The 72,089-nt window shown below is 36.6% G+C and overlaps 4 protein-coding genes across 6 annotated transcripts; 2 read left to right on the top strand and 2 right to left on the bottom strand.

Moving 5' to 3' along the window:
* The first annotated feature begins 15,567 nt into the window (after nucleotides 1-15,567).
* On the top strand, nucleotides 15,568-22,247 carry zswim2 (zinc finger, SWIM-type containing 2). 2 transcript variants are annotated; one of them, XM_041260532.1, is made up of 10 exons: nucleotides 15,568-15,635; nucleotides 16,146-16,318; nucleotides 17,203-17,279; nucleotides 17,496-17,536; nucleotides 17,992-18,211; nucleotides 18,539-18,790; nucleotides 19,151-19,235; nucleotides 19,423-19,517; nucleotides 19,721-19,886; nucleotides 20,107-22,247. In XM_041260532.1, exons 2-10 carry the CDS (start codon nucleotides 16,169-16,171, stop codon nucleotides 20,908-20,910), a joined length of 1,890 nt encoding a protein of 629 aa, XP_041116466.1. In that variant the 5' UTR covers nucleotides 15,568-15,635; nucleotides 16,146-16,168; the 3' UTR covers nucleotides 20,911-22,247. The 2 variants fall into 2 exon arrangements, with proteins under 2 accessions (XP_041116466.1, XP_041116467.1); XM_041260533.1 differs by having other exon boundaries at nucleotides 15,628-15,709.
* Nucleotides 22,248-25,962: 3,715 nt separating this feature from the next.
* Nucleotides 25,963-28,611, bottom strand: LOC121321941 (caspase-8-like). The gene is made up of 3 exons (XM_041261331.1): nucleotides 28,366-28,611; nucleotides 26,235-26,719; nucleotides 25,963-26,074 (listed from the first exon to the last, which is right to left on the bottom strand). Exons 1-3 carry the CDS (start codon nucleotides 28,609-28,611, stop codon nucleotides 25,963-25,965), a joined length of 843 nt encoding a protein of 280 aa, XP_041117265.1.
* A 3,810-nt stretch (nucleotides 28,612-32,421) lies between these two features.
* LOC121321407 (protein FAM171B) lies at nucleotides 32,422-53,657 on the bottom strand. 2 transcript variants are annotated; one of them, XM_041260334.1, is made up of 8 exons: nucleotides 53,081-53,657; nucleotides 41,394-41,627; nucleotides 40,579-40,671; nucleotides 39,585-39,746; nucleotides 35,512-35,682; nucleotides 35,010-35,126; nucleotides 34,635-34,761; nucleotides 32,422-34,310 (listed from the first exon to the last, which is right to left on the bottom strand). In XM_041260334.1, exons 1-8 carry the CDS (start codon nucleotides 53,376-53,378, stop codon nucleotides 33,005-33,007), a joined length of 2,508 nt encoding a protein of 835 aa, XP_041116268.1. In that variant the 5' UTR covers nucleotides 53,379-53,657; the 3' UTR covers nucleotides 32,422-33,004. The 2 variants fall into 2 exon arrangements, with proteins under 2 accessions (XP_041116268.1, XP_041116269.1); XM_041260335.1 differs by lacking the exon at nucleotides 53,081-53,657 and adding an exon at nucleotides 42,124-42,285.
* An 895-nt stretch (nucleotides 53,658-54,552) lies between these two features.
* On the top strand, nucleotides 54,553-70,531 carry LOC121322156 (WD repeat-containing protein 75-like). The gene is made up of 21 exons (XM_041261716.1): nucleotides 54,553-54,650; nucleotides 55,451-55,580; nucleotides 56,209-56,274; nucleotides 56,368-56,467; nucleotides 57,100-57,224; nucleotides 57,425-57,495; nucleotides 58,027-58,143; nucleotides 58,865-58,953; nucleotides 59,196-59,354; nucleotides 59,732-59,791; nucleotides 59,905-60,020; nucleotides 60,196-60,371; nucleotides 61,032-61,183; nucleotides 62,282-62,462; nucleotides 63,174-63,268; nucleotides 63,376-63,471; nucleotides 63,909-64,078; nucleotides 64,368-64,427; nucleotides 64,816-64,953; nucleotides 65,084-65,175; nucleotides 69,171-70,531. Exons 1-21 carry the CDS (start codon nucleotides 54,565-54,567, stop codon nucleotides 69,373-69,375), a joined length of 2,484 nt encoding a protein of 827 aa, XP_041117650.1. The 5' UTR covers nucleotides 54,553-54,564; the 3' UTR covers nucleotides 69,376-70,531.
* Nucleotides 70,532-72,089: the final 1,558 nt, after the last annotated feature.

Below are 72,089 nucleotides of genomic sequence, written 5' to 3'. Positions count from 1 at the left end.
TAAACAAGGTACAATCTTACAAACACAAATGCATAGCCAGTTGTGCAATTTTCTGGGCCCAGGTGCAGTTTCATCCCTTGGACCTCCTGATGTCGGCCCTGGGTTTGTGGTAGCAAAAAGGGATTGAAACTGAGTTGGTTTTAGGCTTTTAACTAGCTGTCATCTCAAGGAAGAAACTCAAACACTGATCTCTAAATGTGTCACCAGATAATACCATATCAGAGCTTTGAGCAACACAAATGATGCACTTAAGATAAAATAGCTTTTTTTTTTTTTTTAGTCTTGGGATTGACAAAAATTGATCAGTACTCTCTTGGCACAGTAAAACACACAGTCCTGGTAATTGTGATTTCTGTACTGAATCATTAGAGCTTCATTTGTTTTAGGGAGGTCTGCCTTTGTATTTAGTTCTATCACTGTGACAAAGACGGCTGTAGTCACGCAGTACAGAGAGAGGAAATGATAAATGGATGCGCTGCTGCGCAGTTTATTATTATAAAATAAAACAGGACAAAAACAGGACGCGGCACTGGCAGCCAAAACAAAAAGACACACAAAACGGACTAACACTAAACAAAACACGGTGAGCTTATATTTTACTTAATATTATTACAGTTGCCTCCGTCTCCAATCCCGTTCTCCACTCACCGAACACACAACCCTGAGTGAGTGAAAACATGCTGCATTTATGCAGCTCTACCGAGACTCCATTGCTAATCAATTCTTCAATTGGAGTCGCGGTACAACTGCACGTGAATTAATAAAGTGCAATTCCCTGTGCTCGCATATTATTACTTTTTACTTGCACGTGAAGTTTTGTGCAATCCTTGTGCCTAAATACAAATATACATTTTAAACACTCGTGTTACACAGACCCATTTATTTCCCATGTACCAATGACTATACACCAACATTAACACACAACATACAACACAAAATACACACAGGGGTGGGCACTTTGCCAAAATCACACACAGATACTGGAGTTACCAGGATCATGATATACAAAGCAAGTATGTTGAAAGGTGATAATGAAAATATTAATGCTGTAAATAAATGTGGCATTTACACATGAAACCAAACACATTGTTTCTCTCTCTGATTTCACTCTTCTTCAGAAAATTGCCTTAACTCTATGCAAAACAAACACAAACAAGAGCCGTTCTGGTTTTTAAAATGACGTCTGTAATGCAACCCTTTCTAATCGTGGCACACATGTAAGCATGCTGATGACAACCCCTTTCCTAGTAAACAAGGGAGGTCATTTAAATGCTTTTACTTTTACCAAGAAAGGAAACTATTCCAAATAAAGTGTTACAGCATAAATACTATGAGAAAGACCAGTTGTGATATCTGTAAGTTTTGAAACAATGCCCAGGGATGAAAAAAAAAACAGCTAATGGGTTGCAAAGGCTTCTTAATAGTTCAAAACTGTGAACAAGAAAAGTTGCTGACAAATCTTTAATTTCCTGGACTATTGAATACTCATTAGTCACATTTATTTCCCACTCCCACCAGCACTTTGCACTGTGTGGCATCGTCCTGTATTTGTGTTGCATTAGGCAGACCCATGGCTTTTTGAGTGACTGTAAGAACACACACGTCCAGTCCCACAGCAGTGCCCTTTGAACCCATTAAAGCAGCTCAAAGCTTATCAGTTCTTGTCCAGTTAGCACTGAGGGAAGCAACATGGGAATGGAAGGACCTGTATTGGGAAATCTTGTATTGTAGCATTAATGAAGCAGGAGCTACCTGAGTCCTTACTCTCTTATGAAAGAGAAAACAAACATATTTAAAAAGCTGGTTTCGTATCACCATTTACCATATTAAAAATAGGGTCTGCTTATATTTTGTTTATGCTGTTCTCAAGGACGACGCTCAATGACTGAGAATCTGCAGAATTATAAATGACATGGAGGAGGGAAGTTATTATTGGTCATACTGAGTATTTCCAACACTGAGCTACACAAGATTTATCAGGATGTGTTAGTCTTTATTTCTCTGCGAGTCACAAGGGCTGCCTGGTGTAATGTTTAACAAATAATTGTTCATGATGGAGGGGAATTAAATGACAGAGCTTTGGAAAAACTGTACATGTCCTGAGCACACCAGTCCTGAACACTCGGGTCTTCTGTTCACACAATACAAAAAAAAATACATAAAAGTTTGGATCAATGCAAATTACAAATCTATTAAGTATTATAATGACATCACCAAAGGTGTCTATAGTGTGTCATTAAAGGTGCAAGTCCTATATGAAGAACAGATTTACCCAAGTAATTTCACATTTTTGATATTGTGTGCGCACATATATCGTGGAAAAAAATGTTTTGAGGCAATGCGTTTTACACACCTGCATACCGCACCTGTATATATTAGTTAATTAAGGCTGGCCTTTTTATGTAAAGAACCCCTTGGAAAGGGTTGAGTGCAGGATGTGCTCTATATTTTATTGTCGACCGTAGACGGGCGCTCCCAGGGGGTGGCGCATAATTGGCCGAGCACCGTCAGGGGGGTGGGGCCTTTGGTCGGCCAGGGTGTGCTCAGCTCACCGCGCACTATCAACCTCTCTAGTCTGGCTGGACGTGTGCGGGCTTGCCTGTAAACTGCCTACAGCTGCATTGTCCTCCAACTGTGTAGCTCCGAGGTGGCTGCAGGATGCATCTGCAGTTTGAAAAAAAAGCGGTCCGCAGACGGTACACGCTTCGGAAGATAGCGTGTTCTCATCTTCGCCACTCCTTTGTCAGCGCGGGGGTGTAGAGGTGAGCGGAGCCTAAAAATAATTGGATATGCCAAATTTAAAAAAAAGAAGAAAAAATGATTTGGGGCAATGCGTTCTCCATATACAAATGACAGCTATAATGAACATACAGCTGAGCGTGACGTCATTTCAATATTTAATAACAGTATGTAAATCGCATTGCCCCAGACCTTAAACTATTTTTCCTATTGCGATACATGTGCCATTGGTCTCTATTGATTAAAGTGTCGGTGTTCAGAATTTTTTTAGGAATGATTTGTGAAACTACATGCATACATTTTTTTCTTAAATGGGGAGAGAAAGTTTTTATTGTGACAGCCTTTTCTGTCAAATTTCCACCTGTTTTATAGATAAATTAAGGGTGCTTTACAAACTAATTTTAATGAAAATTGCCCAAGTTGGTGATGTTTTGTCAGTAACATGTAAGAGCAGTCTATGTGACTAAGAAGGGGAGGATGAAAGACACAATAAGATAAACGTGTGCAGACTAGGGACTATCTAATCTACACATACAAATGATTATTATTACTATGATTTGTTAATTATGTGGTATAGTTTGTAAGCCGTTTCTTATTGATTTTGTGCCATGCTGAGACAGGCTTGTCTTTGTCCGTGAGCATATTGATTAATAGAAAAATAGAAAAATATTATTCTTTAATATTTATAGTGATTTCTAGTAATTGTGTGGTATAGTTTTAATGAACTAGCAGTGTGTTGAATTGAGGCTTTCAGTTAAATTATACTTGTTTGTTTATTTTTTTTTAATAAAGAGAAAATAAAACAATGAAAAATGTAACATATGCAATTTTCTCATATCAATTATAAAGTGTCATTATTTACCAGGGTTATGGATTGCCCTAATATTGTGACACTGTCCTGTTTACGGATATGCATTGATGATCTGCAAATGCGATGTCCTTTTTGTGTCGTTTGCGAATCTCAACTATTTTTCCTAAGAGATATAAGCCCATACAATATGATACACTGCATTATCCTGGAGCAAGGCATGTTTGTATATTAAAAAGCTACGAATTACCTTAATGAGTAGTTGCTATGCTATATATATATATATATATATATATATATATATATATATATATATATATATATATATATATATATATATATAACGCTCGCCAGTGGGGGTAAGGCAGAGGCTAGCCCCGGTGTAGGACATGCTCCCACACGAGTGAAGGCTGGAAAAAGACAACAACACTCACTCTTTTAAATCAATACTGCACAGGCAGTCGACGCACATACCACAGATAGGAAAGCAGCAGCTTGCAGCGCAACTGCGCGCAGGTGGTTGAGGAAGAAAGAAAGAAAAAGGCTAAACCAGGAGTCACTGATTCCGTGAAAGCGGCAAGCCAGCTTTCAGCCTGAAAGGCAAGGGAACTGCAGTAGACTTGAAGCTCTTTTTCACAATACGCTCAGATACCAACACAGAGGGTTTTACCTTACCATCTTGAGAGGCAAAAAGAGAAATGGCTTTCTCAGTATGACTGTTTTAATCATTCAGTAGGCGGGACCGAGGGGATCATCCCAGGAAGGGGCCTATCGGCAGCTCTGGTATAGAGAGCTCAGAAAATACCTACCAATAGGCAGACATATCCTATACCTAATGTTGTTGGTGGTCGTCTTCGAATTGAAAGGGAGTAAGATACTTGCCCCTTAGGAAATCGAGGTAACAAGAGGTCTAAAGTCGGGTTGCGGTGGTAATCTTGATAAGGGTAGCTACAAAGGTATTCTGGGTTTTCTTGAACAGTGATAGCTGTACGGTTGGTCGAGTAGGGAAAACAAAAGAGCGAGGTGAGCCTCTCAGAGCCGTTGTCAGAGCACTTGAGAACCATAACTGTTTTTCTCCTGTGATCAGGAAGAGTGACAGAACACACCAGCTGAGAGACGGACTGAAGTGGGCAGAGTAAGAACACGATGCACAGCGGTCGGCTCTTGTCTTGGGCAAACTGACTCTTTGTTTTGTTTTTGTTTTGTGCACCGCCCTTTTTGTGTTGGAATTCACTCTCCCGTAGGACAGAGAATTGTTGTGAAGCAATAACATGTCCACCAGACGAGTGAAGGAAATGCGTGGACTCTTGTTTTTCCGATCTCTCAGCATGACCAGCTCTGTACCGCTTACACTTCAGTAGAGATAGATTTTTTACAAATTTCCTCCACTCTGTTCACTGTTTGATATTTACTTTTGATAACACACAAGCTTATCAGCAGTGATACTGCGTTATTGAGCTGTTTTTTACAGTCTTTTTAGCAGTAAGGATTAGGTTGTGGGCAAATCCTATGTTCAAACAGTAAGCAAACACAATTAGGCAACTCATACAGATAGCTGGCTATATATTCTCAATTTAATTATTTTTTTTCTTTTTGTGCACCAGGACCTGAAAACAAACAAATGTGTCACAAAATGGTATCTAGTTAATATTTTTTAGATGGCGAAAGCCATGTAATATATTCAGTATGATTGTGTGGAAGAAGCTGGTCTCTAGGTTGTAGCCAGCTCCACTCATTTAATCCACCCAGAATGGAGGTGTATAAAAGATAATATAAAAGGGTTGGTTAGAGAGACAAGTGGAAGCTGGAGCTTGTAGAGTCGGTCGGTTGGTCAGTCGGTCAAAACTGAACAACTATTTGTGTAAAACCCAGAAAGAGGTAGGGGGTCCTTTCTTTGTCTGGGTTGCCACTTTGTTTTATTATTTAAGCTTTTAATTTGTTCTTTGTGTGAATAAAAGGTTGCTTAAAACACATGTCTTTATTGTTAGTGAAATCACTGCCTGCCTGACTACTCAGGTCTCCAAGTTTGAATTGTTTTAAAAAAAATATCAAATAGCATAATATGCATATTATAACCCAAGTATAACATGCAACCAAAAAGTCTAGAGCACACAAAAAGCAAATAAATAATTTGAAACTCGAATCTCTAGGTTCTGAGCCGTCAGTTTATTCAAGATCAATCTTTTTTTTTTTTGAAAGCTAAGTCCCAGTTTCGCTATTCCAAGAAAAATTATATAAATTGTTGTGTTTTAATGTGTGAGACAAAGAACACACAGACAATTGTAATCCAGGTGAAAAAGGTTTGTTTATTTTTATTCTTAAATCCAGTGCCTCATGGCAAAACAAACAGTAAATAATAATGCTGGTAAGTAATGCAGCGGTGTGAATTGCTTACATTTATAATCTCTGGGCTGGTCCCAAAATAATAGTCCCGTTATTGTATCCCTACATTAAACACAAAACACATACACGAGTCAGTTTAGTGCGTGAATTAGTGATTGTGGTGCAATACAGTTTACAGTGGTACAAGTGAAGTGCTGTTTCAGGTTTGTGCTGGCCTCTGTGTTAGCCGTCTAGTGATTACAAACAACAATAGACAGAACAAAACCACGCTCACGATTATTCACCCCACAAATACAGGTCCTTCCAGGTCCCTTATTAATAACCAAAAATGAAGGAACAGATACATTGCTTCACCCCTTTTCATACCATCACTCATGACCGCTTGGTAAACAGTTGCAGCTGCCACATCATTTGCCCTCTGGGTCAATGAGTTAATGTACATGAGTTAGTCTACATGACCGACTTCCTTTTAACCCTCAGAACAAAGTGTCGGTTCATGTAGTCAGAGTATTCTGTTCCCATTACTTAACATCTTTGCAGGTCGAGAGGGAAATTTACCACCAAGAATCATTGTCTTTCTGTCACCCTGAGTCACTGCTGTTTAAATCCCCATACTTACATTAGATAACATGACATTTTACTGCTGATTTATACACTACAGTCTTCCACCTAAAGCTAACTTGATCCTTACATTTAATAAGCTGACTGACCTCCGATTTCACCTCTAACTGGAGTGGTTTTGTTTGCACTGGAAAATAACACACATTTCCTGTGATGTTTGACAAAAAAAGGATTCTCGCGCTTGTGATGGCATGCCTAAACTGTGGATTTCAGATACAAACAAAAGAAAGATGTTTTGGTTTTCTTTCGAGAAGAAGTCTCTACGTCAGTACTTTTTTATTATTTTATATTATTTTTTATTTTATATATATATATATATATATATATATATATATTATATAATATATATATATTCATGATAATGATATCCACCTCCAGTCCAGTGTGTTAGGTGGATCCTGGTGGTGCCACTGGCTCCAGACAGCCAAATATGCTATTACACCCGATAATGTTTCTCCCCCGACCATTAATCGTGGCTGCTGACCAGTTTTATCTATATTTGGTCATGGTTTCTTGTCTATTACTCTGGTCTTTCTGTCCACTACATTCGCCCCAGGTTGAGCCTACCTATATATGTGTTGAGACTATGGGGTTACCATTCTGTAGGAGTCAGCCTGCTAGGAGGCTGGTGGAGGGGAATGAGTATATGTAGTTTGTGAAAGAATGGTACTTACATAATATAGTTATATAATTCTATAATAATTGCAAAAATACCAATGGTTTAAATAGGACACAGTATGTTTTGACAGGCAACTAGGTATAACAGGATTTTAAACCTCTCTGTTCTCTCGTTGGTCTGTTTACATTCCACTCAGCTCAACCCCAAAGGAAAACTGTCAGCAAGTATAGAGATTCACAATGGCACACAATCACATTACTGGATGTATGGATGTGCAGGTTTATTTTTTAATTAAAAAAAAAAAAAAAAAAACATTTTAGTAGAATTCAATCCAACAAATGTTCCCTTCCCTATAATTCTGTTAAACCTTTACAAAATTTGATTTACTGTATTTTTAATACCAGAGTCTTCCTCTTTTTGTGCCAAAGGTATATATTGTGGCATTTTGTACTTTCAAGGGGAAGTCATTTATTTACCCCAAAAAATTACTTAGTAAATAAAGACCATATGCTTGTCTAAATACACAAAGGATATTCTCGAGAATACTTCTGAACTTTATACAAGCCTTCTAGCATGTTCAGATGTAATGTGTTTAAAGGGTTTTGTACATATTCAATATGTTTAGCTTATCTGTGATTCTAGACGTTGTATTTAATATTGTTCACAGTCCTCTGTAAATTAAACATTTCAAAGTACTGTTTATATACCATGCATCTGGAAGATAAAATAATGCTGGTGCCATATTTGTTTAATTCAAACTTAATGTAAACTAACCCTGAAATAATTGTGTGTGTGTGTGTGTGTGTGTATATATATATATATATATATATATATATATATATATATATATATATATATATATATATATAAAATCACTTTGTATCCTGTAATTGTATAAGCAGTCAGATATATGCTGAACTGTATCAATTCATTCTAATCTTTCTTATGTTTACACATAGTTGACATAAATTGTATTCTATGCTTTTAGAATAATTACATTTTACACATGAATGTAGTTAGGATAAAACCGGGTCTATTCAGTTGCTGTAAACAGAATGAGATTAGGTGCCACAACTGGTTAAATGTTATATTATAATGTTATAACATGTACCGATAGCTGAGTTGGGGAAAGCAGGCTTGAACTCCAGTTTCTGTATTTATTCAACATCAATATTTTTAGCTGTGTGCGATCTTTCTTACTCCACTGTACTTTCCAATCCATTTGAAAGCACCAGTTTAATGGTTACTGCTGTCTGTCATAAATATGTTCTTTTAGATATGGGAATGTGCAATATATTCATACTGCACTGCTTTCATACTTTGACCACAAATGACTAAATAATACAGAAGTTCAAAAAGCCTAAAATGGAAAAGTCCACATGCTTGAATTAGGCCAGAGTGTTTGTTATTATGGAAACTCATTGGACAAAGTGGGGCAGTACACACCAGTATGCATACCGGTAAGAAAAAAACTAGGCCGGAAAAAATATATATAAATATTCTATTGCTACAAAACAACCTACCGGGACCTTTAGTTTCGAACAAAAAAAAAAAACCCCATTGACTTTAATGTCTCTACACAGCGCAAGTGTGCTTCACCTCAGGTCATGGTATGCCCTTATTTATCAAAAGCACTTCCACTGTAGGTCACTGTACCCGCAAATTGTATGTATTACTTGTGTAGAGCCCCTGACAATTCACGGTATCACGAATGTCAAGGAAATCGTGTATTTGACTGCCTACCGTGAGAAATTTGCGTTTTATTTCCTTACAATATTTTACATTAGTCTCCATACTTTTATCAATTAGCAGTGCTACAGTAGCTACACGGTCCGGCGTCAATACCGTGCATTTGATTACTACGGCAACAGGGTCAAACAAATACTGGCTTCATGAATAGTGAATTCCTCGTACTGTACAATGACATTTCTACATACTACTAGAAAGGTACACTGTGTATAAAGAAAAACACAAAGAGGCATAGGTGTAGTTTAGCAGGCCAGGAACACCAGGCTTCACCCATTCCGATCTGAGAATGTTGATGCGCATTTTCAAACACTTTTTCAAACCAACAGTTCCTAATTGAGAATTCTGACCACTGCACCTCTACTAACGGTAAAGATGTTACTTACCGGTGTCTCAACGGGGGGGTGTATCATTATCTTTGTTTTGTTGGTTAGAATTTTATTTTATTTTATTCAGTTATTGAATGCTTTTGCTACCTGCTTGAGGACAGTGGCCATCGTTCTGATATAATGTTTCATTGTTCTTGTGGTGCTGCTAATCTCCACAGCCTTAATTGCTTGGCACACTAAGTTACATCTATGCCTATGTGCTTCAGTTTTGTCATTTCAGGTTTGCAGTTAATGTTTCTCCTGTGTTTTATATTTTGGGATTATTAGAGGCAGCAAAATAGGCTATGGGAATTACACAGTCATTTTAATTAATGCGTCACATGTTTGAAAGGTTTACAAAACTCGAAAATGTTGCTGAATTTGTCATTCAAGGTAGTTTTTTTAAAAAAATCTATTTTGTCTGCTTTTTTCTGTAACCAATGCAAACCATTTTAAACAATTTTTTCCAGCAGAAGTTTGTTACATTTTTAAAGATTGTTTCAATATCGATTCAAGTTCCACTGTTACAATTTACATTTTAAAGAGTTGACTCAGTAGCTAAATGTTAAAATGTTTCAGCCTTGGTTTTTGGTTGACGTTCTTGATGAACTATCAATAACACATTTTAGGCAACTTATATCGGGAGAATATAATGTAAATAGAAAATGTGTTTTCTGGTGACTTTTTATTTTTTTAGAAAATGGTTTTGTGACACTCTGTGAAATTTATAGTTTTATGACGTAAAAATGAAATGAGCAATCTAAGCCAACCAAAGCAATCTAATAGACTGAGCAATCACAGAGTGACAATTCTGACACTTTGGACAAAACAAAAACATCAGACCTACAAAATGAAGTCTGCACCAAGCCTGAACTAAATCAGTAAACTTCTCATCAGCCAGGATCTCCAATATCTGGACAAGAAACTGTGCCACAAGTATTCTTTCTGTTGATTACCATGATTGTTGGAGTAAACAACAATACCTGGAATACAAACAGAAATATAAATAGCTGTTTTTTTTTTTTTGTTAAAGGTTTGTCGTGATGCAAATAAATTAGATACTGTCTATTGAAGGTGTTACATGAGCCACAGTGGGTAGGTAGCATGTAGTATATTCCCGTTTGGAATATTTAAAATATTTAATTTATATAGACCTTTATATAGACCTTTTATGATGCTTAATGTAAAAGCAATTGACAGTAAAATCATCAAACCACCAATCCCCCCCCCCCCCCCCGAAAATACAAACTTTGTTTAAGAGAGCAAGGAACTTTGTTTTATTTGAAACACATGGCAGTAACGACCAACTATGATGCATCATGTCTTTTTTTATCAAACGGGGGAGCTGAAGATTAAAAGGACAGCCATATTTTTCCATAAACAGAATAGAAGTCTGTCTTCTCTCTGAGAGTTGGGTTATCGACCACCACAGTCTGTCATAATGGTATACCTCAAGTGTTTCTGGGACATGAGCCAAAAGGTTCTGGTATACAACATCCCAGAAAATCTCTAATTTTTGAAGATTGATCATTAATATCTAAGTCAAAGTTGTCTTAGAAATAATAATAATAATAATAATGGATTTTCTAAGATGTAGTAGACAGAGGTCTCCTTTAAATGCACTGCTTTCTACTTATTAGACCACCTAGATCTTAAATCCATCATAAAAAAATCCACATGAGCTCTCCGGTCTTTGATCAGCTCTCATGCATTTTGTTTGTACATCATTTTTATATCCTGTTTTGAACCAGAATGATACTAAATCACAGAAATTCAAAGCAAAAATGCAAGTGCGCACAATGTTCTCGGGTGCCCCACAGTACAGTACATTACATGCAATTAACCTATTTGAAAATGTGACTTATCTTGATCCAACAAAAACTTCAAAGGACAAAAGGAATTTGGAGGGAAAGGGAGATGAAGTTCTGTTCACTTTGCGTCTCTGAAATGTCTATCAGCATGTGTGCAACATTGAGCATATGGAGTAGAGGATGGAACAACCACGAATGAGGATGAGTGAATTAACCACCATTTTGTGTTTATATAACAACGCGTGCAACAGGAAGTATGTTTAAATCTAAATTAAAAAGTGCATTTGAAGAAATGACTTTCCTTTGCATGTGCAGCGCAACGCAGTTCGTTGAATTTGAATGACTCCAAGATAGATTCTAAAATGAGATATGCTTTAAAAAGAATATTCACTCAGCAGCATTGAACATGAAAACATTGTTCAACACTAGCTCTCTCAACACTTGTTATATAATGAAACTGAACACTTAATTTGTGTCTGTCCACCTGTCACTGACATACTGCTGTATACATGTTTGACCTTGTATTTCAGTTGCACTAATATAGGTTTAAATATGCTATTTTCAAGTTGCTGACTGTCCTCTAAGAGACATCATCTGTTTCTAGTTAAGTTACATTAGGAGCAATCTGTTTTACAGTTCTGTGAGAAGCTATCATATACAGGTTGATTTGTAGGAGAACAAAGTAAATCTGCTGTGCTCCCTCAGGAATAAAGTTGTTTTGAAAAGGATATATAAACAAATTTGAATGAGGAGCTTAGCCGTTGTCTGTAATTGCATATTATTCAAAAACTACAAGGATAATATTTGCTTAAGATGGATTATTCGTTTTGCCCTCTTGATGTTGTCTTTCATAAAACAGCCAAAGCCAGCAACAGACAATGACTCCCCCAGTCTATGATCCGATATAGTACATTACTAGAACTAGGGGGTTGACAGAATACTGTATATTACTGAAGCTCGGGTTGAAACTTTACCATTACCATATTATGCCATCTCTAAGGGCGGATTCAATCAAAAAATACAGCACGGCTTTATGTGCCACATTATTTCACTGTTCTACAGAGACATTCAAATAAATAAGGTTTGTTTTTAAATGGCCAAGGGTTCTACCTACAGCACCTGGAATTTTAATTGAATATTAGCATCAAAATGACAAATCATGTGAGTCATAAAGACTCCCTGTATGTTTTCACTGCATCCCTACCCCTCCCACAGGACTGAAGAAACCGCTAAGCAATAAAAAAAATAATGAGAAAAGGTCTGTACCCTTGTGTGGCAGCCTGCCTTGCTCATTCAGTTAAGGCTGAGTCCTTAATGAAACATAAACATTTTAGAACGTCATCATGAGAACATTATAACGCTGCATCCCCTTGACAACAGACATTAGAAAGTGGTCATCAGCAGGTGGTGGGCGTTCTAGTGCTGTTTTAGGTTATACCTTTTAGAATAATAAACCATACAGTGCTGTTGAAGCTTCAACAAAATATTGCTTTAAAACTACAAGCGTATAACTGTAAGGCTAGAATAATAATGATACTGAAGCTATGAAAGGGTGGAGTTTTAAAATCTTGAAATTGTCTGATTTGATTTGAGTTCAAAAACCAAATTAGTTTCACAGTGAGGACGGTCCTACTCTTAGTGCAATATAAATCTACAAATATTGTAAATATGCCCTACCTGTACTGCTTGCACTGGTAATTGCAACAGACTAACTATGTCTTAACAACAAATGTTTACAGCGTTCCCCTTGTTGTTTCATTATTCAATAATTTCTTAATTCATGGTTAGGTAAAGATGATGGTAAAGACACTAGGTAAAACCTTAGACAAATGTTTTCTTCTACATATTCTGATATATGATTGAGCATTTAAAGTTATGGGTGAAGTATTGCAAATTGAAAAGGCAAAACAACATACTGTTTATCCAGACAGTTGATTTTAAGGGCAGTTTGTGTTGCCCTGCACACTTCCACATGCATTTCACTGACGTACGATGACTCTCTGACATCAGAAAAAGGTTTCATTTATTTTAAGGAGTCTTCGAGACTTCAGACTGAATAATCAGTAATATTGTTCAAGGACATTAGGGCTGCCTTATGTCCCTGATTTTTAAAAAGAGGCTTTCTTTAGCTGTTTATTTGTTTGTTTGTTTTTCTTTGGGTTTCTGTTTTTGTTTGTTTTTTTCTTTTTTTGGTAGTTTAGGTCAAAGAAAGGACGAACGTTGTCATTTATCAGAAAAGTTCAAAAGTCGAGAATACAAGGTTGTTGTTTTATCATGTGGGTGTGTAATATAGTTTTACTGGGTCTCTTTCATCCATGTTTTATCCATTACAATGACTATGCTTACATAATTGTGTTTTTCCCTGTATGTGTTTATTTAAGAGTTTTACATATTACATATTATTAAAAGGTAGTGTAAGTTTGTTATGTTGAAAGAATATCCTATTTATTTTCCATTCTAGGCAATAATAGAGCTTGAATATTTCATGTATCACATCACGATGTCAAGCAGCAGGAATATGCCTAATACAAGTACATTTCAGTGTACAATTGAACATGAGAATGCACACTGCAGGTTTAACTCTCCTGAATGTTATTTTTTAAATGCTAACATTTTATTAGAATTACTTGGTAAATGTCAGTAAAAGGGTAAAAAAAATAAAATTAAATGTCATGAAGAATATACATTACATTGTAGGTATCTAATTTTGATGTAGACTGTTCTAGGGTTTCTACATCAACCCTGAAACAGGATTAAATTGATCTACTCTGTCACCAACTGAATCAAGTCCTGCGCCAATCAATTCCATCACACCTGATAAAGTTTTTTTCAAGTCCAGACCATGGTGCAAGGCTGAATACCACATGTAATGAATTGCAGGTGCTTCAGCTAGGGAAAGGTAGAGAGCAAGATATTTTTCATACCTTTAATATTCTTTAATGTTTTTGTTGATCATGTATTATTTAGGCAGTGGGAATTTGGTATAGATGGCCAAATCTGTAATTTACAGTTTTACTTGTTTCCTACTGGATTCAAAACAAATCACATCTCGTTTGTGACCAGGTTACCTGCTGTAGCTGTGAACGACAATCTCAGAGACTTCATTTACATCATTTAGATCATTTACAGGGCTTGGAGAAAGAGAATGAACTGCCTCTCACGTGACTAATTTATTATGCAAATAGCAGCCCTCTTGATTATTATCATAATAAAGCATTGAACAGAATTTGATTGTGGGCTGGCAGTAGTATTTAAAAGAGACTTACACAGACTAGTCTCTGTAAGTCACCTTGGATAAAAAATCATAAATACTATAATATAATAATAATAATAATAATAATAATAATAATAATAATAATAATAATAATAATTGCAATACTACATTATTTTCCCTTAGACAACCAGCTCCAAAACATACATTTTAATGCTATATATAGCATGTGGTGACATTTTACCAGAGACTGATTTGATTTGGCATAAAGAATATTTAGTAATCATCATCAATACTGTAGTATTAAAAAAATAAAAATACAGAAAAAACACCCATATTTTAAAATGAAATCCCTAGTTTACTTTCATATGAGAAGCTGTTAGTCATGCCTAGCAGTATCCTAAGCACTGGTATGGTGTAATGATGACAAAATGATAGGATTGATTTAGGGGGGTTTTATGGGGTCAACAGATGACAGAGCATCTCAAAATAAATCAGAGGAATTGTAATTTATAAGACAAGACAATACAACAGATTGATTTTATCTAGGTCATAAGCAACTCATACATCTCTGTGACTCATCAATCTATTTCTGTTCCAGACCATAGCATACTGCAGCTCATACAGTGTAATTTTCCTAATTGATTAATCATATTGTTCCTTCACAGTTTCGCATTGTAGAAGGTTGTAATAAATAAGCCTTGAAGGCATTCTTTATTGGAGGGGCAGCAAAATCCAACTGATCAGTTCTTGTTTATGACCTACCTTCTTTTCTTAAACAAAAGTGCCCTCTAGTGGTGGTTTTGGCTCTAATGGTATTCTTTGTATTTATTTATTTGTATGTATTTACTTTAAACTGATATCAAAAATGTGAGTGGTTATCTGGCTTAGACAAATGCCTCATAATATATTGCATGTCAGGTAGGTCTAATGCTCCTCTTTCATCCAACATAAATTAAATGGAGTCCAATGACAAAATGAAATTGTTGATAATCAGAAATGTTCAACAGCAATTTTAAAGAAACTCATAAGGAGGAGGCTTTTAGAAACCTGCGTGTATTATATATATATATATATATAGAGAGAGAGAGAGAGAGAGCGAGAGAGAGAGCGAGGAGGAGAGAGAGAGAGAGAGAGAAGAGAGAGAGAGAGAGAGAATAGTGAATAATAAAACGCATTACCACATTTTAAACAAGCAACTGCAACTGAACTACCGGTATATTCAACTATGACGAACGTCAATGATCAGACGCTTCTCGTGGAACACGTGGCCATCTGGCTAGGATTTCAGTTATGTAACTGTTACTATGGTACCCGCTGCAAACAGTAACCTGGGAATGCTGTGTCGTGACTGACTTCAAGGGGTAGTGTAAGTAAAAAAAAAATAAATAAATAAAAAAACTACAACAACTACGTTAAGCTATCAAAACATACAAACGAAAGGTAATTTCGTTAAAATGTTCCAGTTTTAATTGTTATATTTATAGCAGCATAAACCCAAATCCATTCGCGTAATTGGGATTAATATAATATACTGTAATGTGTTATACTTGTCTCTAAATTTCCCTTATATCATTCCCATGCGAAAAAAGCTCTTTCTAACTTGTATATAATTTTGTGTTTTCTTTTCATTCGGTATAATTTCATACAAAGCGTTTTTTTTTTTTTTTTCATTTTCCAATTCTTAATATATTAACATTTTAACATAAAAAACAACAACAACAAAAAAGAAAACTCACCCATATAAACCTGCCACCATATGTTTATATTTAAACCCAAAAGAGATAGAGAGAGAGAGAAACTTAACATACAGATTTGTTTATTGCATTTCAGTTTTGGTTCTTTATTTGTATTGTTTTTATTTTATTTTTCCTGGCAGGGTAACCATCTGTTTTGTACATTATGTTTCGAAACACTTGCTGGAGAAGGACTATCAATGATTTAGTGAGCTGGCATCAAGACCAAGCTTTAAATACAACAATATTTATACTTCGAGAGTTTGGTCCCACTGGATTTCTTCTAAAGGAAGAGGGAGAAACCAGGAATTTTAAGGTAAGAAAAATGGTTTTGGAAAGTAATCTTTGAGCAAGTGTTTACTTTAGATGTCTCAGTCTGAATAACAGTACATTCAAAATAAGCAGTCCATTTCATTAGGACCTGTGGCTTATATAGGGCTGGGCCTGTTTGCCCTAATTACAGCCTTAATTTGACTCCACCATGCTAGAAAAGCTGTCTCCAGGGATGCTATTGTTTCTGTCATTAATATTTTCTGCAATTGATGCAGATAAGTAAACGTGATGACAAATGCATTGTTCAAGTTCATACCAAATATCCTGAATTAGATTGTGATCCAGGGATTGTGGTGGCCATGGAAGATGGCTCAAGTCTTTGTCATGCTCCTCACTATTCGCATACCATTCTGGCAAGGTGAATGTGTGCCAGCGGCTTCGGGGAGCAAGTTCGGTATTGCTGTTTGGATCTGCAAAAATGATTTTAATACGCCATTCTTTCCAGAGCAATCAAGAGACCCAGGGTATATTGGGAGGACATGCCCACACCTGGGCGATGCCAAACCAGTCCTAATAAAGTTGGCAGCTAAACTAATATACTTTTTCTATGATTATGTGTAACCCTTTATGAATAACCCCTTCCAAGATGGTCCCTTTTCCCAAAACTTCCACATACTTCATACTCTTTATTAAAATCAGCTTTGATTAGTTAAAAACATGTTGGTATTTGGCATTAAAAAGGTGCATTGTGACAATCCCACAGTGCACCCTTGTTTATGAGAAATGCAGAGTAACTGGATTAGTCTTTTGACAGAGAACGTACTTAAAGTACATGTAACCCTTTCCTGTGCTAGTCATAATGATCATTTGGACAAGTGCAGTGTTTTGTGGAATTACTTTTTTTTTTTTTTTTTTTTTTTTTTTAAGGTATGTTTAGGAGACCCTCACTGTTGTACTTGCTCTGTGTTTTTCAAAGACAAAGACCTCTGCAAGCATATATGCTGGTAAGAGCATTTATATGCAATTATAATTGACGTAATATAAAACATGTCCATGCCCGTTTTAATTGAAAAAATAGTGACTATTGCAGTTTTTAAAAATGAACAGATATTCTACTTATTTATGTTACCCCTTATCTTATTTGTTTGTACATATATATATATATATTACGCTTTATATCTAATGAAGTGTTTTTGTTTGTTTGTTTGGTTTCCCTTAAGGGTTTTATTAAAGAAATTCAGACTACCGCGAGAGCATGAATGTAAGTTTTACTGATACTTGTAATTTTAGCTTTTAAAAATCCTAATTATGTAACAAGATTAATAATATTGATAAAAGGTAAGCCACAGCTCTATCTGTCTATCAGAAATTAGACATGGTCAACGGTAGATTACAGCAGGGGTAGGCAACCCTGGTCCTGGAGTGCCACAACCCTGCTGGTTTTGTAGGTATCTCTTAATCATCAATTGTTAAATACCTGGAACACATGGTAATTCTGACCAATTAAGCCAATCATTGAATCAATTAGGGCTTGGGGATAACAAAAACCTGAAGTGTCTGTGGCACTCCAGGACCAGGGCTGCCACCCCTGGATTACAGCATCTTCCTATTTGCAGTTATTACCCAAAGTGGTGCATTTGGTGTCTCCGCTTTCAAAGTTTATTTTGCACTAACTTTGTAAGGCCAAATAAATAAATACAAATAATATTTTGGCAGATTGCTTTCAGTTGGGTCTTGTGGAAAGAGAGATCAACCAATTGCTTTGGGGGCTACATCATGTAAAGACTCCACGACCAGCTGCCAATATTTCAGAGTCAAAGCAAAAGACAACGGAGGATGATGGATGTGTTGGGCAGAAGATGATTGATGCTGAAGATGTGTGCCCAATTTGCCAAGAGGAACTATTGAAGAAAAAGCTGCCTGTGTCTTATTGCAGGTTCATAACAACGCTCATCATTGGTGCTTAGGTTAAAGTTTTGTAAATAGAGCAGAGAAACCTGTAGCATTAAAAAAAATTGAATCGCAAATTCCAAACAGATCTGCATGTATGTTTTGTACAGCCAGGCAGGGGGGCACATAACTGGTCTTTTAGGGTTTTTTTTTTTTTTTTTTTGTTTGCCTGATGGCACAGATTTATTTATTTATTTGTTTATTTATTTATTTGTTGAGTGTGAGAGAGAGAGAGAGAAACTGCATTGATTTTTTATTTTTCTCCTGTTGGTTACATATTTCTACCTTTATTAAGTGCTTCTTGTTTTTACAGGTATGGCTGTGGAAATAGTGTTCACATCTCATGCATGAAGATATGGGCAGATCACCAGACCAAATCCCAGTCTGACACCATGGTAAAATGCCCCCTTTGCAGAAAAAACTTTGCCTCCTTGAAGAATCTGTATGAGGAAGTGAGGAACTCAGCTAAACTTACAACAGCAGCAGAGAAGGAGAGACCAGATAGGCATTTGGGAATTCCATGCAACAACTGCACGGCTTTCCCAATTAATGGCAAATGCTTCAAGTATGTATGAATTGCTTCTTTTCTATGTTAAGTGATGTATTTAGTGTTCCTAAAGGACATGAGGATTATGCAAACAGACACAATAGGCTCTTTAAATTATTCATCACCAGAATTAATCTAACTGGATTACTTTTGTGAACATGATAATTAGGGATATTAATATAGAACAGCCTTTAGTAAAGATAATTTGTCAATTTTTTTACACACTATATTCTATATTCTATATTGTGGGGAATTTTTCAACAGTTACACAGAAGATGGTGCTTGAACGTAACTTGGTGTACTGCAATATAAGAGGGAAAAAGTTAATTTAGGATTAAAAGCACAAAATCACTTCTACATTCTTGTTTTTCTAAATAGATGTACTGTCTGTTGTGACTATCACCTGTGTGAGGAATGTTTTAGAAAGCAATGCCATTCTCATCACAGCTTTTCATTTCGTCTGGTGAGTAACACATTTTTTTCTCTATTCAGAAAGTATTTTGCCCTATATTCACATAGTGATTTTGTGTTGTTATTTTTTTTTTGTATTTATGCTATTTTGTAATACCAAGATCATGGTCATGTCATACAATGATCCATGAAAAACATGCTTGTATTGATTTGACTTTTTTCTTTTTTTATATATTCAGAAAAGGACCCAGCGATGGAGACCAGTTAGCCAGCTTTCTAGCCATTCACTGTCGCCTACATTAATGCTACCAGATTCATGCTCTCATAATAAAATGTCAGTACAACATCATGAAAGGCAAGCTTAAAGTGGAATACTGCATAGACAACTTTTAATAAAGAGAAACTTACAAATAAAAATAGACTTATATTTTTAAAACAAGATGTAAAAACATTGTTAATTGACTGGCCGGTATGAAGGAGCTGCATAGTGAAGAATGTATGTTACTGATATAGCATGTTTACATTTTTACTTTGTAGTGATTCCAGTACATCTGAAAGTCTACCTGAAAATATTGTCTCGATGCTGCCATTTTTGATGGTGAGACAGAACAGCAAGCTGCTTGAACCAGGTCACCAGTGCAGAATCTGTCTGAAGACATTTATCCTTGGTCAGCACGTTAGACAACTGCCTTGCCACCATAAGGTAAGGATTTCTACTTTTTGTACACTAAAGATCTAAGTAAAATAATCATATACTTTTAAACATTAAAAACATTATGCTTTTACATCTGTGTTTAAGTGACAATTGATTACTAAGTGACAATTATACATCCGTTGTGTTTTACATTTATCACTTTGTTTTGTTATATAAACACAATGTGCAAAGACATTATTTATGCACTTTCAAATCTTTTTTTTATCAGTTTCACAAGAAGTGTATTGACCATTGGCTGCTGCAGGAGTGCAACTCTTGCCCGTTAGATGGACAAGTAGTCTACAATACCTTAACATGGAATAATATGATAAGCAAGGAAAAAACCAAGAAGACTTTGCTAAATCATTTGAGACAGGAGGATCAGCTGCAGCAAGAACTGTTTATTCCTGGAATAGGAATTTCAATTAAAAGAACAGGCGTTACTGGAGGTTACAGCCAACCAGGTCGAGATAAACTACAAGATCAGAGAGGCAGATCACCTGGTCAAATTCCACAGGACATGATTTTGAATGGTTTAGAATGTCTGCAATTGAGTGGAATGCCTTTGAAACATGATTATCGGACCTCTGATGACAGATTAGCAACTGGCTACCAAGAATCTCCACCTGAAGTCAGTATAGGAAAACAGAATTGTTATTCTTCTGGATCCATAAAAACTGAACATGTCAGCGAGAGGTCTGCTATTTCTGCAGACACAAGTGTAAGGATCATTAATAGAGCTTATAACGAAAAGCATGCTCTGGTAGAAAGCACCAGGATCTCAGCTGTAAGAGGAAGACCCAAGAGTCACCTTAGCGGTTCTGCTGTTTGTCCAGAATCTCCTGAAAATGTGTTTGTTGGTTTAAACGTGCTCAGTAAAGACTGTATGGTACAAGGCAGAGAAGTTTGCCATCCTGGAAGAGCTACATCCCACAGGAGAGTGAACTACAGGAGGCCTAGATATAACAGCGTTAAGGCAGCAGTTACTGATGAAGCTCTTACAATGGAAGGAATCCGTCTGCACACTAAATGATAAAAGCGATATATAATGTACAGTATATTATAAAGGCATATGTCATGTATCCTATTTTAAAAGCTATTAGTTAATAAATAAATAAATATAGCATTCTGTTTAAATTACTATTGTCATGTGGTACCAAGGCACTGAACAGAAATATCATTATGGTGAGTGTAGATTAAATATTCTGCACATCTTTCCCACAGCAAAATCCAGGGAGGATATTGTTGTTTAAAGTCAACAAACTGGGGAGTTCAGATTATTCTGGCAGTGATTCGTACAAGCAAGATAAGTGTAAACCTTTAGGTTGAGTTTCGGGGGCGCTGGTAAGTCACATCTATCCTTCCCCTATCTCTAATCTCCCTGTCAATCACTTGCCCACTTCTATATAAGTCCGCTGTTTCCTCTTCCGCCCTCTAGCGTTTGTTTTTCGTACCCAACCTCCTCCCCTCCTCCTCCTTTCTGATTCAGCAGCCCTGCACCAGTCCCATCTAGGGGGTTAGAGAAGCTCACTTTCCCAGGCCTCCCTGGGCTACGTCCTTCGAGCTGGAGGTTCTGCATCGGGCCAGACAGGACCCCCTGCCACACTCTCTATCCTGTCGCAGCTCGTGCGCTTTCCCTCTTCTAATTTCCGGACTCTCTCTCTCCTTGTCAGCTTTTGGCACAAAGTCTGTGTCGCAGTCTTTCGATCTATTTCTAATCTCTACTTCTTTCTAGCTCCAGGACTCCTGTAAGCTCTGTTCCATGATACCGAGTCCCTCTAATTTTTCCTTTTCAAGGCTCTGCTTCGGAGGTCCATTCCGTCCCGGTGGTAGCTTCGTTCCCAAGTTGCTCAGCTGCAGCGGCTCTCCGAGAGTCGGGTCCTCTCTTCCTTCAATCAATTATGGGTAGCTCCGTTCCCAAGCCGCCACGTAAACGGCTCCCCGCAGTGGGGGATTCTATCCATGTGTTTTTCGAGTCTTGGGTCGCCGGACCAGCCTTTGGCAATAAGGTTCTCTATCACTTTAACTCCCTTCAAGTATCATTGCGTTCTCCAAGCTGTCATGAAGCACTACACTTACCACTCACCATCGCCCCGTGAATTAGTTGTTTACAGTACTGAGGTCAACTTAGCAGGTTTTTGGTTAAATAAATTCATTGAAATTGGTTTTTGCAATGTCATTTTGTGGTTAACAGGCATGTACTATTTGTAAACTCTTTGCCATATATGAATTTCCACCAAAGAAACACAAAAAAAAAAACTGATAGTTACACCACAAACAGTTTGTACACCTACAATTTTTTACTAAACCAATAACCACCTTCTTTTGTGTATATTCACTAACACATTAAAAAAAATCTAAATAAAGAATGACTGTATTTAGTCATTTATTCTTTAAAAACTATGTAGCATTATTAAGACATTACAGTGATCTAAAATCCACAGATATTATTACAAGCATTCAAAATGTTCAGCTCATGAAGCATGTTCATGGCTTGCCATGATAAACAGATTTATATCTCACAATTCTTCAGTACATCACGCAAACTCTAATGAGAGCTATATGTAAAAATCTGGTCTTTTAAAACTGATGTCCTGAATCAGCTGGTCTTTGACAGAGGTATTACCTATAATATTATTTCTACAGGAATATGTATGTTGTGGGAAGGTTTTCAAACAGTATACCTATTTTTTTGAGTAATTCTTCACTAATTCTTTCATAACATACGGTTCATTCTCCAAAAGTGCACAAAACACCTTGCTGGCTACAGATTTTTAAGTTGTGTACTCCAGGATTTTTCTCATTGTGTCTTGCTTTGAGATCTCAGCACTTATATTATTACATTTTTGACTTTCTGAACTAAACTTTGTAGGCTGGTCTTCAGGATTGTCATCTTGTCTGCAATGGTATACAAACACATGTAATAAAGGGAGATAAGAAGGAAGAAGTAGGGTCAGTGATGGAAGTTTAAGAATGTTTAAACATTTAACAATACACCAAAACATGTGTCTGCTATTTACATATTAAACACTTACAAACTAATAATTACTATTTTCAAATGTATTCTGCATTGAAATAAAATAGTAAACAAATTGTTTATGTATTGTATCTGAACTACTGCAAATCACTTAAGATCTCCTTATAAAAGTTTATCATGGTACATTTTCTTGGTAATTTAGCAGTTTACCATATTTTTTCTATGTTTATATTATGCATTTACCATGCTTTACAATTCCTTACCACACTTGTCTGTGATTTGCCACACTTTTACAATACAACTGTACAACCAATTCCATTAAATCTACTGTACCTGACACTAAGGCATCAGCTGCTTCTATCGATAAAATCTTCTCTTGTCCTGAAAAGTCATTTAATGATGTTAGTGTGACAGGACGGCGTGTGTGGTGACGTCAGGCCAGAATGCAGGAAGCAAAACAGATGTAGTACTGCAGGGCAAAAGACACTTGCTGCGTTGTTTTTATTAAAGACAAAAATAAAAGAGTTTAACATAAATATTGCTCACAGAGCGAAATAAAAGATTTAAACAAAATCACAAACACAAAAACAGGTCATGCTGGGCAATCGTTTTTACTGATCCTATACTTTTATTTAATTATAAATTTCTCTCCTCCTATTGCTCTCCCGTTACTCCTCCAAACACCCACCCATAACATGGAGAGCTGGAGGCTTTTTAAACAGTGGCCAAGGGGTTTAACTAGCTCGTAATTATTATATTACCCTTCGTCCACAATCTGCACGAGTTTATTAATTACTCCTGGCAGAGGAAAAGCTGCCAACCTCGCCTCTGCCAGAACACGTTTGAAATAAAAACAATAACAAACCACGCAGCTACACCATCATATACATACATACATAAATAAATCATAATACAATCACCTACAAAACAATAAATTGCACAGGGGCCGAGGGGGAGACGCCGTTCTAAAAATGAATAACAAATTAATGTACAGAGTTCCTCACCCTGTTACAGTTAGATATATAGTATGCATGTATAGTACAAAAACATTAATACAATTCATAATTGTAATGTTATATTTAGTAAAAATGTATATATTAAATATTTAATTGTAACATAAAAGTATTTGGAGCACTAAATCCATATTTTGAAGTCAACACTAACATCCCATTAACTTCAGGTCTTCAGTTAAACATGCACACCTACACACTGTTCTCTCCTGACTAATGCCAGCACACTTTCCTTGGATATATCATATTATGGTTTGGATATGCATCGCCAGCAAGGATTTGCCTTTCTTTAATTGGTGCTAGTCCCTCTGTGTTGCTGTTTGGGATATGGACGCAGCTTATTCACTGAAGGATGCTAAACCCATTCCATTTGTCAATGGAGAAATCATATTTCATTAGCAGTTGGTGAGTTAAATGTTTTATAAGATTAGCCATTTCCAAGAATAACATTTTGCATGTCAAGTATTGAATTACCTGATGATCTACTTGTGCCACCCCTTCTGGAGCTGCTAGTGGATTGGTCTATATTGATGGCCATGGTAATTCTACCCACCTTCCCAGACATATAGGGCAACTATATTACTTCCACCTGTAGCACGTACTTCAAAATGTATTCCCCTTTGTCCTATGCAGTTACCTTTATCAGCAGAATCTGGTTAAAGAATTAAACAGGGCCTGTGAGACTTCAATGAAGATTTATTTTGTGGATATGGATATGTTTCATTCATTCTCATACATGTCCGTTTTGTGGCCAAGTGACTTTATATTTACTCATTAATTAATAATGCTCAAACAGCCACATAAATGATAGGTAACTGATACTGGCAGTTCTGCTGCCAAACCATCTCCTGTTAAAATATTGATAACTGTATTTGGATTTTAAAGACCTTAGATTCAATACTCACAGGAATACACTGGCTTGCTGCTGGAGTAGACGGGGTAAACTATATTTACTGGCATGTTAAAGTCTGACATTACAGAAGACATAATACAAGGGGCAAGGGCAATGCTTCATCCATCCGCTTGTACACCATGTGGAGTTCGGATTCTATTGCATCATTTAAGCAGGTAAAAAGTTACATGTCTAGTTTTACCGCAGGCTTGTGGTTTTCCAATAGAAATGAGGAAACACTCGCTGAAGTAATAACATCTTGTGACAAACAAAGACGACCACCAGGTTATACCAGTTCATCTTGGTCTTGTTGAATCAGCTCGCATATCTTGGCACACATGGGTGGTGGTTTGTCTACGTGCAAAGTTACAGAGCTACAGTCAGGGTCATGTCATTACAATTTATATAAACCTTACAACCTTACAGTGCATTTTCACTATGTAGTGCATGTGATTTCACTGTGTAGTATATATGATTTCACTGTGTAGTTTATGTGATTTCAGTTTAGTGCATATGTTTTAAGTGTCTAGTGTATGTGATTTCACTGTGTTGTGTATGAGGTGTCAGTTTGAATAATGTCTCTAACAGTGCCCGGATGATCATCAAGAGTTCTGGAACAATGTTCTATGGACAGATGAGTCAAAAGTAGAACTTTTTTGGCCAACATGGGCCCTGTTACTTTTTCACATTCATTTAAAAAAACATGTCTATACATACATATTGTAACGTAGGGAGCCAGTATTACAAAATACACCTTGCTTAATCAATTATAAAAAAAAGCATACTGGAATAAATCACTGCTTAAAGCATTTAACTGTCAAGGTTTATTTTTATTTTTACAATTCCAAAAAAAAAAAAATTACAAATAGAACTTTACGGACAAGATTTTCTCTCAAATTTGAAACAGGAAATCTTAGTGTAGAGGGAATCAAATCAACTACATTATGTAAAAAGCCCCATTTAACAAAACCGTATAATATTAGGAATCAAATGACCCAACCGTGTCTAATTAACAAAAGCAAAGACACTAGAAAGGAGTTTTATACCCTTCATACTACCTACAGAATGCACGAATGCATTCTGAAAACACGGTTATGAATAAAATGAAGGGAACCACATGGTTTTATGGATAGGGTTTTATGGAAGAAACATCTTTTTTATTTTTTGTTCTTGATTTTTCTGAAAGCAGATAGTAGCCCAGTGCAATCAGATGGAGCAGTTTTTTCGTCTCGGCTCTGGCATCTGCTTGGCTCCCGGATGACTTTCTTCACTCACTTCTCTGTTCACTGTGGTCAGGATGCTCAGGATTTCACAATTCCTGCAAAAATTATTTTAATACCCTGCAGTGTGTGTCCATCTTCTTCCAGGTATGACGTCACCACCAGTCAGCCTATTTACAATGCCCCTTGTAGCACCAACCTTAAAAACGCTTGGCATATTGTTGGTTTCACTGTATACTGTATGTCGGAGGGACTCACCTGGGGCAGAGCAGCTCCAGATTCTTGCACAGGGCCTGTATGTACGAGGAGCCTTTGGAGGTGTTTCTGAAAGATACATAATTTTCCAGCGTAGACATGCCGAGGAGGAAGTCTGAATCATTAGGAATTGTGTCGGTGCCAGCATCCTCTTCAGGCTCCAGTTCTGCTTCTGGTTCATGACCTCCGCAATCTCCCTGCACTCTTACAGACTGTTGGCACTTTACCCCCTGGCAAGCTTGGATAAAAAAGACCTTTGGCTTTTTCATAAGAGTAGGGCATTTTAGGCCGGTAAAATAAGAGGTTATTTTCTGAATGGGGAAAAAACGCCCGTCTGTGCTGGCAATAGCTCCCTTTGATCCATGGGAGAGGATGCAGCAGATGAAGCAGTCCCTGTTACTGTGGTCCTGCTGGCGATACCTCTCCATAGTGGATTGGATTCCATTTGCTGTCTGGTCATTGTACTGCTCAACTTCAAAATGCAACCACTTGAAGATCTTTGTCAGATATGCTGTAGGGTGGAAAATAATTGTTATATATATATATATATATATATATATATATATATATATATATATATATATATATATATATATATACACACACACACACACACACACACACACACATACACTGTAGGTGAAACTAATAGTAATGTCAGGTACATTTTTAAATATGTGCATTACCATCAAGGCTTTACATTACAATTTCACCAGTTATATAACAAAAACTACTGTTGGCCCACTCTGACTCAATTTATTCAGTGAGTTGAAGAGTCATTGGCTGGTTAATCTTCTTGGATTGGGTTAAACCAGGGTCAGACAGCCTTGGCACTTCCTGTCCAAGCCTTTGTTCCATCCCTCTTTTAATAACTAAACTGAACCAAGTATACCCCTAACCAGGTCCAAAGTACTAAATCAATTAAGTGTATCTAATAAAGATGGAACCAGAGTTGCCTGCTCCTAGTTGAACACTGGGGGAATATTCTGTGTTAACAGATCTCTCACCAGCATCAAAGTCTGTTCCTTCTCTGTCTTTCCCAGATTTAAAATGCTTGTTGTTTATTATAACACAGTAGCCTCGGGGCTTGCTTCTCATTTGATAAACACCATGCTGCAAAATAAATCAAGTAATTAATATACTCTCCACCTGAAGGACAGGTGTGTAACCTTATCTTGCTACAAATAAACAGCCTGCTTTAAATTAGATGTCCGATTCTTTAAAAAAGGAATCATTATGTGTTTCTGTTTGGCAAAAACAAACAAAAAAAGGCTGGTAAATTACTCAACCTTGACAAGGTTTGGGATTTAATTTTGGTTTGTAGAAAGGACTGTGTGTCACAGAGGTAAATTCACACACTACTACCTAATAAGATACAGTACACACACACACACACACACACACAGATATATATATATATATATATATATATATATATATATATATATATATATATATATATATATATGTGATATCATATTAGGCGCTGTACAATACTAGCTAATACTTCATGAGAAGTCAGAATTCACCAGTGGGCTTACTGAACGACAACAGGGGTGAAAATCAGTGTGTATCCTGCGCTGCACCACATACTATTTCTTATTATTGAATGCTTAAACAGTACAGCTAATGTTAATGTGAGGTCATTTCCATCTGACACAAATTATCTGATATAAAGAAATTTCAGATTACTATAACAGGGTCTGCTAGTTGCAGTATAGTCAAATATAGTCACACAGGAAATGCTTTTTTTGTTTTGTTTAATTTACATTTGCTAACCTGTGTCTTGTCTAATACTGTTACACAGCTACAAAAATGATGTAAAAAGAACATTCCTTTTTGCAAAAGCACAAGTTTTTGTTTACTAAGGGAAAATGTATAGATCATGTTACCTTGTCATCTGAAGTTCCAGATGTTTATTTTAAAATTGCTGTGGTAAACAACTCAGTAATACAAAAAAATAAATAAAACATTTTAAAAATATTTCTAGATGTGCACTGAGATCCAAAGAGAGAGAAAAGAAGAGCTATATTTAATAAAACTGCATGTCTGAAATGTAAATAAGACCAAATTAAATTCTCAAAGGGTGAGTAATACCTGACAGGGTTTCTTCAATCTCATGAAACAACTCCACCAATTGAGGGTAGGTGTCCTGGACATCTTTTAGGATGTTCAGAAAGTCTTGGGATACATTACTGGATTTCCCCATGACTGTGTCCAACAGCTCAATGACCTGCTTTTCAGAATCTGAAATGCTTTTAATCTTGTTGTATTCTCTGTCTGTAATGATTCTCTTGCTTTGAGCAAGCTGAAGAATGGGAATAGGATCAACATATAGCAATGCCGTCAGTTTTGGTTTATATTTTTTCATTATTTCCATGGTGGTTTTCTAGCACTGAAATTAAAAAAAAAGAAAAAATAGATATGTAAGTAAAAACTATCAAATGAACTAGTCTGAATAATATGATATGCTTACTGCATAGGGCTTTAAAAAATCAGTTCTATAAATCACCCACATAAATTGTCATTTTAGTCTGAGTGATACAAACTACTGTATTTCAAATATCTGAATGTTTTAATTGCATAAGTAGGCTATGCATATCTATTTTGTAGTTGTATCTATATATTAGTTTGTTTCTTTTTTTAATAAAAATGTAAATATTATTTACATCCCAAAACAAAAGCAGCTAATAGGTGAGTGTACAATAGTTTTTCCTTTTAAAACACGTTAAAAGTATTGTTATATAAGTTTACCGATTTTTGCAGTTAACATGTTTTTACTTGGTCATACTATGCAATAGTTTACCAAGATTTGACCCTTTTTTTAAAAAATATATACGTTTACCTCGTTGTTCGCTACATGCTTACCTATGTTTTATTACACTTTGCTGTGGTAAACTTTTATAAGGGTATTGAGAAAGCGTCAGAATTAATTAAAATCTATGTGTTTATTATTTTTACAACACAATTTTGAAAGGAACATAGACGTTTGATTAATAAGGAACATCTCCTTGCTAGTTACTGTAAGTACCTAAAATACTGTTGCAAGAGAGACTTTGGAACCATAAATGATTCAGAACACGACTGTAAATTCCTTGACAAACAGAAAATGACTTCGTGTTTCTTCATACTCAGTTCTCAACAAAATGTTTCTTTGATATTTCCCTGATCTATTATCTCTGTTAACTCTTATATTGTCCCCCAAAACACTGTGCAAAATGCCATACCGTATTGTAATTTAGAAAACAGTATGACTTTAAAATGTTAAATTCTGGTCTACAGTCCATATGAAATAGCAGGTTTAACTAATTTTTGTATACGCCTTGCACTGTTAAGTTAGAGAAAGTAAACTACACGCAGCTCTAATTATGTTAATTCTAAACCTACTGCATACTATAACACTGTAAAACGACATATTATGTAAGTCTATCAAATAAAATTAGTACAGTATATTAACTTATTCTTACCTTTCTCTACGAAACGTGTTAACTGGGCGTACTTTATGATGGTAATTTCTATCGAGGTTGACGGAGTAACTTTGCTTGCTGTTCATACCAATTGTAGGATTTCAGATTCTTTTTTTTTCACAGAATGTCTTATGTGTTTACAAATCAAGGTTTCTCCTATATATATATATATATATATATATATATATATATATATATATATATATATAATATATTCTATTGCTTGCAATACGAATTTTAATGATTTAAAAATGAAAACGATCAACAAGTTACGTGACTAAAATGATGTTTTCCTCTTTAGGGAACTCGATTAAACCCTCAATTTATAATAACATTCGTCTAGTTCCACCGCAAAATTTGTTTTAATTAGTATATCTGAGCAAAAAGTGGTGAATATTAGCAACTGTAGGAAAATGAAACACAAACGTATTCTAGCAATTAGTTTTATTATATTAAACTTTAAAACAGTACACAAAAAGGCAAAACATTGATTTTTTGGTATAAAACACTGAACAAAAACAGTACCTTCCATATAATTGAAACCTCGTGAATGGAGCAAGTATATATGACGGACATGCAACCATGCATCCTTGAAACCTTGTTTTCCCTCAAATGTTAAATACTACTATATCCCTTTGAAAGGGGTCAGTTTTATTTTTATTAAACCTACACATATATAACGATATCAAATGTGACTCAAGAATAAAAAAATTAAGACAAAAATGTAATCTAACCAGAAATGTCACTTGTTGTCACAGAATATTCCTAGAAGCGCAAGGCAAGCTTGTGGTTACCCTGTATCATAGAGTTTCTGTACATTTGTGCAGGAACTTTTAATTTCATGTTACAGTGGACACTAAAACATATGGCAGTGACAAACAGTCATGTGTGTATATCCCAGATTGCACAGATATTTGTGGAGAATTGCCTTTGCTATTTAAATTTCATCTGACCAGGTGTTACTGCCACATCTCTGTCTATGGCTGAACACTATACGCTGCAAAGGCTTGTGCTTTTAACAACTATACCTGTGGATTCATTAAAAATAATGTTATATATAAATATATATATAAAATTAGGGAAGTAGCAATAGATAAGAAATCTTGCTTAATCCATTTTCAAATTTGTTGCAGGAACAAAAATCACTGCTTGTCTCCAATTTAAATAATTTTGATATACATAGATAAGAATATTTATACAAAAAGATGGACTTTCTTTACAAGATTTACCCCAAAAATGAAACAGGAATGCCTACATATGAACTAAAAACTACGTTATATAAAAATGCCTTACTTAAAGAAAGAAGATGGCGATCGGACTAAAATGAGTGTGTAATTAACAAAGGGAGCAAACTTGAAATGATTGCTAGTGAAGAAACCTCTTGTCCTCAGTGACTGAAGTACATGTGTTGCTTAGTATGTGTATAACATTTATTATGAATTTACCTTTTAACAGACACACATGTATTAAAACCTAATGCACTGTGGATACAGTGACGCTTCTGATTTAATTTCTTGGGATGTACACTCAGTTGGTAGAGCATGTTTTACAATTTAATGTAAATTGAGAACAAAATGTTCAAAATAAATAAGCTGCAAAAGTTTCTTACAAAATAACCAACATATTGTATTTGCTGGCTTTGTGATATCTTGATATTAAATCAGCAGACAAAAATAAATAATGGGTATTTTTACAATATGTAAACAGTACTTTCATCTGGAAAAACAAATGGTTTTGCCAGCAAAAAAAGATCTGACTGCAAATCACCTTTTTATCATGAATATCCTAAAGCCAGTTTAATACATGCAGAAGGAAAGCAAACATTAATTCACAAGAATTTATAGGACTACTCAGACAAACAGAACAGGTTGGGAAATCTGCCGTTTAGCAAAATTTGTAAATAAATACCAGTGTCCCATAAAATATTGTTTAAAATGGCAAAGGTGGCAAAACACAAAAGAGCACTTGGTCAATACTACAGTTTGACATGTACAAATTTTGAAGCAGAAAAGATAAATAATCAGGTACAAATATTTTCTTTTCAAATGAAGGATATGTACAGAATGACCATAATTAGGTTGCCAATTCTTCTTTCCGATTTATAATGTCTATGACTAAGATCATTTGTTATGGTTAGGGTGAACTTGGACCTTTCAGCCATACTAACATGCATCATTAGCAACATCTGTAGTCTACTGTATTTATGTGCAGATTCATTACCATGCACATTTGCAAAGACTGTTCATTTTAAGTGCACGTTTGGATAATAGTCTTCAGCTTTTGGCCATTCTATACACTTGCAGGGGTCAAATATGTATTAACTGTAGGGATCAATAATGTATAATAAAATACAAGTTATTTCTCTTAAATATATTTAGTACATATGTACTGATTGCCAAAAGCAAGGTCATTAGAAGTGTTACATATTCAACTTACATTAAGTCTTTTTAATGTGCTTTAAATACTATAGCTCAGAAGCAATAACAGAGAAATACCACAGAACGAAAAGTACCATTACTACATTATAGTACATTACTGGGTATTATTAAAATGTCTCTTTATAACCATTACACAGAAATCAAGTAAACTTTCAAAATACTGTGGGCAAATTTTTTTTAACTAAAACTGTGCGCATATATATATTATAGAATATATATAATATATATATATATATATATATATATATATATATATATATATATATATATATATATATATATATAATATGTTGATGAAAGACAAGGCAGGTTAATTTCCACCAGATTCATATTTACATGCAAGTTCTTCAGTAAGCTTGTTGAAAATGCATCCTGCTCATTACAGAGTACAAGTATTTGTGTTATTTGACTGAGCAACAATGTTAAACCAGATTTACACCAAGACCCATTAAACATTGCCATTGCCCTGTAACCATTGGGACACACCATGAAGTGAAGAGTGCCCAAGCATACAGACACAGCTGTACTGTTTTAAGCATTGGCAGAAGCCAATCAAATGAACTATGTAGAGACAGGCTGGAACCTACACAGATTTGTCCCTTTTCAATGCTGCATTGTTCAAAAGGTTTTCATGTTTGAAAAAGTCCAAGACAGACCAAGAAGAATTACTGTATATTTTTAACCATTCTTTCTCACCAAAAAGTATAAATCCTATTGTTGGTGAGTCAGATGACAACAATGCACTATGCTTTTGTTAAATGTATAAGTGCACATTCAGAATCAATTGAAATACACAATGTGCATTACCAAATGCTGGGATACTGTTATGCCTTTACCACCCCTCTGACCTGACCTGTTTAGAAAATGGCTAGTTTAAAGACATGAGAGGCCTTTCCTCCCTTTTTGTCCATCCACTTGATTTGCTGTCCGATTTCCCTTTGTTCCTTCTCAGTCTTTTTGATGATGGAGTTGACTGTGTCTCGCTCTCTTCTTGGATGCTTATTGCCTCTGCCTGTTCTCTGTCTGGCTGTCCCTCCCCAATCTGTCCACTCCCACTGTCCAGTATGTGTCTTAATAATGGATCTTCAGGAGTGCAGGCTGCAGTTGTCCCACTCTCACTGCTGCTCAAATCAAAGTCCTCCATGTAGAGGATTTTGCTGTGAGGCATACCCTTAATAAAGATCTTCTCCCTTTCCAGTTTTCTGATGGGATGATGTTCGTTCATATCCACACCAGAGTCCAGGCTGGTGTCATTGCTATTAGTAGGTTTCTTCTTTTTCTGAAGATCAATGAATGAATGCCTCACTTGGGCAATGGGTTTTCCTTCCAATGAAACAAACCATGCTCTCGGGTGAGGGGAGGGTTTGCCTTTGGTCAGCTCCAGCAAAGTTTGCTCTGAAATGCCTTGAAGTTCACTGCAGAATGGACTCATGCCCACGGTTTCATTCAATGTCCCTGGAACAGACACCGACTCCAGTAGGCTGCTGCTGTATCTGGCCCAGGTCTCTGGGTTGGAGGCTAAATTCTGTGGACCTTTAAGGACCTCCTGTTGCCTACAGGTCTCTGGCTGTAGATGTGAAAGCTGCTGCATTTTGGGGAGTGTCTGTGTGTAGCTGTCTTTGCTCATGGGTTCCATCAGTGGGTTGAACACCAGCTGTCCCTTTCTTGGTAAAGTAGCAGACTTGCAACCCGACAGCTGCTCAGGGGTGCTAAAGAGATCTGGAGCCTGCAGAATGGCTACTGGTTGGTTATAAATGTGCACTAATCTTTCTGGAAAGTGGCTAATTCTGTATATGTTTCCATTCAGAGCAAGATGTACTCTTTGCTGCTGTGTCATTTCTTTAGACCTCACAGTCTCACTGCTGTTAACATAGGTTGGCTGGTGCTGAGATCTACAGCTTTCAGGCTGAGTGGCAGAGTTGCCCTGATTTTCATAAAAGTGTTTTTCAGATGGATGCCCAACATCATCAACGTAGATGTTAAAGTTCCCTTTCTGTCTTGTAGATGCAGATTCATCTCTACGAGAACCATCCCGGGATGACATCACGGGCATGTCGGAGGAGTTTTCATTATGTCTGGACTGGTTTCCATTAGTTGAAGTGGTCTGGTCTTTCCTTAAGACCTCCATTTTACTGACATCTCGTTCACCCTTCTGTGGCTCACAAACTCTTCCCCTGAAAGAATGTAAACTGGCTTTAGGTACAAATGTACAACCTTTAAACTGCAACACAACCAGTGTTTCTAGTAAATAACTTAAATGACTTTAATAGAAAATCTTGTCCATTATTGCATTTAAAAATTAAAAAGTTATATTTTATCCCAGAAAAAAAAAAAAACATTTGACTTGGGATTACTGTTAAGTTATACACTTAAACTATATATGCATCTATACCCTAATATCCAGTAGCAATATATAGTTTGTAAAAAGATTACATTTGGGTTCCTGTTGTAAAATTATACAAAATAACAATAATTAAAAAAAAAAAAAAAAAACATACCTACAAAAGCAACAAAGTACAGCAAAAAATCCAAAAACAATTACAACAGTTCCTCCCAGAATGGCCATGAGAAGGTAAGTGTGGTAAGAGGTAAAGTCCATCAGAGTTGTTGTACGTCCAATAATACCTACAAACATACAAAATCAGGTTTTGTCAACTAATGCCTTTATTCACAGGTACATTTTAAACCCTTCTGTTACTGTGAATGTCATTCTAAACTTTATTTTGGGCTGGATTTTCAGATATTATTTTTTAATTATCTTAATTAAGAATAAGCACATAACCACCTCTCTCTTTGTGACAGATATACGGTATTTGGTTAAGACCTGGTTAACACCGTTTTAAAATATTCTAGTTCTTAGTTGTATGTTGTACCTCCTCTTGTAGGTAAAGGCGCAGCTATCCAGTACCCAAGGTGAGGAGCTACATATGACCAAACAACATGATCCTCATCCTGCGTCACCATCCCCAGTCCTCTATTAACCCAGGAACCTTTACAGGAAAAATGAGAAACCCCTTTGTTACTAGTGGGCCCTTTCTGGGTGATTCAAAAACATTTCAAGTGCAAACATACTTATTTAACCATGAAAAATGCTTTCTTTTAAGTTTCTTACAATCATTTCACTGTCATAGGAAAATAAAAATCTCAATTTGTTCATGCAGGTTTCTGTGTGTTTTGTATACAAAAGGGTGCTACAGACTGCATTGCCCAATCCCTTATGGCTTTTCAGATTTCAAATGCAATCATTCAGTTTGGACATAGCCTGACTTCAACTCCAGAAAACCAGAAAAAAAAGAGGGCAAAGGTTTTAGTACGGTTATCCCCTCATCTCTCAATAACACTAAATTCAGTACATATGAGTAACATTACACTGACCTGTTTTTGAATCGAAAGCCCATGCAGCCACAGCATCTGCAGTTTTCACTTTAGTATTCTCCGGTAAAGGCAGCATGATCTGAACTGGACCGGTGACTTTAACCTCTTTGCCTCTGGAGAAGAGACGGGCGCTAACTGCAGCCACAGGGGTCAATTCGATACTCTTGTAACCTACAGATATAACAAACAACTAATTGATAAAGCTGGAAAAACATGTCTCATTACCATCTAATACAACATTCAGCAGTACAGTTAGTTTTGATCTATTTGATACATTTTTTAGCGCTAGGACGAACACTGGATTTTCATGTTCGGATATTCACTCAATTTAAATATTCGTTCAGATATTCGTTTGTTTTCAAAAGTAATAAAAGCCATTACGTTACTCTGAATGCAGGCAGAGACAGCATAGCAGCAGGGGCGGGGGGTGGGGTGTGTGGCCCCTGTGTGTGTGTGCCTCTATTTTACAGCAAGACATTACAATTTGTAACAGGTTATAATAGAAAAATATCCCAGGAGTAAAGAACAAGTTGTGTAGGACATACTTTACCCCAATCAATTAACTACAAAATAAAAAAGATGCCAAATAGCAGTTCAAGTTAAACACAGTTTTGTTGAATCCCAAAATAAAAAGTACATAAAGTTTACACCACATTTGATTTATTTATTACTTTTTTCATTCCTTGCCATTGCCGTTTCTTCGCAGTAAACAGTGACCATAGACAAGTTTTCGTAAATAACTTGTGTCTTTTTGTAGCTGAACAAGCAAACAAACTAAAGTTTTATTTTAAACACTTCAAATAAAACAAATGCGGAAATGGTGTTGTAAAATCGCAACAAGAAATATAATATTTAAAATCTCTACACAACGTTTCCAGCAAGTTGTGCACTGCTTAAGCGAGGCATTTCAGAATGACACCTTTTTTCTGTCTCATGAGATTCTAACTCGCTGTAAAGCAGCACAATGCTTTTTGACCCCAGATGGCCTTCCATAGAGATCCCTATGCATGTACATGCATAATCTGGTTTGTTTACTTTTACATCAGGAAATCGCTGGGAGTTCCAAGCTGCCTTAGCAGAGTGGGACTTTATGGTAAAGGAATACTGCCGCTACCAATCTCTGCTCTAACCGAGGAGTTTGCGCCAATGTCTGACTGGAAATGATATTAGTAGATTCACGTGACAAATGCGTAAGGGAGGCAGCACCTCAGTTGAAAACTGGAAGAAAATGGACGGCAAAGAAAGCTGTGGAAGATGCTAAGGCTGCCCTTTGAATCGGAGATATTATGGGGCAAGTTCAGCATGAAAAATTAGGTTTTGGTCTCAGTTCAGCTTCTCCTACATGGCACAAGGCAACCCCAGCTCAACGGAGGAAGCTGGTAGTCAATGAGGTGCAAAAGCAGGAGGAGAGGGTCAGATGTGTAAAGGCCATTTCCCAGGCCAAGCAGGGAGAATGGATGAGATGGGAGAGTGTTGAACAACACAAGATCGTCTGGCAAGACCTATGGACAATGGAACGGATCAGTTTCCTCATCAGATCAGCAGATTATGTTCTCCCATCACCACAGAACCTAAACCTCTGGGTGGGTGAGGATCCCTCATGTCCTTTGTGTTCATCACCTGCAACATTAAGGATGCAAGGTGGGTCTTAGCCAAGGACGGTTTACTTGGCGCCATGACCAGGTGCTGTAATGTTTGGCCTTAGCATTGGAAGACAAGTGTAACCTGACCAATAAGTTGCCACCAGTTCCATCAAAGCATTACACACAAAAGACAATATTCCTCTGTCCAGGAGAGCAACCACCAAGAAAAGGTGTTAAATTAAAGCCTCACTCAGGACAGCTGGAAGCTGCTAGAGTCTGGAAAATGCTGGCAGATGTTGGTCAATGGCTTATTTTTCCACCCGAGATTGCCACCACTAACCTTCGACCTGACATTGTCTTGTGGTCTGGATCCACATACCTTGTTCATCTGGTAGAGTTAACAGTGCCATGGGAAGATGCTGTGGATGAGGCGTATGAGAGGAAGAAACTTCGGTATGCTCAACCAGCTGCTGAAGCGGAACAACGAGGATGGAGAGTCAGAGTTTACCCAGTGGAGGTGGGTTGTCGAGGATTTGTGGCACACTCTACAACACAGTTTCTCAGAGACGTCGGGTTCAGTGGCCAAGAGTTGTGTCGCACAGTGAAGAACTTATCTGAAGCAGCAGAAAGGAGCAGCAACTGGCTGTGGTTGAGAAGGAAAGATTTTGGATGGGGATCTCAAGCACACCAGAAAGAAAGCAACGCTAATGTACAGGTAAGTAAGCTGGGCTGAGCTGAGTGGGGGATGGAGGGGGGTGATGCTGGGATGCCAGAATCACTGTTGAGCCCTCTTGAGGTGTCGTGGGCAAGTCAACGAAACACTGAGGATGGAAGGTGCCCACTTGAAGACCCCAGAGATGTACCCTACTTAGCTGAATCCAGATGGTTGTCATGCTGATGCGCTGGGGAAACCGCATTGGGTTGATCCCTGGAGCCAGCATTGTATCCGTTGTGTGTGGTGATGCGTTGGGAGACAAAATGAGCTGATCCCTGGAGCCAGCATTACACTTCAGCAATCAACACCAGACAGAAGGATATCTACATCATCAGATGGAAAACAACTCAAATGGATGGCGATGCAGATGGCTCATATTAGTTTTCTGCAAAGCTACGTCTTAGTTGGTGCTTATCTTGGCGAGAGCCAAGTTCAAATCAGCATGAAGTTCAACATCTATTCTCATGTAATGAAATCAATTAAGTCTAAAAGTTTTACATAGCGGCCCAAGAGCTGTGTTGATACTGTTATATATATATATATATATATATATATATATATATATATATATATATATATATATATATATATATATATATATATACACACACACACACACACACACACACATACACACAGCTGTGGAAAAAATTGAGACCACTGCAAAATTATCAGTTTCTCTGGTTTTACTATTTATAGGTATGTGTTTGGGTAAAATGAACATTTTTGTTTTATTCTATAAACTACTGACAACATTTCTCCCAAATTCCAAATAAAAATATTGTCATTTAGAGCATTTATTTGCAGAAAATGACAACTGGTCAAAATAACAAAAAAGATGCAGTGTTGTCAGACCTCGAATAATGCAAAGAAAATAAGTTCATATTCATTTTTAAACAACACAATACTAATGTTTTAACTTAGGAAGAGTTCAGAAATCAATATTTGGTGTAATAACCCTGATTTTCAAGCACAGCTTTCATGCGTCTTGGCATGCTCTCCACCAGTCTTTCACATTGTCAGAGCAGAAGGAAGCAAGCAAGTGTTTCCTTCTGCTCTGACAATGTTCCCCAACTCTGAGGATTGGTTTTTCCAGCAGGACAATGCTCCATGCCACACAGCCAGGTCAATCAAGGTGTGGATGGAGGACCACCAGATCAAGACCCTGTCATGGCCAGCCCAATCTCCAGACCTGAACCCCATTGAAAACCTCTGAAATGTGATCAAGAGGAAGATGGATGGTCACAAGCCATCAAACAAAGCAGAGCTGCTTGAATTTGCTTGAAAATATTTTTATTTGGAATTTGGGAGAAATGTTGTCAGTAGTTTATAGAATAAAACAAAAATGTTCATTTTACCCAAACACATACCTATAAATAGTAAAACCAGAGAAACAGATAATTTTGCAGTGGTCTCTTAATTTTTTCCAGAGCTGTGTATATATATATTAATTAATCTCACACATCACACTCTTTTTCATTTGCCATTTTGAAACTGTCATGCAATTTCTGGTGTGGTGGTAAATAAATGCAAGGTATTTTTGTCATTTCTAGTGAATACAAACAGCTAGTTTTTGTATCTGAATACATGTAAAAAAATATTTGTTCGAATATTCAGATATTTCTCCCAGCACTAACATTGTTTAAGTATTTTGTCAACTATAAAAGGTTTTTTGCATTGTGATTTTAATAATAAATGAACAGTGTTTTCTGTCTCAGACAGTTCCTCTCAAAAAAACGGGTGATCAACTTTACTTTGAAGAAAAGAAAGCTCACCTGATCTGTTGATAAGAGTCTCCATTGTGTAAAAAAGAGGGAAATCTTTATCAGTAGGTAGCTGAGGCAGTGTTAGGTAGGCTGTCACGCCAGAGATATTAGAGCGGTCTGGCAGTTTTAGTAAATTCTTTGGAAACTGAATGCTGGGCTGTAACGTTACATCTGTAGAGAAAGTAAAAAAAACTAATAAATAAATAAACATATGCACACTGTGTGTGTGTGTGTATGTATATATATATATATATATATATGGGTTGGGGCGAATACAGCCGTTCCAAATAATTTTCCTTTACAGTCTCACTGAACCAACACATTTCAATTCAAAGACAGTTAAACTTTTAAATCACACAATTAGGTTGTGCTGTGTGTACAATCTTGTGGCAGAGAGTGAATGAATCCTAGTCAATCTGTGATGGTGCTGTACAACAAGAACAGTGTGTGCCATACTGGATGGTTTGGCAGTTCATTCCAGGGTCAGTCAGAAGCCATCCATCCAGGAAAGGGGGCGTGACTAAGGGTATTTCAGTGATGATGTAATCTCTTCCTTTGTTATGGTTAATGAAAGGACCCGTAAGGCAACGCAAGTAAAAACGGATTGTAAGTGTTTAGTGATTTGTTTGTTTTTCTGTCTATCTGTTACTGTTTGTTCTTGTTAGGAGCTATCGCTATTGGCCAGCATAAGCCCGGACTACACTGCACTGCTGCTCCACTATTGCTGTCTTTCACCACACCTACACAACAGCACGCAGTGTCTGGAGAAGTGGCCATGTCCGTGTTGAGTGTTACTGTTACTGTATTATTATTTCGGGACTGAACCCCATGGTTTATTACTGGCGATACACATTGCTGTGTAAAGCCAGTATGTTTTAACTGTGCCAAACCGTGTTAAGGAACATTAAAGAACTGTGTGGACTGTGAACTTTGTTGCTAAATTTTTCGGAAGCCCGCTAATTACTCTTTAATTAACACACCATGTACAATAATGTACACCTACCTGATATTTTTCCAGTTATCAGAACTGAATCTTCAAACAGCCAGATGTTGCCTTGGTTTTGTGGAATCAGCGAAAGGGTCACAGAGGAAAATACTGCAAAATATATTTTTTTTAATTCCAAAAGTTTAATACTTGAGAGCCTGATAAAAATATGAACTGACAACATTAATAATGGGTTTGTTTTACATTCGTGGTTAGATAATTTATAACAGATAAAAAATAAACAAAGAGGTCTGTGCAATACCACTAAGAGCTGCCTAGATGGCACTCTTGCACTTTCATCACTCTGACATGCAAATAACATCATAAAGGCTTTCTGTTACTTGGAGTTGCCACAGACCAAAATCAAGCTCAGAAATGGAACGCTCTCTCATGTAACAGGGTAAGTGAACTGGACAGGCAGCTGCACGACAGATGGTTTTAAACCTGCAGAAAGCATTGGCATCATGTAGCTCTGCCCCTCTCAGCTACCCGTGCTCTTGTGGTGTTACATATGATCACAGAAAAGCCTAAACCGCTTTCCAATATAAAATCCTAATGCAAAACACATTATTTATAAGAGGAAAATACATCTCATCATCTTTGACCCATTATCTTCCAACTATCAAAATGTTCCATCCCCAGCATACTGTAGGTTTGTAATTCAAATAGGATATGACGTTTAGATTATCACAGTGGTATCAATTTAACTCTATTCCTATGTCTTCTTTGTTCACGTGCTGATTGGATATTACCAACATTAATCATGCAACCAACCATCAACTGAATACGGTGTTCTGCTGTAATAATAATACTAATGCAAAGTTCTCACTCACTTGGCATCTTTGCTGTTTTCCAAGGCAATGGTGTTAACACATAGCCATCCATACGTGCCACAATTGTTAAAGTTAATCCCAGTTTGTATGGTACTCTCAGTAACACCGCCCCATTTTCTTCTGTATATGCAGAATTGGTTCTAGTGTAGTTCACAAACACTTCAACGGCAGCTTTCCTAAGATACTGGCGGCTCACAAGATCATTGACTTGAACTTTTAATGTAAACATTGATACTGAAAAAGAAAAAAAATGAAATTATTTAATATATGACACATTCTGCCATTCAAGATTATCCTGCTATCCAGATTATCAGAACACAGTGCAGTTTCAATAAACAAGCAAATGGCAGACTTCAATCCCAGGACCAAAGAACTTGTCTCATAATAGGCATACAATGTAGAAAACATCTAAAATGTAGAGTCATGAGAACTGCATGATCTGCAGACAATAGCAGTTATATTTTTTTAAATCCACTCAATACATTTGGAAAGCAGCAATACATTCTATGAAGTGTAGTAAATTCACTGCTTTAACGTAGAACTGCACAGATCAAATGTGGGTGGAAAGCATTGCATCATAGCTTGAATGTTTACTGTATTTCGAATTCCCAATGTTCTTTGAGCAAATCACAAATAGCCACCATATATTTTGTTCTCTGTGATTGTTTATCTTTCAAACCTAGTTTCAAAGTAAAAAGACCCCCCCAATGCATTTCTATTAGATTGTTACCTGTAATATTATACTGGTTTGTAGCTGGCATCCATGTAGAACCTCTTGAATGCACTGCAGTCACAAAACCACAGATCCCAATTGCTGAATGTCCAAAAATAACCTTAAATCTGTTTTCTCCAATACTGGATACTGTTTTTTTGCCTAAATGACCAGAAAATAGTACTTAAAGTTTGGTAATGACAAACCCCCAGCGGATTTCTCACGCTGCAAAGCAGACCACTTGAGATGCGGACTCTTCACCCTCCTTATGCATTCAGAAATCATAGAGTGCAATTTATTCCAATATCCAGTAGGGGGAGTAAGAGGCAGCACAGAGCTAAATAAATGAATGCATGGTAGTACATTCATTTTTTATTTTGGAGATGTGGGCTTCAGGTGAGATAGGGAGATGCAGAAATCTATTTAAATCAACTTCCTCCTGTTTAAATATCTTATTAAAATGAGTTAGTGCAGTGGACTGCAAGGAGGGGAGAATGTCTACACCAAGACATTTACACCAAGACAAATGTTTAACCACCAGAATTTCTAAAGGCAAAACTATATCCTTCATTGCAGCATTCAAGGGCATTAGAGCAGACTTACACCAATTCATTTTGAATCCTGAAAACAAACTGAAATCATCAAAAATAGGCAAAAGGTGGAGGAGTGATTGGGGAACATTATTAACAAATAGCAATACATCATCAGCATAAAGTGAAATATGGTGCTGTGTATTACTGAGAGTGATAGGGTGGTAGATTGGCAGATAGTCTGGGCAAATGGTTCAAGTGACAAGGCAAACAACAGAGGGGATAGCAGGCAGCCCTGACAAGTACCCCTGAAGATGGTGAACTGGGGTGAGCATTTACTACCTGTGAGCACCATCGCAGTGGGATTGGCATATAGAGTTTTAATCATATTAATAAACTCAGTACCTAGATCAGTAGAGTCGACCAGAGGTATTTCCATTCGAGACAATCAAAAGCCTTTTCAGCATATAAAGACAGAGCAGCACATGGGGTGTCAACATCCATGGCCACATGAGTAATATGAAGGCGACGAACATTATCAGAGGCTAGACGAGTCTTGATGAAACTTGTTTGATCTTGATTAATTAGTTTAGTCATGTGGGCTTACAGACGGCACAACAGGTTTAAACAAAATTTATTTCAAGTTTTTCATAATGAGTAATGAATCATTTAAATGTAATTTTTATTTATTTATGGCCACTTTAAGATTATCTATGGTGTGCACATCAGCCATCAAAAAATGTGCCATGGCTGCTGTGCACATCCTGTAATACTGTGCCACCAGATATGGTGCCCAGACTATAAAAAAAACATACATGTAGCACATATTGTAGCCAGGGTATTATGCGTTGCTTCATTGAGAGACTCTCACAACAGCTGAATGCACATGACGGCATTTTATGATCATTAATGCAGCTTACTGAACCAAGGATGCAAATAAGACTCACATTGTATAGCAGTTTGATCCATACCTGGTTTAACTATGACTTTAAGACTCACCTGAGCTTGTTACCTATACACTGTGGCAAATCAACCATGTCTTAAAACCTGGAATGGGTGACACTGTTATGCAATAGAAGTCTTCTTTCCATCCCTGTGAACACACTATTAGAATTCGGTGTACAGGTAAATGCGAATAGTGGGTAAACTACACCCCTCCCCCACTTCACTCCAGAATCAATGTGCACTTTCTAGCCTGATAGGTAGCCTAAACCGTACCAGGCAGCAGCATATGAAGATCAAAGACCTCCGTCTGCACTGTATAAATAGTGTTGGAAAAAAATCACTCTGAGCTTGTCAAAACCTCATCCTTGTGATGACTTATTAGCCAAGTTATTAAGAAATGAAAATACTTGATAAATCCCAAAATCGTCCCTGTCCTGACACAGTGGGAGGGTGGTTATCCTACAGAACACACAGATGTAGTCTTTGAATGTCTTTTACTGTCATGGGCAAAAATCAACTCGTTCCTCATTCCTTTGACCCTGACACCAGAGGGTTCAAAAGTGAGATGAAGAAACATTGGTTGTGCCTTTTATGTGCAATAGAAACCACTACAGTAGATACTGTACTTGGGCAGGAAAATGTATGTATCAGGTTCTATTCAATTGTGGTTACTGCTGAAAGTTGTATTGGCCACTTGCCCACCTAACCTGTACAGCAGCCAACTACATAATGGGTCTGTGACAAGAAATTCAGCCAAATGAGGTTGGTTGATTAATTCTTTCTCAAACTTAATGTTTCGTTTTAAAGGCTAGGTTGACTGTCCATCAATCTGTCCTTAATACTGTACCCCACAGGCCACACTAATGTCAACAGCTACCAACCTTCAGTTCCTGTCATCTAATACAACTACACTGTGCAGCAAAATTGGTGACCTTTGAACAAAAGCCGTTAAACCTGCACTGGCTGATGAAAATGAAAATGAGTTTTCCCTGTCATTTAAGATGGATGATATACTGCAAAGCAGTTGTCAAAGGCCTATCAGTGCTATTTCAAATCAGAATTACAGATGGTACAGTCGAACAATCCTGCACAGTCACAGATTAAACCCTAAAATCACATTTCTGACAAACCAAGTACGGACAGTCCCTGGCCTATCACAAAGGCCCTTGAGCTGCAGGGTATCAAGTTGTATGCCCAGTCAATAAATTCAGCTCAATACCAGACAAGGGTATGTGGGTCAGGTTTACTCTGCAAACATTAATCTAAGTTAATTGGCTAATGGCCACCATACTACGTGGAAAAACATAGCCTACCATATTGTATTTCGGTATCTGTTAACATGGGCTTGGCTTGTAGTGAATGCATCATTCTTTGTGCTTTTAACTTCTTGGGGACAGTTGGGTGTATTGCCAAGTTGCACTCTTTGTTAACAAGGTTCAGTGACACAATTACTCTTTGCATTAATCCTTTACTTTGTGAAGAACTTTAAAAATGACTATTCATTCTAGTCACCTGCTACTGTATCTGTCAAAGGAGATTCAGTACCACATCTCCATTATGCCGAACAAAACTGCTAGGTGTATGGTATTGGACCATATTCAAACATCTTGTTGGGTGTTATTTCTTTAATACCAATGCCCCTCCAACATTGTCAGTTATGCCTCTTTTCCACTGTACAACCAAGCCGCGCCAGGACCGTACCGAGCTCTCATGGTGTATTTAAGGTGAGCCTGGGTTGTTTTTCCACAGCAGAGCTGAGCTACTGACGTCACATGCAACAAAAGACAGTTGTTATTAATTACTGTTATTAATTAACTTAGTTTGTAAATATATTTAGGAATGTCTTTATAATCCACAAATTTTACTGATTATATCGACTTTCTAAAGTTTAATTAGTTCTGTTGCAGGGGAAAAAAGAAGGTTTTAAAAATATGATTTGCCAAAGATATCCCATTTAAGGATAGTTGTTGTTTTTTCTAGTTTTTTGATGTTTGGGTGCTTAAAAAAAGAACCTGCGTGAGCACAACCAGAGCCATAGTTGTATATATGGTACAGCTGTACAGTATTTTGTTCGACTGTATTTTTGTAAAAAGTTTAGAATTGTTTTATTTTCTTTTTTTTCTTCTTTATGTTAATATAATAAGGATGAGAAATTTGGTAAAATTTAGTGTTTGAGAGTGTGTTAAGTGTACCGTACCCGCGGTTTATGTCCATTTGCTTCAAATCGTCAGAAATTCAGGCATAAACTTTCTCATTTCTGACACACAACTCCAGATCCTCCTGAACAATCCTACCTGCCCACAGAGAAACCAGAGCCTACACTTCCTCAGCGTCCCAGGCTGTACCCTCTCTAATCGCACTCGCTGCCTGCCATGTTTGTTGTTTTTCTTTCTGGAGTGTTCTGACTGGTACAACGTAATGACGAAAATCCTTAACCCCGCCCCTGGCTCGGCTCAGCTTGCAGCCGGATTCAGATGTCTTGTGAGGCCGGAGTTTCATGGCTTGGTTCTCAATCGTCTCGACAAATAGCCAGAGGAGAACCACCCACACCCATGCTGTACGGAGCCTTAATGGGTCAGATGTGCCAGTGGAGAAGGAGCATCAGTGTACATGGCAACAACAATAACAATTACAGTATCTCACTGTTCCAGTTAGTATTGGGTTACTACACATCGAATGCTAAATCCTGATATTTGCTATGCATTGATCTTTCATGTCAAAACTAATCTCAGATTATAGAACAGTGCATTCTCCCCCAAAGTCTACTTAAGAGGAAAAAAGCTGCTTTAATGTAATTTTCTTTGTCTGAGCTGAATGAATAATTATATTCCACCATTATGCAATGACCTCAAGTGAGAATTGTCACCCCCGGAGATTCTGTTTGCGCTGATGAAAGGAGCACTGACCTAAAAGTGAAATCACCCACTGTTGACTCAGCACGGCTCTGCATTAATAAGAACGGTTACAAATGAGCTCTGTCTGGAATGGGGATGTGTGGGGCAGTGCTGGCAACCAGACAACTGGGCAAAAAAGGTGATTAGTATATAAATGTGGACAACCAGTCTTTTCTCAGAATAACACTTCTCAAAGGGTCATGCGATGCAAAACCAAACAAACAGAAGGGAAATATATTACACTGTAGAAAAAAGGCTGTTCTAAGAACTGCCACATATTAAAAACATGAAAAACAATCATAAACCCATCTGCTTAATACCCACAGTAAACAAATACACTAACCACATCTTAGGATCACCCCCATTAATCTAAGCACAAAAAAAAATAACCTTATCACATCCCAGCAAAAATATTAAGACACTGTGAATGAATGTACATTTCCGGACAACCTAAATCACATATGAAATAGTTTAGATTCCAAAATTACACTTTCTGAAGTGAAAGGACTACTTTGTCATTGTCTATAATAATATAAATACCTTAGGCATTATATTTTCTAAGTAAACTTGAAATGTGGTGCCAAATTAAACAGAAGAACTGTTTTACAGCTTGCTACAGTAACTTTACAGAAAGACAACCCATTCATTTTCAGGGTCTGGTCTGAAAAAATATACATATTGATATACTGTATAATGTACCATAAACCAATCCTGTGTATATCCACATGTTCATATGATTAGTTACCTGGTCTACAGTTTAAGAGGAGTTACAGCATCTTTTTAGACCCCTGTCAAAATGTAAAACTGTTACAGTAAAACTGGTTCTCAGTTGAGCTTCAGTGATCATATTAATGAATAAATATTGTCAATCAAGTATTAATGCAAATCATAAATATTAATCAGATTATGAAGCTGAATGAATGTGTACTGTTGTACTAGTCCCATTAAAGTGAATGACCTAGAAAATGTCAATGGTGGATGACAGGAATAAGCACTTTCTCTAAATGTTTAATAAATCATTACTGCACTGCAGAAACATAATTACACTTAGAGAAGGCACTGGCAAATTTAAATCAGGTTTATTTTATGAATGAAGTGGACCCTGAGATGTTATTTGAACCGAAACCCTCATGTGTCTGCAAGCTTACAGCACACAGTACATTCAGTTATTAGGTTTGCTTGTAAATGTCTGTAAATTATTATAATTCCTTGAAGGGCGAGGTTTTGTCACCACTCTAAAGTGTACAGTGACAAATTACACAACACAAGACTGTGGATCTCCAGCAAAAATCTTTTGGGAGCAAATCGATTAATAAAAACCTAAGCTTTTGTTGTGGTGTGCAGGTGTAAAATGGCTGTCACTTTCCACCTGTGAGGTCCCTGCTCACTGACTGATGTACAGTGTTTGTAGATCTTTTCAGATCCTGTAAGGGTAAAAAGCTATATAAATGCAAATTCCATTCCACCACTTCATGGACACAGAAGTGCAGGCAGATGGTTTTAAGAACTGATATAAAAAGAAGTCAGCAAACACTCCTTCTGTGCCCCACTGGGAAACTAGAAACCTAATCTGCTCCTGAGGCAACCAGCTGAAAATATCATACAGTTCTTCAGAGTCATTTAATATAATCCACATTCAGTGAACACTGGTCCTGCATTACAATTGACTTCTACATCGATGCACACTTACTTTCTCTCTAGAGGTTGAACATTTTATTCTCTGAGCTATAAAACAATATAAACAGCTGTATATAGGAACAGTTTAACACAATACACACATTTCTTACGAAAAATATGAATGGAATATTAAACTTTCTTTTTTTTAAATGTCAGAACAGTACATTCCTTAATGTAATTCTGCAAGATGAGCACTTTTTTTTTTTTTTTGTTTAAGAAATTAATTAATTAATTAATTAATTAATTAATTAATTAATTATCTGCCACATTGCAGGGGTGTCTCAATGCCTTGGGAAAAGGCCAGGCTACAGTATGTCCCACCATGGTGTTAACTTATTCGAATGATACAAGCAGTGTACAGTTTCTAGAAGTGGTCTTTTTCAATTGTTTTACATTTAGCCTTTACAATCACATGTTGTCTCATGTGATTGACCAAATACTGTATGGCAAATTGGTCTTTGTGCTGTACTGCAGAATGATATCTTTACTCCTCTGCAAGCTACTACTGCACTGCACAGAATCATTACAAAAGCATTCCTCACCCATTTTTCACTAGGTGTTCTTACTATAGCCTGTTGGTTCTGTTATTAAACTAATCACATTTCTGTTGGGGATTTAAAGCACTAACTCTACCAAGCTGTCACTGAAATATCTGAAAAATAACTATTACTGCAGCTCATTATCAAGACGTACACAGCACAGCAGAAAATGTACATTCCAGCTCAAGACTTTACTCATGATCAGAATTTCGATCCGGATGATACAACTTCAGATTTCGAAGTACTGAATGTTGGTAGAAGCTGGTTTGTTAGACAGTGAAAGACACTAACCTACTATGCTCTTGTCCCATTTCTCCCAGCAGATGTTGCCACTGCATTGGTTGCAGCTGTGTTTTTTTTTTTTTTCCCTCCCAGTGTCTCAGGTTGGAAGTGCAACTGTATTACGTCAGTTCTGCTTTTAAACCATTAATCAGTGGAGTTGACTATTGCATTGATCAGAATCCACAGAGGTTTAATACAGACCTTTATTAATCAAAAAGTCAAAAAGAACAACTAACTACTCCCATACTGTACAATGCAGTGGACACATGAAAAGGAGCTACCTGCTCTGTCTCAGTATTTCAGTATCATTCAACAAGATTAATGTTTCACATCCTTGAAGTTACAGTGGTGTTCCCAGTTCCTTAAAAATGCAGTATAAGCTTTTTAAAATAACTGTATTCCTGTTTTGCTGCATAAGCAACTTCTAAATTCTAACTATAGATGCAAAAACAATGGTCCCACTTTAATGGTGTCATCAATCACCTGTCTGCAATTAGTAATATACATATTCTGAGGAAATACATTCAAAAGAAACAACATAAAAATGAAGACTACTGTAGGGAACTCTTTGTTTTTAATTTCAGTAATGTAAGCTATTTAATCAAAAACAAATACATTAAAATAAAAGTGTCCCCAAAAAATCCCTATTCTATACAGTATATTAAACTATTTTGCTCACGAAAAGCCACTTCAGGAATTATATAATTACAATTTGCCAATATGTTACTTAATATCCTATTATCCACCAAAACACAGAATGTGCACACACAGTACTGTTAAGAAATTAAACGTCATGAAAATGTAGATAATAAAGTACAATATTTTGATTATTTTTTTATTCTGAAACATTTAGTTACATGCATTTTTTTTTAAAATAACTATGATCAAATTTTTATTAAGAAATGAACAAAACAATAAAACAGTTAGCAATCACATATTCAGTTACACGCAAATTTTGAAATGTTCATTTGCTGGTCACATACAATAATATATTTTTTAAATGCAGTCCTTGCGATTTGCACTTACAAAATGGAATGTAGAAGAACTATCCTTGCACATTACTGATTCAATAACACTGTTTGATTAAATGTAAATTAACTGGGATTCATCCATTAACTTGCTTTGTATAATACTACCAAGGTTCTGTCAACTTTGTGGACAAAGAAAAGCAAGTCAACCCTGGGTCCTGTTCAAAATCCTACATTGATTAAACTATTCAATACATTCAAGTACACTACATGTTGAATAGCATCCAGGTCTATTACTAGACTTTATTCCTTTTGCATTGCAAACAATCGTCAACTCATGTTAAATTCCACAAATGTGCAACAGGAACATAAATGCCACAGAAACATGGATTACATGTTTCAATGAATAAACACCACTGCTCAGAATATGCAAAACCTATTAGTTAATCCAATTTACATATGCAAATACATACAGCATTTGAGATTACTGCATCTCCTGAGGTGTGATTTATTTCAGGCAGTAGTGCTTATCGTAGTACTAATGGGGAGCATCATGCTGAAGACGGAAAGGCTGGCATTTGAAATGTAGGCTTCAGTACATCACAGTCTGGATTTTTAACAGGACTGGTAATTGGTGATAATTTTCTGGAATTTGAGGGGGGTGACACATTTTCAACACAAGCAAATAAGGGAAAGTGAAAAATACAGGTTACTGTATTATAGTTTGCAAAAATCAAACTATGATCTGGGAAAGCAGGTTAAGTTATTTTAGGTAGGTAGGTAGGTAGGTAGGTAGGTAGGTGGGTGGGTGTGTGTGTGTGTGTGTGTGTGGGTACAGTGCCTTGCAAAAGTATTCAGACCCCTGACCAATTCTCTCATATTACCGAATTACAAATGGTACATTGAAATTTCGTTCTGTTTGATATTTTATTTTTAAACACTGAAACTCAGAATCAATTACTGTAAGTTGAAATTGGTTTTATGTTGGTAAATATTTTTAAGAAAAATAAAAAACTGAAATATCTTGCTTGCACAAGTATTCAACCCCTGTGCTGTGGAAGCTCCCAGTTTGCACCGATGAAAGAAATTGCCCTAACGAGGACACAATTACCTTACCATTGGCCTCCACCTGTGAACCATTAAAGTTGCTGTCACATTTTCTGGATAAAAACCCCACTGTTGAAGGATCATTGGTAAGGCTGTGAATGTGAAGGAAAATGAAGACCAAACAGCATTCTACAGAAGTTAGAGATAAAGTAATACAAATGCATAGATTAGGGAAAGGGTACAAAATAATATCCAAGTGTTTGGATATCCCAGTGAGCACAGTTGGATCAATAATCAGGAAGTGGAAGCTGCATCACACCACCCAGGCACTGCCAAGAAAAGGCCATCCCTCAAAACTCAGCGCTCAAACAAGAAGGAGACTTGTGAGAGAAGCCACAGAGAGGCCAACAATCACTTTGAAGGAGCTACAGAGTTCAGTGGCTGGGAGTGGAGTAATGGTTCACCAGTCAACCATATCAAGAGCTCTGCATAACACTGGCCTGTAAGGGAGGGTGGCAAGAAAGAAGCCGTTACTCAAAAAGTACCATCTGAAAGCACATCTGGAGTTTGCCAGAAAGCATGAGAGTGACCCAGCTGCGATGTGGGAAAAGGTTTTGTGGTCAGATGAGACCAAGATAGAGTTTTTTGGCCAAAACTCAAAGTGCTATGTGTGGTGCAAACCTAACACTGCCCATGCCTCAAGACACACCATCCCTACAGTGAAGTATGGTGGTGGCAGCATCATGCTGTGGGGATGCTTCTCATCAGCAGGTACTGAGCATCTTGTTACAATTGAAGGAAGAATGGATGGAGCAAAATACCGCTAAAAAACTGAAGCTTGGGAGGAAATTCACCTTTCAGCAGGAGAATGATCCCAACACAAGGAAAAGGAACATTGGAGTGGCTCAAAAAAGGTGAATGTCTCAGTCAAAGTCCTGATCTCAATCCCATTGAGAATCTGTGGCACTATTTGAAAACTGCGGTCCACAAGTGTCGTCCAACCAACCTGAACAACCTGGAGCAAATCTGCCAAGAAGAATGGGCCAAAATCACTCTGACACTGTGTGCAAAGCTGGTACATACTTACCCCAAAAGACTTAAAGCTGTTATTGCAGCGAAAGGTGGCTCTACCAAATATTAATGTGTGGGGGTTGAATGCTTATGCAAGCAAGATATTTCAGTTTTTTATTTTTCTTGAAAATATTTCCCAACATAAAACCTGTCACCTTACAATAATTGATTTTGAGTTTAAGTGTTTTAAAATAAAATATCGAACAGAATGAAATTTCAATGTATCATTTGTAATTCTATAATATGAGAGAATTGGTCAGGGGTCTGAATACTTTTGCAAGGCACTGTGTGTGTATATGTGTGTATATGTATGTATATATATATATATATATATATATATATATATATATTATATATATATATATATATATATATAATATATATTATATATATATTATATATTATAATTATTGTATTCATAAACATAACTGAGAAAATTCATTAGCCTATTTAAAACTGTACTTCACAGTTAAAGCTTGGTGAACTGGGGCCGTTGTTACCAGCATTACATCATTTTGACCACAGTAATGTGCTAATGCTGCTTTTGGTCATTTTTGGTCATGCCATAAAAGCTAGTGTGTCATTAGAAAACAACATTGTCGGTAAGTAAACTATTTAAATACCATGTTGACAGTATGACATGGACAGGACTTTAATAAGAACTGTGGTGGTCAACAGGCTTTTCAAACTAGATGTTAAAATGTACTGGATAAAATAGTGGTTTGTACGGTCTATGACATAACGAGTTATTGGAAACTAGAATAATTCACACCAACTAAAATAAAACAGTGGGGTTACAGGAATGTTGTTTGTCAGGCACAACTTAGTCAAATTACCATTTACTTTAAGACAAATATATTTAAAAATAATAATAATAATAAAAAAACTACCCTTTGCTTAATTTAAAAAAAAAACAGCAATGGTTTTGAAAATAAAACATTAAACAATAATAATAACAATAACATTTACCGTTTTTTGATCAGTGATTCTGTTCACGGATTCGCCTAAAACACAATATTTACCTGATGTTGATACTGATACCATCTGCACTTGATTCTGGCGATGGCTTTGTTGGTACGTGCTCGGCTCCTCCTGGAAGGTGATGGTGTTGATATTGTTGTTCCCCATGTTGGTACCAGGGCCGGCAGCGGCCCTGCCACTCTCCACCATCACCGGCCCATGCTCGGAGAAAATCAACAGCACTGACAAGACAAGGAAAGCAGAGAGCTCTGACATGGCGAAAAAATGCCGCCAGACCGCGACATAACTGCAAAGGTAAAATGAAGCTGGAATAATCGAGCTCTCCCTTTCTTTCCTCATGGATGCGCCATGGTAACGGGAGACAATGTGGCAGAATTCCAGCGCTGATTCAACCAGCAAGGGATGGTATGCGGATCGGGATTATTGTGTTTCTGCCAGAGAAAACAAGACTGTGAGTCAAAACAGCAACCGGCGCCCTCTGGTGGTTTAGTGTACTGTTCTTCGATTTTGGGTTGGGAATCTTTTTAGGGGTTGTTGGCGCATGCTATCTAAATGGAGATTATGAGCGCCTCTACCTTTGTATATTTCTTTCTTTCATTAGCGTCCGAGATACGCTACAATGTTCTCCCTATACTTTTTATAAATTTGATTATACATTTCTCTCTCGATTTTCTCTTCCTTCAAAAATATAATTTACTTGTTACTTCAATTTCTATTTCCCTTAATTTTCTGTTTGATATGTTTCTTGCTGAATATATGTTCCACTATTTCTTGTTCACCACAATTACTACATAGCATAACCCATTCTCATGACTCTGTATAAATGATCCTTTAATGCTGATTGCCCTAACCTTAAGTCTGTTAATATTAGTTAGGATTGAGAATCAGCACATCAACATTATTAAGGCAGCGACGTCACACAAAACCGTGGCTGTAACAGGATTTTTTTTTTTTTTAACTGTCATGAGAAATATTTCAGCAATATGGGAGCTAGCTAATGCTGGAAAGCGGTAGAAGCTGAAGTCTAATTTGGGTGACTTTTTTAACTACATGTTGGGAATTCCTGGGATAAAGAAACGTAGTATTTTGCTCTTAAAGGTGTATCACATTGCATGTTTCACTGTTCAAATGACTTTTAATTCGACAGTTTTGTATGAATAGATCCGAGTCTGCAGACATGAAAACTGTGCCGCTTACAACTTCTGCATACATACTAGCATTATTCATAAATATTTATACAGCAAATATACACGTTACACATATGCATAATTTACTTGATATAAAAATACAATAAAGCGCATGAAACGTAGATAGATACATGTCAAAACACCACGTTCACAAAAACTCAAATTTTAAAACCAATGTCAATTCTACAAGGCACTATACTTTCTTATAAAATATCCAGGCAGTAATGCTCTACTGCGAGACTTCTTTGTAAACCCATGGCTTTCTCTTCACTTCCTGTCTATTCCACGTGGTTCGTTTGGGTTTGAGTGCAGAGGTCAAAGTTTAGTCTTTGGGAAAGATGGTGGAACAGGGAGAGATCCGCGTGGTTCGGTGTGGTGGCAGTACAATCAATTCCAGAAAAGCTATTTTCACTTTAGATTCAAAGTAAGTGAATCGGAATATACATTAATCAAACTGTAAGCTGTATACATTATGTCTTTGGAAAATATTATCAAATCGCTTTGTTGTATTAGATTGTGCCGGCAATGCTAGCGTGCACATAATGTTTTTGGCATGATGTAGCCTGCTTACTGTGTAAATTGCACGTTGTGGTTCGTTTTGGATTTCTAAATATACACATATGTTCTTCGTTAGCACTACGACACGAATTTTAAAAGTCATGTAATGATGAGGCTGTTGTAGAGTACAGTGTATTGTATGAATGACCCGCGCTTTATTTTCACTGCCTATTTCAGTACACGTTTCGTAACATGCACACTAAAGTTTGATTGTAGTAATTATTCAAAAATTTTTATGACTTATAAAATTTTGTTAAGTACATCACCCCAGGTGACTGTCAAATTTACAGGCAACAGATACTGTGTGGTAATTTGGCCTGCTTGATGCCCTGTCCAGCCTCTTTCACAAAGGGTTAAAAACAGGTTAATGAGGTAATACCATATTCTGACAAAAGTTTGATAAGTATTTTATGGAATGTCTAGCTAAACACATTTTCTTTTTTTAAGTACAGTTTGATTTCGCAGAAAAGTTCAACGAACCTGAATGTAAAATCCACACAGCAGTGTGTACGGTTTAATATGGAACCCGATACACCAGAAGCAAATATATTGTGACATGAGTGTGTTTCTTTCAATGTATGCTCTGGACCTTCAATGAAATTAAAAGCCAGAATGAATCATTTTTATGTGTGTGTGTTTTTATTTGTGTTCTAATTTTTGTTTCAGGTACCTCCTTTGTACCTCGGGGGACACGGTGAAAGTTTACAGCACAGCCACTGAAGAATGTGTGCATGTCTTGCAGGGCCACACGAACCTGGTTACAGGCATCTCCCTGAACCCTCTGAACCATTTACAGGTTTGTAGCCTAACTTAGACACACACAGTACTTTTTAGCGTTTTCTTTGAGACTGACATGGTGTGTAAATTAAGCATATATTTCTCTTGTTTTAAGACCAGCTTTTGCATCTGTTACACACATTCGTGTCCATGAATTCTTGAATGGATATGCCCATCTTGTGACTTGTAAACATTAAAAATACACACCTTTTTATTCCTGTTTTAAATTTCACATGGCTCCTAAAGATTTTGTTTACGTGCGCTAAGTAAAAAATCCTTTCTGTGTTATGGTTGTCCATGTCTATGCTGTGTTAATATTAGAGAAATATTTTCACCACCCAACAGAGTTTGATTGGCTTAGAATGTCATACTTGAATTTGAAATGTGAAGATATTTAAGGGTTTCTATTTCCTGGTACAGACTCACTTCTTATGAGATGACGGTTTCACGCCAGTTACACAGCTTTCATCAGACCATGTGACCTACTACACAAGATGTGATTAGATACCAAGTTGAAATTGTTTGTTTGATCTAAACATTTTATTGATAAACCGGTAAATGCTAATTTTTTAGACTATAATAAACCAAGCAAAGAGACAAAAGATGTTCAACACCAGCACATTTTTATTAAATGTTTTCTCCTACAGGTCTATTCTTGCTCTGTAGATGGCACTATTAAACTGTGGGACTTCACAGATGGCATTCTGATTAAGGTATGTGGCTATGTATTATTTTGCCTAACCTGTTTAGTTATACATAAGCTTCCTGTGTGTATTTTTAATAATGTTTCTTTACCTTCTTTTTAGACGTTCACAGTTGGCTACAAACTGTTAGCCCTGTACACCTCTAAAGCCCATGAAGGATGTGTCTTTGTCATAATCCCCAAGGAGAATGATGAAGCTTTAGGTAATTATATATAAAAAAAGTTGAGCTCCTGTATTGTAGATCCTTCCATCAGGGTGGATTATTTAAAAACTGTATAATTAATGTGGGTTGATAACTAACATGGTTTGGTTTTATAGTTTTATCAGGGATGTGGACAGGGACCACAGTGTGTGTATTATTGTAACGCAGTTCTCCTTTTCTTCTTGTGCCTGGTATAAATCCAAACAGTATTCAGTCTTGTATTTAACGGTTTGAGGTTTACTGTTGCATACCTAGTTTTACTGACTTGCCCTGCCTGGAGTCCAACCTGAGTTTGCTTGTATTTCATACTTCAATTTTGAATAGGAAGATATTTCAAAGATGGCACCATTTCAGTTGAACTAATAAGAATTAGCTGTTTTGAACAACAACCTATATGGAGAGACAGAAACAGCAGAAATATAGCACTATTTATCAGTGTTGTAGCATGTATTTTATGGTGTTTGATTTTATGTAGGCCTTGTGTTTTAGTTGACATCAACTGTTTTATGTTTTTCTGTGAACGCTGCAGAAAAGGAAGAGGTTGGGAGGGCCGGGAAAGAGGCTTGGGAATCCTTTGTTCCACCATAACTGCTTGCAAATGTTTTTTGACATCCTGTCTCTTCATTTGCCAGATTCTTTCCAGCTGGTTGCTGTTAAGCTTCCCAAGTCATCGGAACAAGAGGTTTCAGCCACAGAATTGTCGTTTGTGTTGAATGATGTCAGCCAATTGCCAAAGTGTACCTCATATGGCAGAGAGGTATGGTTTATTTACTGATTCGTTCTGTGTGTCAATGGCAACAAGAACATATAACACCCAATATGAAGGATTAGATATTTTGATACAGGTTTATACAGTGCAGTTTTTCTCATTTGCTTTCTGCACATATTTAATTAAGAGGACTTAGATGTTAGTGTGATAGCCAGATTGCTTAATTTTTTTTTTTTTTTTACATACAGGGTGAATTTGTAGCTTCAGTGAAAGGTCTTCATCTCACTGTGTATTTCTTCAGAAACCAAAAGACTTACAGGTAACTGTAATGGTTTTTAATAATTTCCCTACATACTGTGTTTCTCAAGTGTCCGTAAGGGTTCCGTTAGACCTCTAGCAGTAGGTTGCATGAGTGTGATGCAAAACCAGTGTTAGAGATTAAACTTCTCACCCCCAGTATCATCTAATGTCCTTTTGAAGAGTAAGTTTCTTGCTATGAAAACCAATACTTTCACTTGTGGATGACAACAGCTAACGGGCAAACAATCTGTGAGGTGCCAGCCTTTTTTTAAACTGTTGTTTTTAACCAGCCCTATATTTTGAATTTGTATTGCTCTCTAGTTATGGATTCCAGAGAAATAAATGGTAGTCTCAGAGGCTGTCTGTCATTTATTTCTTGTGTGCTGAAAAAACAATGCACATTTTAAAATAAATATTGTTTAGTTCCTGACAAACTACAGAGGTGTGCATGGAAGCCTTCAGTTTTTTGTCTAAATGTACTTGTTTCTCTATCCCCCTCCCTTTTTTAAATAGTTACTGTAAATAGTGTAATTCTTTTATTTTCTTGAAGGTTGTCTTTGAATGCCTCTCGCAAGAAGGGGGCTAACAACATATTTACTTGTGTCGCATGCCACCCGAAGGAGGACTGTATCGCCACAGGCCACGAAGATGGAAAAATACGTCTTTGGTATGTCAGTTTGTCTTAAAGTATAATCGCTAACTAACATCTCTTAAATTTAAAAAATAACATGTATTTTAAACCTTACAGTTACAATGCAATGTTTACTTATATCTAAAAAGACAAATGTTTTCAACTGCAAAGTCAAAGTGGTTTTAGTCCTGCAAGTGGGTCTTAACTATGGATTAGTAATCCAGACAGATAATGTTATATTTAACAGGATTAAATGGCTTGTTTTCACTTTGTTTGCAACATTAAAGAACACAAGGACCTTTTTATTTTATTGTGTTGCTACAGCTGTTTACGTAAGGTGTGTGTTAATTATTTATTTATTTATTTTTTTACATTTTGCCCACTTTTTTAAACTTTTTAAATTGCGTTCCCTGCCTCGATGGCTTCCCATGTACCTGAGTGGGCCCCTCAGAACTACATTTTCCATCATCCTCCTGCTCACTGGTAAATCCATCTCGGTTACATCTGTGAGCAGGAGGATGATGGGAAATGTAGTTCTGAGGTCCATGCAGGTAAAAACAAACACAAGTTTAATTTGGTTTTGCTGGTGTGCAACACAAAAGCTAAAGAACCCCATATAGTAGCCATGATGATTTAAAAAAATCTAAAGCAATATGTGAGAAATTACCTACTGAATTGCTTTATACAACACTTACTGGTGTTTTAATTTATAAAACACAACATTTGAGTTATATGTTTTATATATTTGTTTTAACAGGAGAAACTTTAATCGCAAAAAGGAATACACACACTCTACACACCACTGGCATCACAGTGCAGTAAATGATTTGTCCTTTACAGCAGAAGGTAAGAGCTAGCTTGTAAAGTAGGCGCTTCATATCTATGCATGCAATGCAATGCAGGTCAAATGTTTTGTTTACAAAGCTTATTGAAGTTAGCAGTGATACAAAGTTATTTCTAAAAAAAAAAAAAAAAAAAAAAAAAACACACAGGACATTTAATGGCATGCTTGATTTATAGTTTAATAGTGTCTAGAAACTTGATAGTGTGCATAAAATATATATTTGTATTTCACAACATTTTTACAGGTACCAATCTACTGAGTGGTGGGATTGAGTCAGTGTTGGTCCAGTGGCGGTATGGAGAAGAGACAAAAAAAGATTTCCTGCCTCGTCTGGGAGCTGCTATAACACACATCTCTACTTCCCCTGAAGGCTCTCTGTATTGTACATCCCACAGTGATAACAGTAAGAATTTAATTTCATATTCTGTACACATTTATGTACATGATAGCACTACTATATTTAGAATGCACTTACACAAGTCCAACATGATTTGCCTTTATCTGGTTTTCCTTCTGGAATGTGTGTTTCCAGGATTTTGTTTAATTGTGTAATGTGGAAAATATTTGGAGGGGTAGCAGTACCGGTCTTGTTTTTCACAGTGATTTGCATGCAGCATATAAACTCACTTTTTTTTTTCATAGCTTACTTTATTTAAATGGTCTACCAATTTATATTGATAAGATGAAGCTAAACTGAACCATGTTGAAAGCTTATACAGTGCTTTGTGTCACAATAAAAATGGATCTGATTTTGAGAATCATTCTTTCTTTAACCCACAGAGATCACTATTATCCAAAGCAATCTCAGAGTCTGTGCAATTATCCAAGGGTTAGTAAAAGGTATGTCACTTTAATTCTCTTTAAATGTAAACCGAAAACATTCTGGTAATTTTTTTTTTTTTTTTGGTCATCATCCATTTACCCTGTTTGTTTTGTTTTTTGTTTTTTTTCAGGTGATAACATAAAAACAGATTTGATGATTGACCCAAGAAGTAAAGCTCTTGTGCTGAATGGAAAGCCAGGACATTTGCAGTTTTATTCCCTTCAGCATGACAAGCAGTTGTATAACGTGAGTAACCCTAAAATTGACATCTCAACGCACTAGTTAGATAAAGGTCATCGCTAGAGCATTTAGCCCTTGTGTGTTTTCTCTTCCATCATGCATTCATGCAGGTATTTATGTATAACACATTTGTATAAGGTGGTAATGTTTTTGGTTTGTTTGTTTCTCTCTACACACACAGCTAGATATAGTACAGCAGGAGTACATCAACCAGTCTGGCCTGCACCAGTTTGAAGTTGTGAAAGCTGCATTTGATGCTCAAGGATCTTGGTTAGCAACTGTAGAAGAAAGGAAAGAGAAACTAGCTGACCTGGAGATACAGTTGAAAATATGGGTGTACAAGGATGAAACGCAGAGGTAAGTTTCAGAGCACAGTTTTACAGCACACCGTTCCCTCAATCGGATATTTGTTAGCCACAGGCCTTGACAATGAAACGGGTAGAAATAGACCCACTTTCTAATTTTAGCAGTTCCCTCGGTGAGTCCTTGATCTCAGTGCCACACTGTAGGTGGGTGGGGTTGCTGCTTGTGTAAGTGCCTTGTCAACAGGTGTGCATTGTTTAAAATTGGGGCCAAGATTTGTTTTCTTAAAAAAAAAAAAAAAAAAAAAAAAAAATTGCTTTACTGGTTCTATTAATGGCACCGGTGAATACAATATGAATGTTTTAACTTTGAAATAAATATCTTCATTGCCAAATTAACAAAGCAAAGCAGGGAGTTTGGTTTTCTTTCTTTACCAGCATTGTACAGCTGTTACATGACCTGCAGTTCTTTTGGGGTTCATCATTCCAATATAATGTTTGTTTTGTATTAAGTGATTCCATTTATAATCTTGCACTTGAGTATTTCCCTTAAGTAGTGTTGGAGTACAGTTTGGAACCTATCCAACCAGTCTAAAACTGTCTTTTTGTGTGTGGGAGTCTTGTCTTCTACTGAAACGGAATGCATTATCTCCAAGTAGTTGACAGTGTTTTATTGAGATTAGTTATTTCTTTTCATTTTTCTTTGAATCTTTAGCTTTGTTCTGAACACCACCATAACATCCCCACATGAGGACCATGTCACAGCACTGTGCTTTTGCAACACAAATGAAACAACAATGCTGGTAACCACTGGAAGAGATGGCCGGTTTAAAGCCTGGGTCTTGGGGGATGATTCAGACATATATCGTAAGTTAGCAATGGTTCTAATAATGACAGTGTTTTGTACGTTACATTTGGGGTAATAAGTGTGGATTTTTTTGTTTGTTTATTTCGGGAGGCTTTTTTATATCCCGTTTTGTGTGCTGCAACAAGATGTGGTGGTAATAATAATTTAAAAATAAATAAATAAAAAATGTAATTATTTAAATCAGGTTTCAAATTGAAAACCTGAACACTGCATCATAATTAACAATGGATGTTGCAATGGATTTCCATTGTTTTATATCCTCTGCAGAGATTTCCCCCTTCCTCCATGATTTTGAACAAATTTAGTGACTGCTCCGTGATTTTTATTACAAATTTCAGTGACAATCAGTTATTAAAATAGGAATCTCTAATAAAACAAAAAATGTCACTCTCCTCCATCTAAAAGATCGAGGAGAAGTGTCTCAATCTCATGTCTGCTGTGAATACTGCCAGACAGATGTCTCTGTGAAACTTGGTGGGTGTAATCACTGTGTCACTCGCATAGGTACGAAGAAACATCTGCAATAAGCAAAAGCTGACACTCCCCATTGCTGTGTTTGTGCAAATGGGTTTTGAGGTTTAACTCAATTTTAAATAATGAATTAATTATTGGATACTACATAGCATTTTGTGTTTTGATAGTTGCAGAGTAGTAAAAATGTAAATAGAAAAACAATGTTAAATCTTTCTTGAGGTGGTGTTATTTTGATAGTTATTTTTTATAAAGTTTAGTATTTCTGTGCTGGTTTGGTAGCACCTTTCATTACTAATATTTAAATCCAGAATAAATACAATTCCAAATTTAAAAAAAAAAAGTCAGTGTTGAAGTATGTTCTATTGGGGTTGTTAATTTCAAAATGCCATGTGTTTACAATCACCACAATTATACATTCAACAGCAAAAATGAGGTCGTTGGCTTGCCAGGACCTAAGAGCCTTTAAATTTCTAGGGCTAGCAGCTGCTGGCCTTTATATAACAAAAAAAAAGGAAACAGAAAAATTCTGCTACTATATTTCCGCTCGTATTTTCTACTTTCCAAAGTTGGCATCTCTGCCTCTGCAGGGCTATGTGCTTTTCTAATCTTTCTCTAAACTCCAGGTGAGAATGTATGCTGGAGCTGTGACTTCGTTGGCAACTATCACAATCTCCTGGCCACAAACTGCTGCTTCTCTGAAGATAGCTCCCTGTTAGCAGTGGGATTCGAGCAGATTGTCACCATTTGGAACCCCAACACCTGGGATCTCGTGTGCACATTCTGCCAGCCTCCAGGGAAAATAAAGTCAGTACATTTTAAGTAAAATAAGAAAAATGCACCATAACCGTAGTTCGGTAATAGCACATTCAAATTTAAGATAACAGGTTCGATTGTTAAGTGCAAAGGCAGTGAGCATTTGTAAGCAACTTATTTGCAAATATGAGAAGTTAATTTAGTTTCTAGATAGTTGTATAGTTCTTCAGAATGGCAGACTAAGTCTTCTGCCCTTAAACAATGTAAGCCAAGCTAAAATTATATATGTAGAAAACCCAGAACACTACAATTTCACAGGGAAAACTTCTGTGAAGGTGATTTTTATATTATGTGTTTTTACAAATAATTGTTAACTTCAACATATTGTAACTTTCTCTTTCAATGTCACCTCTGTCTTACTAAACAAATACCTAAACTTTATTTTTCAAAGTGGTTCACAAAATGATAACATAAGTTGGGCTTTGTACCGGTTGAAGTAAAAAAAAAAAAATAAATAAAAAATCTTTGTTTTCTTGGCATTCCAACAACCAAGGTCCTTTTAATAAATCATAAAAGATAAATAGCTGGATAGAAGTCTAGTTTTAAAACTAAGCAAATGCTGTGCAAGATTTAGAGATTTATGAGTAAGTGTATGACAAGTGGTGTAAAATAATACTTGTTTAATCCTGTGAAAGTGGCTTTATTATTTGATATGACTGCATTGGAATAAGGAGTTGATAGTTTACTCTTTTGTTGTTTCAGAGACCTTTGTTTTGGGAGGCTTAGCTGTTCTAAGTATCTCCTCGGTACCACTACGAATAACTTTCTCTGCTGTTGGAACCTGCTGACTTGTACACGTAAGAGTCCTAGCATGCACTGATTTCATTTGACTTGGTAGTTCATTTGTATTCTAAGCCATGTTTGTTTGACTGGGTAATTATTTTGTGTGTTTGCTGTTTTTCAGTGGAATGGAGCGTCGGGTTAAATGTCATTCTGCTGCAGGCTGACCCCCTGTCTGAAAATGTTGCTGCGTTCTCATGTGTGGCAGAGAATTCCGACTGTGAGTACAAAAGCTTAATTCAGTTGAAAAATAGTTCACCATTAACCTCTTCATTTCCAAGTTTTTTTTTTTCTTATTTAAAGGCTCAACATACATTGTGTAAAAACACTTGTAACACAATTTATTTTTATGTAAATAACTACTTTAGTTATATTGACAATAATTGTTTAGCTATACATATATATATATGTACACATGTGTGTGTGTGTATTATATATATTATATAATAGCTATATAGATAAATATATATTTAAAAAATTTATTATATGTTAAACTTTCTATAATTATATTATATATATTCTCGATCGACTAGTTTATATTTTAAAGTTTTTTTTAATTTACCTACCCCCCCCCCCCACCCCCCCCCCCAGTGTGACCCCCCCCCCCCCCCCCCCCCCCCCCCCAAACGTAACCCTTTTTGCTGTTTTCTCCCCCAGTGTTTGTTTTCAGGCCCAGTGAACCCAGACCTGTGTACTTGCAGAAGGATATTTGCCAGGGCAGCGTGCAGCGAGCGGTGTTCACCCCCCGGGAGGTGCCAGAGGAGAACTGCTCCGAGAACAGCCAGTGGCTGAACAGATCGCAGCTCTACTTCCTGACTAGAGACATGGTAATTTTAATTACTGCTCTGCACTGTCACAGACCCATTCACAGTAAATCAAAATGACCTGTCTGTTGCTTTTGGCTAAAGTTTAAATTGCACAACCATTGTGTTTATGAATGGGATTTTGAGATCTACATTTAAGTTTGAAAGCTGTCAATCGTAGATATGGTGAAGTAGTATAGTTTTCTCCCCGGCCTCCAAACCAATTGTGGCTCACAATATCTCTATGCTGTGCATACCATGTGAATTGATTTTTGTGTTTCTCTAGATTATAGCTTTTTTCTTATTCTTTAAGGATTTAATGACATTCAGTACAAAGACAGAAGAAGACAGGCTTACAGCTTCAAGCAAGCAGGTATGTTCCTATACAGCTAAACAAAATGAAACAACTGTTCCATTTCTCTTGCTGTTCCTATAATCTGACTTTGTAGTTGTCGTATTGTTTTGTGTTCTGTTTTTTTTTCATAATTAAGGGCATGCTGTTTTTACTGGAGGTGTGTAGTAATTACAGCAGTTTTCAAATGGTTTTAAAGAACCCTTTAAATATCAGCATGGCTTTTTTAAGAGCACTGTGTATTGCATACCTGTTTCATAAACCTACTGCTTAAATGTAAAGTAAGCTATGGCGGTGACCTCTTAAGGATTCTGTCACTCATAATTGAGCCAGTAAGGATGGAATTAAGTCAATATGTATTTTATAATGTCTAACAATGTATTCTTGTGTTATCTATATTTTTATATAGCTTTTAATAGAAGAGAACATCCCTGTAACTCCATTCTACTTGCTGTTGGGAAAACACAGACGGGCAAGGCTGGATGCTGAAAATGGGACTCTTGCAGCCCAGGTTCAGTCACCACAGGGATCTGTTGCAATTAAAGAGGTCAGTATGTAAAAATATAACATTGAGGAAAATTCATCTTTTGTGTAGGTTTAAATGTGGCTGCTTTTTTCTTATTCTTCACCTTTCACAGTTATGTTGGATAAGCAGGCTTTGTTTTGTGTTCCCTCAGTTACTTCAAACCCCGGCTCATGTTCTACCCTCAGCAGCTTTCCTGTGCACAATGTTTGTGAATTCTCTCCTAATATCCAAGGAAGGCAAGAGGTAAGAGATTGAAACCTGTGTAATCTTCTGTTGTAGAGATGCAGAACGTGATTGTTCTAGTCAAATTGCACAACATTGCCTTTGACCTGGAACTGAAAATGACATGCATGTTTACACTTGGGTTTGAAGGCTGTTTTATCATTGAAAATGTATGACACTTCAGGTTAAAGCATTTAAGGAATGAGCTCACTTTTAATTACAGAACTCTTGTATAACAATAGTGTACAGTACAGATGGTGAAGTAATACTAGAAAATGACAAATATATAGTGTATAATTTTATGTATTTATTAGGTGTGCACAGATAATCAGTAGCTTATCGGCATGGGAAGACACCCAAGTCAATGCAGCTAACTTTAATTCAAGCAGTAAAACAGACAAAGCAATTTGATTGTGAAGCTCAACAGGCAAAGGAAATAACTAAACGTTTAATTGAATTTATAGCTCAGGATGATCAGCTGTTTTCAGTTATATAAGATTCTGGATTTCGCTGACTCATTCAATGTCTGGCATCTCGTTAGACAGTACCTAGTAGAAAGTTGGTCAGAGACTGCGCTGCCAGAACTCTACAATGTTGTTTTTAATCGCATACGGACACTCATTGAAAGTATCAGCACTAAGCTTTACAGTTGATATTTGGAGCTTAGGTGTTTCAGTAATGTCAATGCTGAGTTTAACTGCCGAATGGATTGACAACGATTCGATTTACAGAAGGCAATACTCCAGGCCCTAATCCTAACCCTTGACAAGGTGTTTGAAATGTGGAAAAATCCACCTACCAAAATTAATTTGATTGCAATGTTTCGTCCATTATCTCTGACAAAGGCAATCAATGCTAGACTCCGGCCTATCAAGTTTGCCTTGTGTTGCACATTGTCGTGCATATTTACGTTGTATATCTAGGATTTGTTACAACTGTGTCCTTGGGAATTACCATTAAAGAAAATACCCATTATAGCTCAATGTAATTATTAACCGTAATAAACACAATACTTCAATAAGAACCAGCGATTCTGGCTTAATTATCCCTAGATTCATGATGAAAAGAGATTAGCAATTAATTATGTATGTTTTAAGTATTTCAAACCAGTCATAAATGTGTATTTGTTATAAGACAAAGAAACTTAACAATCCAAATGTATTACATTTATTCATATTCTCAAAGGAAGAAGAATAAAGGTTAGGCTTCATAGTTAAAAACATATGTGTAAAGAAGAAACGAAATAGAACATTCAAGGAAAAGTAATGCATTGTTAAATGTTCATAATGAATGTTCAAACTCTCTGGGCACAGAGTTGTGCATTAGTGAAGCAGTCTTTAGTAGTTAATCATGCATTGTTTGGTTCAGTCATGTATTACGTATACATGCACTAGCTTCCAATTGGTCAAGTACAATGTTCAGCATCTAATTGAATAGACGCACATTACATATTGTGACAATTTCAATTGCATGGCTTCAGTTCAGTTACTTGTAAACACACAATATAAGTTTGATACTTATTCTGTTGGTGCGATGTTTAAAACAAAGTGTTCTTAACATGGTCATCCTCTCTGTAGAAGTTAGTTGCAGCAGCGCAGTACAGTATTTCTGTGAAGTCTGTAAGCAAAAGCTTTCGTCGTTCCGGAGGGAGCCCATCTTCTCCGGGACAGCTTTGAAGATTACGTCATTGCATCTTCGTTGAAGAACTTCAGAGTTTTGAGTTGAGAGTGATAAGATGTTTTGAAGAAAGAGCAAATCCAGCGAGCAAGAGTGAAAATCCTTATTTTGTGTTTAAATAACACTATGTATAGGCGTTCCCTTGTACTGTAAACACGTCCTTGTCGGTCTTTCCATTGGTTCACAGTATTTGATAGACAGTTGCGTGTCACACAGAAAGGGTGCTTTAGAAATGGAATGTATCTGCCTATTTCGTGATCAAAGGATTTTATCATTTAAACATCCTATTCAATATAACTTTAGTTACATTCATTAGAACATAAGAACATAAGAAAGTTTACAAACGAGAGGAGGCCATTCGGCCCATCTTGCTCGTTTGGTTGTTAGTAGCTTATTGATCCCAAAATCTCATCAAGCAGCTTCTTGAAGGATCCCAGGGTGTCAGCTTCAACAACATTACTGGGGAGTTGATTCCAGACCCTCACAATTCTCTGTGTAAAAAAGTGTCTCCTATTTTCTGTTCTGAATGCCCCTTTTTCTAAACTCCATTTGTGACCCCTGGTCCTTGTTAGAGAAGCATATACATTTCAGTTTCATTCTCTATACAAAATAAACACATTGTGATATATTCAAAGGATAATATTAAATAGTTATTAGTTTATAATATTTATTTAAAACACAATAAGCCCTTCAGGTTTATTGGGATACTTAAAATAACTATTAAACTTGTGTCTACAGGTTACGTAATTAAAAATGATTCTTAAAGCATTTTAACTAACTTTTAACACCACAATCGTACAACTGCATTGTAGCTTGGCAAGTTTTATGACACCTTAGGAGACTACACAATCAGATAGCATTTTGGAAGGCGAATGCAAGGGAATGCTGTTGACACATCTGGAACTGATAAAATCAAACACAAGTGGCACAGGTGGGACATCAACAGAGCCTGCCAACAGAAAAAACAGAATAAACCAGATGCTGGGACTCCTACAGTAAGCGGTACCCTGTGTTCAGTGTTTGACGAAATACTGGTGGAATGCACCGGTGCCGGGGTGCAACAGAGCAGCAGTGTTTGTCTACAGACCCAGACTTGCCTGAGTGAGTAAACGCTTCCAAGAAAATCAGAAAAACCCCAGTATTGGAAACAGAACGAATGCCGTTTTCCAACTGTGGCCGAAGCTGCAAGAAAGTTTCTTTCTGTGCCTTGCAGCAGTGTTGACAGCGAACGTTTGTTTAGTGCTGCTTCACATGTTGTGGATGAGAAGAGGAACAGGATTGTGTGTGAAAAAGCAGAAATGTTGCTTTTTGTAAGGAAAAAACTTCCACTCACAGACTTGATTCTATAAATCCAGAACTGTGAGTAGAACATCAGTGTGATGTGTTCCCCCCTCCCCCCTGAAAAAAGTGTTGTTGTTGTTATTATTTATACAGTATAATTTAATATTACCTTATTGTTTATCTTGCCTAATCTGCATTAGTTGTATGTGTATTTTAAAGTAAAAAAAAATTGTAATTTGTTAACTTTGATCGAATTTTGCAGTCGGAAATTAAATTGATATAATTTTGGTTTTGAACAAGTGAGAAGTTCAGGTTGTGATGTGTAGTGTGCTTAAAACAATCTGAAAATGTTATGTTATTTTATAGTACAGTACAAGTTCCAATGTTGGGCTATAATAGTTTTTCGCATTTATATGTATATAAATGGATATACACACGCACACCAGAAGCAAAGTGTTTTTAATAATTTTTATATAGCACCTTTCATAGTGGACCACCATCACAAAGCGCGTTACAAGATACGAGACTAGGGTGTGTGAACTGTGCATCAGCTGCAGAGTCACTTACAACGTCTCACCCGAAGGACAGCGCACAGGGAGGTTAAGTGACTTGCTCACGGTCACACAGTGAGTCAGTGGCTGAGCTGGGATTTGAACCAGGTACCTGCTGGTTACAAGCCTGTTTCTTTAACCACTGGACCACACAGCCTTCCATATACTACTGTAGTATGAATGTTTTTTTTTTTGTCTTGTAAAACAAATCTATACAGTATTTGTTGCCCGTGCATTGATAATACATGTAAACGATATTTACTATTGTTCTTGTACAGTAGTTTGAAATAGATCATTATCGGCTATCTGTATTGGACCATAAAATCTTATTGGTGCACCTCTAATTTATTATAGATAGATAGATAGATAGATAGAAAAAGTTGTTTTTACATTAATTAAAAAATGACAAAGAATTCACAGGAATCCAAATCAATTATCGATCTAGGATCATTTTAGAAAAATTGAAAAAATGAAAACATGATATAATTTCCCTTTTTCTTTTGTTAGTGAGGTCCCTGAGGAGGAAATGGAGAGCGAGAAAGAGGAAGATGAAACTTCTGATCAGGAAATGGATTCTCAACACAAAGTGAAGCCAGCGTACTTGGTTGAAGAACTGGTGCCAAAGCTGTCTAAAACGGAAGAAAGGGACCTGAAGAAAGTGAGAAAAGCTGATTACAGCTGGCTGTGCCCATTTCATGGCACGCGCCCATGAGAACCATATCATGGTTAATATGTCAAATAAAAGAACATGCAATAAAGTATTTATCATCTTTCTAGAAAAGTTAAACCTGTTTTGCTTTTTGGTCATGTAATTAGTAACTTTGTTTTAAAAAGGTTATCTGCATTTTGTTGTTACTGTAATAAAATGGCAGAAACATGCTACTGTGTTTTATATCTATTTAACCAACGGGGTCCCCATGAGTGGTTGAAAATACAAGAATAATGACTGAATTGCAAATAAAAGCGTAATTAAACTGTAATCAATCAATGGTATGGTGTAATTACAGCCAAGGTTCAATTACAATTACATTTTATTTTACAAACTGCACAATTACTATTGTAATCAGCGCTCCAGATAAGGTTTTGGGTTTGGGAGTAACTTGCCCTTTAATTTTAACACAGAACAAAACATATTTCGAGGGGTAAATTACAACATTACCTTTTTAAGTCATGAGTAATCTTGATAAATACTGTACAATCTTTAATAGTAATGAGGTAGGCATTTAACTGCAATGTAACTTTGACCTACTGTACAACATTTTTTTTTTTTTTTTTTTTTTTTTTTAAAGTGGTTGCCTCAGATAGTTGAGTTGGATTTAGCTGGACTGGGACGTTTACGATTCAACTTGTGTAGCTTCGAATTTTTTTTTTTATTGTTACTGTGATTTTCTGCAGACAACAGGGTTAGCCAGAGTTTGGATAATGTTTGTTGGGTTGGTTTTTCTTGTGTACAGTTTCCTAGTAACTGAAGTCATATTCTGTGAGATGTAGTAAGTGGAAGTTTTAGGGGAGGAAGGCAGGAGGGGGAGCAAAATTGCTGTATTTTTACTCATTAAATTTAGTGTGTATTTCGAACTTAATGTGTGAAAATGGCAGGTACGCAGCTTCTTTGGATCCCTGATTGTTACTGACCCCAGGTCTGGTTCGTGGATCTGTTGTATTTTGGATATTTCCTTCTGTACCTGAACATTTTTACAATAGAAAAGTGTTATTGCAACCAGCAAGTTAGGATTTTTCTGTGGAAAGCAAAAGTACTTTATTAAAATACCATTCAAGTCTAGCTTTTAGACATGCTATATTAAGCAGTTTCCTTTTCTGTGATTTAAAAACCTGAAAAAAAAAGTACAAATAATAAAATAAACAACCATTAGGTATTGTATCACTGAAGTGTGCAGTGTGAGTTTGTTGTAGGACAATAACAGGACCATATATTTTGTCATTTTACTTTTCTCAGTTTAAAAATGTAAAAAAAAAAAAAAGAGCTTGTTTCTTTAACTTCTAAAACAGATGTTCAGAATGCTAGTCCCAACCATGTGAACAAACTAGTTTGTTAAGATGAGATGGTGATGATTACCTAGGGCTTGTTTTATATTTGAAAGCTCTAGCATTTGTTACATTTCTTGGTGTTTTTAAAAGTAGTCTACATTAAATTTGTTATAGGCGATATAAGGAGTCATGACTGTGGTTGTATGTGGACAGACTGCAAGTTTGGCATCTCACTTGTGATCACTGGCCTGTCTTCAGCAAGTAATAAGAGCCTGTCTGTCACATGACTTGCACGGCAAGGAAACTCCACAATTAGCTTGGCAGTAGATTTGCCTGGGTGGAGGTTTGGAGAGGACAATACATTTTTCTTTTTTCTCTCTGTGTGTGTAGGATTGTTCTTTCTAGCACGTATCTCGCAGAATAGCACCAATTTCAAGCTTTAAACTTTTCAGGCCATTGGGATTAATATATACAGTCAATTAAAATGCATTATTCCAATAACTTAATTGATCCTGCAGTAAACTTTAGATTTGAAAATAATTTCCATATAGGTTGTACGTAGTGATTAGCTACCAAGATGTAGCCATTGCTGTATTGTCTTTGAAATATCTGCGTAATATTCCAAATAGAAGCAAAGAAGCGGAAGAGCTTCAGCAGAACTAGTAATATTACTGATCAGATGTAAGAAGATGTTTAAACCCCTGCTTTTAACTCTTAATTGGGTAAACCCCTTTGGAATGCTCTTCCCGGCCCACACTAATTCTTTTTGTGAATCTTCACTATATCGTGGGTATGTTTTTAAAATGTAAAAACAAAGATAACTAGAACTGTCAGGAAGTTTTACGGCTTCCAAGCTCAGTACCAGTTGGAAATTTTGGCAAGCTGTAGCAATGCAGCATAAGTGTCTGCAACAGATCAGTTTTATAGAGCAGTTTCAATTTAACATACTGCATTAGTTCTGTTATCTCAATGCTTTATAACTTTAAACACCATAATAACCATGACCCTGTCTACAAAATGTAAGGAGTTTTACGCTGTGTCCTATAGTAACTATTACCCTATCTGCACATTGTAAGGAGTTATAAGCTAGTTTTACATTTGACTGAAGATTTTGAAAGGTTTTTAAAGAAATGCATCCGGTGGCCATGTTGGTTACGTACAAACACCATTTCTGAAAAAGTCAATTGTATTGACACAGGGATAATGCTTGTCAACTTTGGAGTTAATCAAATAAACCATTTTTCAACTGAAGCGGTTTTAAATTTAAGAACGAAACGTAGGTCTGGCTGCCATTTTGTTTCACGAAAGAACATATTTGAATTTCACTGTCCCCAGGATGACGCCTACCAGGTTAGGAGTTTCAGATCAATCAGTTCACCGCTTCCCAAAGAAGATTTTGAAAAGTTTTTCCAAAAAATGCATCAGACTGCCATCTTGGTT

The sequence above is a fragment of the Polyodon spathula genome, chromosome 10 (genome assembly GCF_017654505.1).
Source record: "Polyodon spathula isolate WHYD16114869_AA chromosome 10, ASM1765450v1, whole genome shotgun sequence".
Lineage (NCBI taxonomy): Eukaryota > Metazoa > Chordata > Actinopteri > Acipenseriformes > Polyodontidae > Polyodon > Polyodon spathula.
Note: the sequence above shows the minus strand (reverse complement) of the source record. Positions and strands in the feature narration are given on the sequence as shown.

What these genes read in the sequence shown, in the direction of transcription:
- zswim2 (XM_041260532.1), top strand. Translation starts at nt 16,169, where the DNA reads ATGTTTCGAAACACTTGCTGGAGAAGGACTATCAATGATTTAGTGAGC. An exon ending in ACTACCGCGAGAGCATGAAT is followed by an intron (nt 17,537 to 17,991) that starts GTAAGTTTTACT and finishes ATATTTTGGCAG; the next exon opens with ATTGCTTTCAGTTGGGTCTT. An exon ending in ATTAATGGCAAATGCTTCAA is followed by an intron (nt 18,791 to 19,150) that starts GTATGTATGAAT and finishes TTTTCTAAATAG; the next exon opens with ATGTACTGTCTGTTGTGACT.
- LOC121321941 (XM_041261331.1), bottom strand. Translation starts at nt 28,611, where the DNA reads ATGGAAATAATGAAAAAATATAAACCAAAACTGACGGCATTGCTATAT. An exon ending in AGGACACCTACCCTCAATTG is followed by an intron (nt 26,720 to 28,365) that starts GTGGAGTTGTTT and finishes AAGATCTTCAAG; the next exon opens with TGGTTGCATTTTGAAGTTGA. An exon ending in CTGGAGCTGCTCTGCCCCAG is followed by an intron (nt 26,075 to 26,234) that starts GTGAGTCCCTCC and finishes TAATTTTTGCAG; the next exon opens with GAATTGTGAAATCCTGAGCA.
- LOC121321407 (XM_041260334.1), bottom strand. Translation starts at nt 53,378, where the DNA reads ATGAGGAAAGAAAGGGAGAGCTCGATTATTCCAGCTTCATTTTACCTT. An exon ending in GACTCTTATCAACAGATCAG is followed by an intron (nt 35,683 to 39,584) that starts GTGAGCTTTCTT and finishes TTATATCTGTAG; the next exon opens with GTTACAAGAGTATCGAATTG. An exon ending in GTACTTTGTTGCTTTTGTAG is followed by an intron (nt 34,311 to 34,634) that starts GTATGTTTTTTT and finishes ACATTCTTTCAG; the next exon opens with GGGAAGAGTTTGTGAGCCAC.
- LOC121322156 (XM_041261716.1), top strand. Translation starts at nt 54,565, where the DNA reads ATGGTGGAACAGGGAGAGATCCGCGTGGTTCGGTGTGGTGGCAGTACA. An exon ending in CAGATGGCATTCTGATTAAG is followed by an intron (nt 56,275 to 56,367) that starts GTATGTGGCTAT and finishes CCTTCTTTTTAG; the next exon opens with ACGTTCACAGTTGGCTACAA. An exon ending in GGATGATTCAGACATATATC is followed by an intron (nt 61,184 to 62,281) that starts GTAAGTTAGCAA and finishes TCTAAACTCCAG; the next exon opens with GTGAGAATGTATGCTGGAGC.